This window comes from Lissotriton vulgaris, chromosome 12 (assembly GCF_964263255.1).
Source record: "Lissotriton vulgaris chromosome 12, aLisVul1.2, whole genome shotgun sequence".
Lineage (NCBI taxonomy): Eukaryota > Metazoa > Chordata > Amphibia > Caudata > Salamandridae > Lissotriton > Lissotriton vulgaris.
The window spans coordinates 199131934-199204022 of record NC_141700.1 but is presented as its reverse complement, the minus strand read 5'-3'; positions in this window follow the sequence as shown (position 1 = coordinate 199204022).

Here is a 72089-nt window from a genome sequence, read left to right as displayed (position 1 = left end):
GAACTGGACTGGCGCTATCGCGTAGCCCGCTTGTGCATTCATCTTCTCCGCCCGGGCTGCGGGCAGCGTACCTTCCAGGCTTCTCGGGCTCCCTGGTGCACCGTTTCGTTCTTCCTTCTTGAGCAAGGGTGGAGGGCTGCTCCTTTCAGCCCTTTCCTGTTCGGGTGGAGTAGCCAGTGCGTATACCGGTGGGCCTTGACCGTGACTGGCTTCCTACCTCGGTTGTTCAGGGTTCTTCGACCGTCGCTATTTGGGCTCTCGGTGCTCTGTTCTCCTTGCTGATGGTTGCGTTGCGCTCCTTGCTGTGCCCTTTGAGGGTGGGGTCGCTGTGCGTACCCTCGGGCCTTCCTCGTTCCTCCTGCGCCACCACTCCGTTCCGCCGTGTATCTCATAATCTGCGTGGTGGGGGTCGTGGGTCGGTATCCCACCCTCGTCGCCACTGTAATGATGCTCTTTCTTCCCCCAATAACTCTCGGAGTCGGGTAGAGGTGCCAACCTCTTTATTCAAGTACGTACATACAAGGAGCGCAAAGCATGTCCTATGCCCAGCCTGCTCGCGCTCTCAATCCGCTCTGAATGCCGCGCTGCGCCTGCCGCGCCTCTACGTCAACGTACGTCACGTAGCCACGTGACGTACCATGCTAGCGCGCTCACTACAAATGCCTCCAGTGATATTCAGTAAAGTCCCCTGTGCTTGTGTCTCACCTGGCGAGCGTTAAACGCAGAGTCGCCCAGGGAAACCAGCACAGTGCACCCGCAGCACCGAGCGTGCTTAATAGTCTGCCTTTGAAGTTACTAGCCCGCTAACCTGGGATCGGGGAAACCGGAAGTGAGTCTCCCCTAAAGGCCAGAACGGGTCGGATCAATGCGGCAATTTAAAATACAAACAGCCCCCCAAACAGTAAGTTTCCCATTAAGAACAATGCCTCCAGTGATATTCAATAACGTCCCCTGCGCTCGCGTCTCACCTGGCGAGCGTTAAAAGCAGCGTCGCCCAGGAAAACCAGCACAGTGCACCTGCAGCACCGAGCGTGCTAAATAGTCTGCCTTTGAAGCGACTAGCCAGCTAACCTGGGATCCGGGAAACTGGAAGTGAGTCTCCCCTAAAGGCCAGAACGGGTCGGATCAATGCGGCAATTTAAAATACAAACAGCCCCCCAAACAGTAAGTTTCCCATTAAGAACAATGCTTCCAGTGATATTCAGTAACGTCTCCTGCGCTTGTGTCTCACCTGGGGAGCGTTGAAACACAGAGTCACCCAGGGAAACCAGCACAGTGCACCAGCAGCACTGAGCATGCTAAATAGTGTGCCTTTGAAGTTACTAGCCCGCTAACCTGGGATCCGGGAAACCGGAAGTGAGTCTCCCCTAAAGGCCAGAACGGGTCGGATCAATGCGGCAATTTAAAATACAAACAGCCCCCCAAACAGTAAGTTTCCCATTAAGAACAATGCCTCCAGTGATATTCAATAACGTCCCCTGCGCTCGCGTCTCACCTGGCGAGCGTTAAAAGCAGCGTCGCCCAGGAAAACCAGCACAGTGCACCTGCAGCACCGAGCGTGCTAAATAGTCTGCCTTTGAAGCGACTAGCCTGCTAACCTGGGATCCGGGAAACTGGAAGTGAGTCTCCCCTAAAGGCCAGAACAGGTCGGATCAATGCGGCAATTTAAAATACAAACAGCCCCTCAAACAGTAAGTTTCCTATTAAGAACAATGCCTCCAGAGATAATCAATAACGTCCCCTGCGCTTGTGTCTCACCTGGCGAGCGTTAAAAGCAGCGTCGCCCAGGAAAACCAGCACAGTGCACCCGCAGCACCGAGCGTGCTAAATAGTCTGCCTTTGAAGTGAGTAGCCTGCTAACCTGGGATCCGGGAAACTGAAAGTGAGTCTCCCCTAAAGGCCAGAACGGGTCGGATCAATGCGGCAATTTAAAATACAAACAGCCCCCCAAACAGTAAGTTTCCCATTAAAAACAATGCCTCCATTGATACTGCGCTTGTGTCTCACCTGGCAAGCGTTAAACGCAGCGTCGCCCAGGGAAACCAGCAGGGTTGAGCTTATGGTAGTCCATACTAACCTGGCTGGACTTAATAAAGGTTTTGCAAGGGTATTCCACGATAAAGCTAACTAGCCATATCATATAATACACCCAGATCCTCACACTTAGGGTACAAGTCTTCCATGGCATCTCCCAAGGTAAGTGTAAGATGTGTTTTACCATCACCGCATCTATACAACTATTTTGAGATTTTTATTTAAATGTATTTTGAATATTATATATTTTTGTAAGTAAATATCTTCCTACTCACTATACTTTGTCTTTTACCCTCTCTCTTATATTCTTTTTAAAAAAATGCAATGTAAAAGTTTTTATATGTAATTGAACAGCACGAGAATAAATCCTAATTGCATGATTTTCAAAAAGGATCTGGCGGATCTCACATTTTAAATAAGCTGTATTCTTTAACTCCCATAGCGATTCTGCCAGTAGTGTCTATGCTGTTAACTGAGGTTACTCCCCTATATCTAGCTCCAGTTAACTTGATATTCTGATCAAGTACTTTGTCTCTTCCTGCTATGTAATATTTTTATACTATCTTGGTTGCAACTAGTTTATGTACCATATTATTTGAGTACTCATATGTGAATTATAACTTGCTCTTGATGCAGTTGTTCACCAACTTAGCCTATGAGAATTCAAATAACTGTTTCTCTATGTCTACTTTGCAATTTTCTCTGCTACTCACTTCAGGTCTTATTTTCTCTAACTAGAACCACAAAAAAACATAACATTAATACTAACCCTAATTCACTTATTTTAAGTACATGTAATCAAATTACATAAGAAGACTTTACTAATTTTAATTTGCTAAATTATAATTCATTAACATTTTCTACTAATAAATTATAATGTTTACTGTAATTGACATGGAGACCATTTCTGTAGTGGCTGTCTCTGTAGCTGCATTCACTGATGTAGTGAAAATGATGTGGTCCCATAGATGTTGTTGGGGTATAATTTTATTTAGTAAAATACCGATGAGAGACTGAGGGCTAGTTAGCAACCTAAAATTCAGTCATTTAGAGTTTGAAAGGTGGAGGCAGGAATAGAGGGATGTGGTACTTTTTCCTTCTTTCTCAAATTGTTGCAATAAAAATCGAAGACTTAAGTGTGCCCTGCTACTTGTTTGTATACTTCAGTGTGACTGGTATGCCCAGAGGTTGGTCCTGTGCACACTGTGCCACTGGAACCAAGCTTTACCTGACTTATGAGCAATATTAAGGGTGAAACCAGTCTTGGGTTGCTTGTGATTTGGTTCAGGAAGGACCTGGGCCAGCAGTTTCGGCTTGACTTTTGCCATTGGAAAAGGATCTATACTGATTTACATGTGACTGGGTCCAAACTGAGGTGGCATGGTGTGTAAAATTCTAGTGGGCACCTTGCACCAGTCCAAACGACCCCTTATTGATGGTAAGTTAAGACAACCTTTATAGAAAGCTATCCTAGTGGTATCTGTCTTGGAGGAATGTAAAGCAGCTTGTTTTACCAGTCTATAATCTTGTGAATGACCAAATGAAAGGCGACCCACACCAGGTATATATATATAAAATATATGTATTTATTCTAAACATATCCCTCTAGTCTCTTTATGAGGATAGAGGCCAAAGTACATTCAGTAAACTTAATTAGCACACAGTAAATTAGCACAATATATGTTGAGCACTAGGGGCGCCAAACCATATATTAAGAAAGTGGTATAAGAACCACGACTTGCTTAGATAGAAGGCCTAGAGCCTTTAGAACCGCTGGGGCCACAAGGAACCACCCAACGTAGTGACACAGGGGACCCACGGGGGATGCGTGCAATGTCTAAACACAGCTGCGAATCACCCTTAACTTCTATGGGGAAAGTTGCGGTTGGAATTTTAATGATAGAGGACACTTAGAAGAGGACTTGGAGAAAACCCCTTTAGAACTAGGAGGTTCTAGAGTCAACACCCATGGGAGCACCAGAGTACTCGAGTTACCTCACCCAAGAAAGCCGGGTGCATAGGTGTCTTTTCATGTCATGTTTCGTTGTTGTTTTCAATAGCGATCTGCTGCAAATTGCTGCTGGCGTCCAAGTGGAAAGTGTCTGGAGGGATCCAAGCCTGGATCGGAGATGTGAAGATCCTTAAAGCAGAGGGGACAGAGTCTGGGTCACTTGCCAGTGACCAGGAAAGCGAAGAGCAGATGCCCACCGATGTTGGGGGCTTTTAAGTGAAGAAGGTGACGCTTCACTCTTCAGCCATGAGGTCCCGGAGACCTCGATGATAACCAGGAGCTGGATTCAAGCTGTACCACAAAGCATGTTGAGGGCTGCGGTGTCAGTGCCTGGATTAGACCCAACAAGCCTTTGGCAGTAGCAACATATGCAGAAAGCAGAGATAGGCTTCGGTGCAGATCAGCAAGGTCTGGGCGACTCACCACTTGGTAGGGAGTCAGGGCACATCTGGAGCAATCAGGGAAGCCCAAGAAAAAGTAGAGTTACCTTCAATTGGACCCACTAGTCAACGGACTAGGGGTTACGAAGGAGCCTCAAGTGGAAATGCAAGAAGCAGGCCCACGGAAAACTCGTGAAGTGTAGGTCTACAATCTTTGATGCAGATGATGCTCGGGCTTGGGATACACGTAACCCAAACACAACTTCAGGAAATCTCGGCAAGTTAATGAACTTAGCAAATTCGCACTGTGTCCAGGGTTCCGGTTCCAAGTCACTCGTGAGGGCTGCGGGACTCAGCTTTGTTAGGATCTCGTGTCGGCCTCTGAGAAGTCTGGAACTCAATGTCCTGTGTTGCAAATACTTCGGAGTCCGGTGGGAGCTTCAGAAATGCAGACCGGCAAAATGCTTTGTTGTGCCTGTTTGAACAGGGGAGTCACTCCTTGACCCCAAGGGAGATTCTTCCATCCTCTAGTCTTTAGTAGAGCATCGTAGTTCCACGATTCAGTATCATAGTTTCGTCCAGGTGTAATCTAAAATCCTGTTGCCAGGGGCCCTTACTTACACTAAGAAAAGGGGTTGGACATACTCTGGGGACCCACCTATGGGAGGGTCTGGGAAGAGGGGTGGTTACACTCATTTCCTTTGTACAGTTTCATGCCAGAGCAGGGGCTGAGTACCCCTGCAACCGGTTTAAACTGGGATATGCACAGGGACACCAAGTGTGCCCTCAGCGCTGTCTGAAAAGCACTCTCTGAGTGCTCCCACCCAGCCCCAATACACTAAAGCCTGTCTGGGAGGTAGTTACACCTCCCTGCGACAGGAAACCTATTGTCCAGGCCTCCCCTGCCTGGCCTGAGTTTCGTCCAGCAGCAGCAGGAGGTAGACCCATGTGTGTGGCTGTGACATCCATTTTGTGATGCCAGGGCTCGTTTAAACTAATACCGGGCAGGCCAGTGTGTACATGTCTCTCCCTCTAGAAGGGTGGAATTCTACCCCGCCACCAGGACTGGCAGGGGGTAGGATTTCAAAGTGTTTGACACCAAACATAACATGTTTCCATGCAGCCATTCCAAAGTTAGCATTTACCGCAAGGTTATAATGCACTGAAGAGTATATGCGCTGGCTGCATCACAGAACAGCCTCAGAGAATAAGCTCTGAAAGCTGCAGAGGGGTCCTGCTTTGTTTATTTCGAAGCACACGCAGCTCTCCATCAACAAAATTAGCCCACACCCCTGTGACATCAGCCCCCAGCTCGGTAACATGCCAAAACACCCGGTGCCAGTCCGGCCCTGGCTGGGGTTCCCCAAAGTCGGATTCCCACAGCCTTTCTGAAAGGCCAGCAAAGAAAGACTGTAGGAATCTGCCATCCTAATCCCTCGGGCAGAAAGAGCCACCCTTGGGATTACAGGCCCCTTCCCAAATGCGAACGCCATTTTGAAATCCTATTTGAATTAATTTCCGACCTACTCGATCAAAATGGGTTGGTCGGAATTGAATCCAAACAGGAGATTACTTTGCTGTAGGAACGGCTCTGAACAAGGGTCGCAGCCATTTCCTACGGCATTGTAATCAGCCCCAAAGTGTCTAGGTAAAACAATGGGAGCCTTACCCCACCAATGCACTCTCTCCAGCTTGCAATGAGTATTTCTCTGCAGCAACGTCAATGCATCCCAGATCATTTGGAGTACAGAATTGTATTACTTGCCACAAATCACATCGCGAACTGTTGATAGCACAGCTTGGACACAGAAGTGGTTGCCTCTTTCTCTTTCCAAGCTATGCTATCTGTAGCTCTTGCACTTACTTAGGGAAATTCAGAGTTAAATACATATCCTTTAGACTTATAGTAGACAGTGCAATTGCATAAATAGCCAAGCACACCCCTGTGCGATCGCACACGTTCATAAACCCCAAATGCCCAGACCAAGAAAAGATGCTTAGGGAGATGTTTGTCAATGGTTCAGCGGGTACAGTTACAATAGGGCACAGATCCCTCACAGAGCCATTGAACGATGACAATGTTATATTCTCCGACTCCAACAGCAATCAAAAAGGTAATTCTCCCTGCTTACACGAGGGCCAATTAAATCTTCCTATGTTACTGGAGCTGACCTGGTTCAGCGCTCAGCTAAGCGGCTGCTTTTCATGCTTGATATGTCTAAAGTTCATGCTTATATATACATTGTAAATTCTCCAATTTATACAGGAAATTTAAACAAATGGTAAACAGGTCGAGGAAGTTTCTGATCTCTGTTTCCAACCAGTGCTGTCTGCCTTTCCTGTTTTAACTGAAAAACGGCAAGTTGTAAGTATAAGACTTAGAAAAGCTCCGATGCAGTGCTCATTCAGTGAAAGAATGAATGATGCCCAAATCTCTGCCGAGAATCCCCAGCTTGTGAAATTAAATGTCAGCACCGGAAAATCCCAAAGTTGGTAGTCTTAAATCTAGCTCATGCCTCTCAAATCCGCTACCAGACTCTCCCTTCCCCTTTATCTCGCTCTAACAATTTCTGCTTTCTCCCTTTGTGATGGTTTTCCCGTCTTTCTCTATTTTTCCAGTCTGTATGTTTTTCCCTTTCTTGATATGAGCGTGGAAAAATAAATGCTGGTCCCCAAAAGTAAGGGCTTGTGGCCTCCAATGGCAGTCACCGACTCAAATTAAGCTCTGAGGTCAGACACAGCAAACAGATGTGTCTGGATGTGTGCTCAGGCAGCGAAGCTCGTCATAATGTGACACCCGGACGTGTGCCCTTGGGATTTGCTCTTGCACAACAACATCCACAAATGTGTGAGAGCTGACTCGGTCCGAACAGGCGTCTGTTATCTTTCTCAACAGACTGTTCCACTCAAATGTAAAACTTTTTGCACGATGCAGACCTTGTGGGCAAGATAAATTTCACTTCCAAATTGTTTTTTTTTCTGGAAATACACTAGGGTGTCCTATCTTGGAAAACTCGTGTAATTAGCGTCTCAAGCTGTGAATGGAATCGAACATCTCACACGTGAAATTAGCCCTCTTTTTCTCCCTTTCATTTGTCTTCTGAAACTATTTTTTTAATCCAAAACTACCATGCTTCATCTGCAATACAGCAAACAGCTTTCCATCAACTTTTGTCCCCGTAGATTACTTTTGGGACCATAAATATAAGAAGGAACACACTCCTCAGGTTACGCTTTTTATTGTTCAGTATTGCGCCTGGGTCGGTTGCCATAATTACGCAAGCATTAGGGCAAGAGGTAAACATACACTACATGTATTCAATAAATGGAATATAATTGCCTATTATGAAATAAAAACCGACAAGTGCTGGACAAAAGGTACTTGAACCTCTAGTAAGAAACCTGCAACATCACTTGATATTGAACAGAGAATAATGTAGATCTAATTAGCTCAAACCTCACCATGAAACAAGGGCGGTACACCTAGAAAGGGTTGCTTATCACAATGGAAACTGCAGTAGCATTTCTTGGAAATATTTATGTTAGATACTTGAATGGAAATGCAAAAGCTTTATTAAAATTGTTGTTTTCAGGTTAATTGGTTGACACATGAGGGCTACTTGAAAAATGCTATAATGCACCTTGCCTGATTGTTTCCAGATAAATACATAGTGCTCTTTCAGGAAACGTGCAGCTCCGTGGGGCCAAGCAGAAGGACCAGTTTGACTTCCGTTTAAGAAAGTTACAAATCATGGATTGGAACCAGTTCATGAGGGTATTGGGATTCTGCCCCATCCAATATGAATAGCCATCGTTTGCTGCATCACCCCCTACCAAGGAAAATATGCCTTGTAGGCCAGATCACTGCACATGTGCTGGCTACATGTTTTACTCAGGAACACAAACCACAGGGATGAACTTTCAATCAGTCAATTGACATTTGTAAATCCCAACATTGTCACCCTTGGGGTATCTGGGCCAGAGACAGGCATGGGCAAAATGGGCACTGGCGCAGGACCCCAGACTTTCATGGGCCCCCTGAGAGAGTCAGTTCTGTTCTGCAGAAAGTAGTTCCCTGATGACCTTCAATAATTCATTACCATTGTTTTAAATACTCTTTTTCTTAAATGTATTTTGAATTTTGATGATTGTGTGGGAGAGTCTAATACAGAGATTTTGCAAAGAAATGTTCTATTTATGTTTCATGGAACATCCGGAAAAAAGTTTCTTTTAGATCAAAGCAGGACCTCACGAATGAAAAACGGGAGGGTGTCACAGAGATTATTTGCAGTAATATTAGTGAGCAGCTGCTGTGTTACAATATTAAAAAAAACACATTTTTATTCCTAAATATTAGTTATAAACATTCAGAATTTGGACAAGTGTGCCTGCATGTGCACTGCCAGAGAGCGAATGAAAGAGCTGAAGTTGGATCCTAAATTCCAAACTGTTCCAAACAGGAGCGCCCAGAATATGTTTTCCCCTGACCCCCCAAATCCTTAGATGTCCCTGATCTGGACGCTTTGCATCCTTTTCTTCAGTGGGCTATCATTAACACTTTTTCTACGCAGGTGCAGTGTGCGGTGGTTGCCATTTCTGAAACATTGAAGCGATGAGGTAAATGTTCCGCAGGTGAAAGGGGACTAGAAGTAGCCGGCTTCATTCACTGCCTTTGGAAACTTCAGCAAACATCCCCACAAGGCTGTCAAAATTCTGCCTGATGGCCTCGCGTGAATGTCTGATAATGTGCAAGTGCCGGACCTGGCCTCATGTAGGCTAATGTGCAAATTTACCAACACAATTACTGGTATGTGAAACCTCACTGACGATGAATGTGCTTTACCTCCCCTTACATCTCCTCTATGACATCTGTCTCTTGCTATAGTTTGTCACTGGATGGTTATTCTTGACACATTAAGGTTGTTAAGGGTTTCTGCAAGATGCTAGACCTAGAATATTGGTAGTCTCTCTTGGCCTATTGAGTCAACCTATGGGATTATGTCACCTACCTGTGAACAAAACACAGACTTTGATATAGTCAAACTAAAGTTTATATCATTGTGGGTGTACCCGAATTAATGCTGGCGATGTTGGTCAGATGCTATGGTAATAACTGGCCACATAAAATAGCCTTTCCAGAACCAACTGTATTACTTGTGGAATTTTACAGCCTGATTCATCAAGCTTTTTTGCGCTCGCAAAGGGCCAGATTCAGAGAATCTGGCCCTTTGCGAGAGCGATTTTTGCATTTGGGATTCAGCATCCCAAATGTAAAAATCGCTAATTGCGATCTCGCAATTTTGCGAGGAATGACATTTAAGGAATCTCTATTTGAGATTCCTTAAATGCAATTCAACATCCTATTTAAATTTGCGAATTCGCAATTTCTAGGCGCAATTTACCGCGAGGTCAGACCTCGCGGTAAATAGCGAAAACTCAGAAAAATGCATTTAAATGCATTTTTCTGAGTTGCATGTTACACACACACATGTCCTTTGGACATGTGTGTGTGCAACACCTGTGTCACAGATCATTTGAGGGGTGCTACAGGGTGTCCTTTGGACACCCCTGGCACCCTTCAAATCGCTATCTTATTTGCGATTAGCAAATTGCTAATCGCAAATAAGGGATGCTCACCATTCATTCCTATGGGCCTTTTGGCCCATAGGAATGCATGGGGAGTTTTTCCTTATTTGCGATTAGCAATTTGCGAATCGCAAATAAAGAATGTGTAGGAATCGCAAAAAATATTGCGATTCCTACATGAATCCCGTTTTGCGAGTCCTTAATAGCGATTCGCTATGAATCGCTATTAGGGCCTCGCAAAACGGGAGAATGATGAATCTGGCGGTTAGTCTTTTTTGAAGTGACTTTTGCTGAATAATGAGTCATTTTGCTGCTGTAGTCAGAAAACTATCTTGGGACAGTGAATTTGCCTCACTTCTGGTTTGGGTCTAGTTTAACCTGTATTTCCTGAAAGCAGTGCAATATCTCCTAAGGGTTCCGAAGTGATCGTTCAGAGCTGATGGCTTTATAGCGAACTTATGTGACACTATTACATTAAAACACATTATTTTACCCAATTTTTATGGTCTAGCTTGATAGCAAATATGTCGCTAGACTTAACTTATGAATACCACTAGAGAGAAGCTTTGGCCCTCCCACATTTTGGGAGCCAGGAGTCCATGCTTTGATTGGACGGAAGTTTTGTGCTGCCACAAAAAAAAAGGCTTGCCACCCATCAGCTCTAATCATTTTGTTTATTTATACAACGGGCTGAGCTTGAACCTTTCATTCTGGGGCACACACATGACATTGTAAAAGTGTCACAGATAAATAGATAAATTATGGTGTTTGTCTTTCTCAGGCAGCAGCACAGATGGGAAGAGGGTAGTCAGAAATCTATGTGGATTTTTAGGGCTGGCTTGACAGTACAATTGTCACTTGGGGCCATATGTAGGTAATTTCTATTTACCGATACCTAAATACCGAATTTTACCGATTCAGTATTTAAGAATCGATAAATAGAATGTAGGTAAAAAATCGGTAAATTTTACCGATTCGGTAATATTCGTTATTACCCATTCGTTACTTATTGAATTGGTAATAAGGAATACCTTCCCATTCATTCCTATGGAGGCCCATAGAAATGAATGGGAAGCCATTCACTATTACAGATTCGGTAAATACCGAATTAGTAATAGGGGGAGCATATTCAAGGGTGGCAGGGCGTCACATTGACACCCTGTTGCACCCCTGAATCGTGCATGTGTGCACATGTGGTGCACTTTTAAAAAAACACAAAATTGCTTTTTTAAAGGTATTCGGTATTTACCACCAACTTGTAGTTGGTGGTAAATAACAAATCCTGAAAGGAAAAATGCACTCACTTGAGTGCTCACTTCATAGGGTTTAAGGATTCTGTAGTTTACCAATTCCTTAACCCCTTTGGCCGACAGGAGCACTCCCTCCCCATTGCTGCCGACGGCCAATGACCGACGCATCCCCACCCACCCTTTAGAACGCCCGCACGGCGGCAGAAAAACCGCTGCGGTTAAGGCGTTAAATTAAGGAATCAGTATTTTACTGATTCCTTAAAATAACGAATTAGTAAATTACCGAATCCTTAAATCCAGCCTCCTACATTGCAAAGGGCTAAATACCGGTCGGTAACGGGAAATTTACCGATTTTTGGCCGTTACCGACCGGTATTTAGCTACCTACATATGTCCCTTGATCATTTAACCTAAACATTATTGTTCAACAGTTCTTTGCTTCTGTTACAAACTCATATGCTATTTACTTTTAGTGCTTCACATTATCATACAACGCTCATTTAAAGCCAGACCTATTGACATTGGCAATGTTTGATTGCTTCTTTTAAATGTTCTCACCAGCTGAGCACCCTCCCCAACCCTGCACTTATGGCAATATGGATCACTCATTACGCTCACTTGCTAGCTTTAATTTAGGACATCATTTTCAAAGATTACCCAGTGCAGCTGGAGTAAACTTTACTGACTTTTCTAAATAATTCTCCTTTCGATACATAACTGGATACTTACCACAACAACAATTAATATATTATTTTCTAAAGGAAGACACTGTTGTAGAGGAAGAATGAAGGCCCAGAAAAAAGAAAAAAACAGATGTAACTATGTTGAGAACACATTTAAGAATTGCAAGTTAAGTTTTTTGAAAAGGGTTTGACCTTTGCATTAAGTGTGGCCATGTCACTGTATTTAGTGCATCGAGGTGAACAGCTAAAATCAATCTTCACAAACAGATACAGTAAAATGCAACTACATAGATGTAAAGAAAAAAACAGTAGTCAAAGCCAAAGTGCCAACGTAAAATGCAGAAAAAGTAATTAAATTAGGATTTGCTGACATTTTTCTGCTTCCATACAATTATTGGGGCAGCGTTAGTATGATGAGCACACACAAACATTGCATAAGGTGATGCCACATCTTATTTACCATGTGTTGTGCGGTGATGATTACGTCACTGTTGTACACGCAACTAGTTGCCGCTGTCATCAGACCCTGAACACATCTAGCAGGGCGCAACAGTGCAAAAGCATCAGTAACTTGCATAACTTTTGCATTCTAGTTATAATTCATGTTGCAGTTATCGCCATGTAGACTGCTCAAGAATGCATTGTTTAACACATTCAATTTTTGTGGTTGTTACACGAACTGTCCATTGAAAAAACAATGCAGTGTCTCCCTTCGCAACTGTTGCCCTTTTTAGGTCTCGTCTATTTCATCCCAAAGGGATGGTAGGCGAGATTTATAGTAAGGAGACCTAAAAAGTCTACCCACTGCGGATCAAATACAGTTCATGTGAGCCAGGCGCGTGCACACGACTTCGCTCCCCGTACCCCTCCCACAAAGCAAGACAAGACAAGAACATCAAAGCAACCGCGGCCGCTTTGATTCCATTTGCCACCAGCCACTTCACGCGCTCCGCAGGTCATAAACAGGACCATCTGCTCGTGAATCAGAATGCTGGCATGGTTGCCCAGCCCCCCTCCCAGCGCTGCCTTTCCTCTGCTCAGCTTCAACCGATGCCCAACATCGCACCCCAGTTCAAATTGTGTATGCCCCCTGTTTGTATTGCAGGTCCTAAACATAAAACATAAACCTGTCTTTCCCCAACAAAAACACAAGCATTTTTCGAAATTGCACCCTTTAACTGCATTCAAACTTGTTTCAATTTCTTTTAAATATTTTTCATTTGACTATCAAAGCTCCTCTGTTACTGTCCCCTACTGATCCCGTTGCTCATTACATCCATTCCACTATTGCTCATCTTTCTCTGTCTCATTTTTTGAAAACTTTTTTTGGACCCAGCAGTTTTTTGTTTGGCTGCACCGTTCTAGCAAAAATGCTTTTTTCATGTTTTTTCTTGTTCACAGTTTTAAAATAAGTGTGCCATTTTGGAATGGTAAACAAAAAACAAAGTGTCTACTTTATCAAGACACATGGTTGATAATGCTGAGCTCGCCCGACCAACATGAGGCATGCATGCGTGGTGACACATGCGTATATGCACCATTGCACTTTTTCAAATTTGCAAACACTGTTCAGCATCGGCAATAACCATTTTTTGGTATTGCTGATGCTGAATGGCATTGTCAAAAAAGGCATTGGAAATTCTAATATGTTTGCAAAGCTAAAGGTGAACCCTACTAGCTTTGCCAATGCGTGTTATTTCCTGTTCTTATTGTTTCTTGTCAAAATAAAGGAAAAGAGGCGCCAAAGTTCTTTGCATGGATTTGCAATCTTAGAAACTGTTCTCCCCTCATCTATCCATCTGGTGATACATGGGTTATCCGGTCAGGAAGGCCGATATTGAGATTGCTTCCAGCTTGCTTAGCTCCCAATCGCCTTAGCTCCCAATCGCCTGTGCCATTCTCATCTGGAGCAATGAGGAGCTCTGCTGCTTAAATGGAGCCAAAGAGTTTAAGAAAGACCCAAAAGTGTCCTCTGCTTGAAGAGTAACCAGGGCATTGCTGTCCAATCAAATTGGGGTTGTCTGAAGTTCAAAAGAAATTATGAGTCAGCAGTAAAAACTGCAAGATAGAACTTCAACACCTTATATTTAGTATTTCTAATTTTCCACCAAAACGTCTGAGTTCAGTGATTTGCCTTGAGCTCGTAGGTGCTTAAGAATTAAGGGACCTATTTTGTGACTGTGTGAGCCCGAAGAAATAGAAACTAATGAGATGTAAATTATTTTCAGTTGTAAAAGGATGTGACCAATGGCAGTTCTTGTTGTGAGCCTGAGTATGTTTCCAAATGCATCATGAGTGGGTCTCAGTACTAAAAGAGCATGACCCACACTGCCCCAAACCAGTGTCCATCACTGCTCCGTGCCTGCTCCTCTCAGTGCTCCATGCTTGGGTCCCTCAATGTCCAATGCCTGTACCTCACCCTCCCTCACACCCTCACTCTGACACCCCCTCACCCTCACACACCCCTCACCCTCACACACCCTCTCACCCTCACAAACCCTCTCACACTCACACACCTTCTCACCCACACCCTAACATGCCCTCTCACCCACCCTCACACCCCCTCACTCCCCCTCACCCCCCTCACCCTCACCCCCTCACCCCCCCACCCCCCCTCACCCTCACACCCCCTTATCCTCACACCCTCACCCTCACACCCCCTCACTCTCACAACCCCTCCACCTTACACCCTCTCCCCTCACACACCTTCACGCTCACTCACCTTCTCACCCACCCTCTCACCCTCACACCCCTCACCCTCACACCCCTTCATCCTCACACACTCACCCTCACACCCCCTCACCCTCACCCAACCCCTCACAACCCTCTCACCCTCACACACCCTCACACACTCACACACCCTCACCCTCACACCCCCTCACCCACACAAACCACACCCTCACCCTCACACACCCTCACCCTCACACCCCCTCACCATCACAACCCCTCACCCTCACACCCCCTCTCACCCTCAAACACCCTCTCACCCTCACACCCCCTCACCCTCACACTCTGACACCCCCTCACACACACCCTCACCCTCACACACCCTCACCCTCACACCCCCTCACACCCCCTCACCCTCACACCGCCTCACACCCTCACTCTCACACACCCTGCCCCCATCACCTACACCCCCACACCGTCTCTCCCTCACACCCTCACCCCCAAACCCCCTCACCTCACACCCCCACACCCTCACCCTCAAACACCCTCACACCCTCTCACCCTCACACACACCCTCACCCCCAAACCCCCTCACCCTCACTCCCCCTCCCCTCACACCCCCTCCCCTCACACACTTCCTCACCCTCACACACCCTTAGCCTCAAACACCCTCACACCCACTCATCCTCACCCCCCTCACCCTCACACACCCTCACTCCCCTCACCCTCACACCCCCTCACACTCACACACCCTCACTCACCCTCTAACCCTCACACACCCTCTCAGCCTCACACCCCCTCTCACCCTCACACCCCCTCACTCTCACCCTCACACCCCCTCACCCTCACACTCTCACACCCCCTCACACACTCACCCTCACACATACCCTCACACACCCTCACCCTCACATGACCTCACCCTTACACCCCTCACCCTCACACCCCTTCATCCTCACACACTCACCCTCACACCCCCTCACCCTCACCCAACCCCTCACAACCCTCGCACCCCTCACACACCCTCACCCTCACACCCTCACACACCCTCACCCTCACACACCCTCACCCACACAAACCTACACCCTCACCCTCACACACCCTCACCATCACACCCCCTCACCATCACATCCCCTCACCCTCACACCCCCTCTCACCCTCACACACCCTTGCCCCCATCACCTACACCCCCACACCCTCTCACCCTCACACCCTCACCCACAACCCCCTCACCCTCACACCCCCACACCCTCACCCTCACACACCCTCACACCCTCTCACCCTCACACACACCCTCACCCCCAAACCCCCTCCCCCTCACTCCTCCTCCCCCTCATACACCCTCACACCCACTCACCCTCACTCCCTCACCCTCACACACCCTTACCCTCAAACACCCTCACACCCACTCACCCTCACCCCCTCACCCTCACACACCCTCACCCTCACTCCCCTCACCCTCACACCCCCTCACACTCACACACCCTCACTCACCCTCTCACCCTCACACACCCTCTCAGCCTCACACCCCCCTCACTCTCACACCCCCTCACTCTCACTCTCACACCCCATCACCCTCACACTCTCACACCCCCTTACACACTCACCCTCACACATACCCTCACACACCCTCACCCTCACATGACCTCACCCTTATACCCCTCACCCTCACACACCCTCACCCTCACACCCCTCACCCTCACACCTTCACCCTCACACACCTTCACCCTCACCCAGTCACCCTCACCCCATCACCCACATATCCCGTCACACTCTCACCCTCACACACTCTCACCCTCACACACTCACCCACACAGCCTCACTCTCACAACCCCACACCCTCACCCTCACATCCCCTCACTTTCACAACCGCTCACCTCACACCCCCACACCTTCACACACCCACTCACCCTCGCGCACACCCTCACCCTCACACCCCTTCACCCACACACCCTCACACCCACTCACACCCTCACCCTCACACACCCCCTCACACACCCTCACCCTCACACACCCTCACCCTCACACCCCCTCACCATCACAACCTCACATCCCCTCACCCTCGCACTCCCTCACCCTCACCCCCTCACCCTCACACACCCTCACCTTCACTGCAGTCACTCTCACACTCTCACCCCCTCACCGTCACACCCCTTCACCCTCACACCCCCTCACCATCACACCCTCACACCCCCTCACCCTCACACCCTCACCCTCACACACCCTCACCTTCACCACAGTCACTCTCACCCTCTCACCCCCTCACCCTCACATGCCCTCACCCTCACAACCTCACACCCTCACTCTCACACACCCTCACCCCCAGGCACCCTCACACCCTAACACCCTCACCCTCACCACCCCCTCACACCCCTTCACACCCCTCAGACCCCCTACCTTCACACCCCTCACCCTCACACCCCCACACCCTCACATCCCCTCACCCTCACACACACCCTCATCCTCACACCCCCTCACCCCTCACTCCCCCTCACCCTCACCCTCACCCCCCCTCAACCTCACACACCACCTCACCCTCACACCCCCTCACCCTCCCACACCCTCCCTTCACACCACTCACACCCCTTACCCTTTCACCCTCACACACCCTCACACCCTCATCCTCACATCCCTCACCCTCACACCCCTCACCCTCACACTCACACACCCTCACTCATCCTCTCACACTCACCACCCTTTCACCCTCACACCCCCTCTCACCCTCACACCCCCTCACCCCACACCCTCACCCTCACACCCCCTTACACCCTCACCCTCAACACACACTCTCACACACCCTCTCTCCCTCACACCCCCTCACCTCACACCCCCTCACTTTTACACCCCTCACCCTCACACCCCCACACCCTCACACCCCTCACCCTCACACACCCCCTCACCCTCACACACCCCCTCACCCTCACACCCCCTCACCCTCACACCCCCTCAACCCCTCACCTCACACCCCCTCACACACCCCCAGCCTCACACCCCCTCACCCTCACACCCTCAGACCCCCCTCACACCACTCACCCTCACACACCCCCCACACCCCCTCACCCTCACACACCCTCACACCCCCTCACCCCCCCTTACCCTCACCCCCTCACACCCCCACCCAGCCTCAACCCTCACACCCCCTTATCCTCACACCCTCACCCTCACACCCCCTCACTCTCACAACCCCTCCACCTTACACCCTCTCACCCTCACACACCTTCACGCTCACTCACCTTCTCACCCACCCTCTCACCCTCACTTCCCTCACCCTCACACCCCTTCATCCTCACACACTCACCCTCACACCCCCTCACCCTCACCCAACCCCTCACAACCCTCACACCCTCACCCTCACACCCTCACCCTCACACCCCTCACCCACACAAACCCACACCCTCACCCTCACACACCCTCACCCTCACACCCCCTCACCATCACAACCCCTCACCCTCACACCCCCTCTCACCCTCACACACCCTCTCACCCTCACACCCCCTCACCCTCACACTCTGACACCCCCTCACACACACCCTCACCCTCACACACCCTCACCCTCACACCCCCTCACCCTCACACCGCCTCACACCCTCACTCTCACACACCCTCGCCCCCATCACCTACACCCCCACACCCTCTCACCCTCACACCCTCACCCCCAAACCCCCTCACCCTCACACCCCCACACCCTCACCCTCACACACCCTCACACCCTCTCACCCTCACACACACCCTCACCCCCAAACCCCCAAACCCCCTCACCCTCACTCCCCCTCCCCCTCACACCCCCTCCCCCTCACACACTCCCTCACCCTCACACACCCTTACCCTCAAACACCCTCACACCCACTCACCCTCACCCCCCTCACCCTCACACACCCCTCACACCCTCACCCTCACTCCCCTCACCTTCACACCCCCTCACACTCACACACCCTCACTCACCTCTCACCCTCACACACCCTCTCAGCCTCACACCCCCTCTCACCCTCACACCCCCTCACTCTCACCCTCACACCCCCTCACCCTCACACTCTCACACCCCCCTCACACACTCACCCTCACACATACCCTCACACACCCTCACCCTCACATGACCTCACCCTTACACCCCTCACCCTCACACACCCTCACCCTCACACCCCTCACCCTCACAACTTCACCCTCACACACCTTCACCCTCACCCAGTCACCATCACCCCATCACCCACACACCCCGTCACACTCTCACCCTCACACACTCTCACCCTCACACACTCACCCACACAGCCTCACTCTCACAACCCCACGCCCTCACCCTCACATCCCCTCACTTTCACAACTGCTCACCTCACACCCCCACACCTTCACACACCCACTCACCCTCACGCACACCCTCACCCTCACACCCCTTCACCCTCACACCCTCACACCCACCCACACCCTCACCCTCACACACCCCCTCACACACCCTCACCCTGACACACCCTCACCCTCACACACCTTCACCATCACAACCTCACACCCCCTCACCCTCACACCCCCTCACCCTCACCCCCTCACCCTCACACACCCTCACCTTCACTGCAGTCACTCTCACCCTCTCACCCCCTCACCCTCACACCCCTTCACCCTCACACCCCCTCACCATCACCCCCTTGTACCCCCTCACCCTCACACCCTCACCCTCACACACCCTCACCTTCACCACAGTCACTCTCACCCTCTCACCCCTTCACCCTCACACGCCCTCACCCTCACAACCTCACACCCTCACTCTCACACACCCTCACTCCATCACCCTCACACCCTAACACCCTCACCCTCACACACCCCCTCACACCCCTTCACACCCCCTCATTTCCCCTTACCTTCACACCCCTCACCCTCACACCCCCACACCCTCACATCCCCTCACCCTCACACACACCCTCATCCTCACACGCCCTCAACCTCACACACCACCTCACCCTCACACCCCCTCACCCTCCCACACCCTCACCTTCACACCCACTCACCCCGCTTACCCTCTCACCCTCACACACCCTCACCCTCACACCCTCATCCTCACATCCCTCACCCTCACACCCCCTCTCACCCTCACACCCCCTCACCCTCACACACTCACCCTCACACCCCCTTACACCCTCACCCTCAACACACACTCTCACACACCCTCTCACCCTCACACCCCCTCACCCTCACACCCCCTCACTTTTACACCCCTCACCCTCACACCCCCACACCCTCACACCCCCTCACCCTCACACACACCCTCACCCTCACCCTCACACACACCCTCACCCTCACACCCCCTCACCCTCACACCCCCTCAACCCCTCACCCTCACACACCCCCTCACACACCCCCAGCCTCACACCCCCTCACCCTCACACCCTCAGACCCCCTCACACCACTCACCCTCACACACCTCCTCACACACCCTCACCCCCACACTCCCTCACCCTCACACCCCCTCACCATCACACCCTTACACCCCCTCACCCTCACACCCTCACCCTCACACACCCTCACCCCATCACACTCAACCCCACACCCCCTCACCCTCTCTCCCTCACACTCACTCCCTCACCCTCACACACCCTCACCCTCACAACCCCACACCCTCACCTTCACACGCTCTCACACTCACAGCCCCTAAACTTCACAGCCACTCACCCTCACACCCGCACACCCCCACACCCTCACACCGCCTCACCCTCACACCCCCTCACCCTCACACCCCCTCACCCTCACACACCCCCTCATCCTCACACACCCTCACCCTCACACCCCCTCACCCTCACCCCCTCACCCTCACACCCCCTCACCCTCACCCACTCACCCTCACACCCCCTCACCCTCACACCCATAACACATCCTCACTCACCCTCACACCCTCACCCTCACACACCCTCACTCACCATCACACACCCTCACCCCCACACTCCCTCACCCTCACACCCTTACACCCCCTCACCCTCACACCCTCACCCTCACACACCCTCACCCCATCACACTCAACCCCACACCCCCTCACCCTCTCACCCTCACACTCACTCCCTCACCCTCACACACCCTCACCCTCACAACCCCACACCCTCACCTTCACACGCTCTCACACTCACAGCCCCTAAACTTCACAGCCACTCACCCTCACACCCGCACACCCCCACACCCTCACACCGCCTCACCCTCACACCCCCTCACCCTCACACCCCCTCACCCTCACACACCCCCTCATCCTCACACACCCTCACCCTCACACCCCCTCACCCTCACCCCCTCACCCTCACACCCCCTCACCCTCACCCACTCACCCTCACACCCCCTCACCCTCACACCCATAACACATCCTCACTCACCCTCACACCCTCACCCTCACACACCCTCACTCACCATCACACCCTCTCACCCTCACAACCCTCTCACCCTCACACACCCTCACTCACCATCACACCCCCTCACCCTCACAACCCCTCACCCTCACCCCCCTCACCCCCGCACCCTCACACACCCTCACACCCCCTCACCCTCACACACCCCCACACCCTCACACACCCTCAATCACCTTCACACCCTCACCCTCACACACTCTGACCCTCACACACCTCACCCTCACACCCCCTCACCCTCACACTCCCTCACACCTCCTCACCCTCACACCCTCTACCTCACACCCCCTCACTCTCACAACCTTCTCACCCTCACACGCCCTCACCCTCACACACCCTCACCCTCACACACCCTCACCCTCACTCACCCTCACTCACCGTCACTCACTCTCACTCACCCTCACTCACCCTCACTCTACCTCACTCTCCCTCACACACCCTCAAACACCCTCACCAGCATAGCATAACAAAACATAGCATAGCATAAAAAAACATAGCATAGCATAACAAAACACAGCATAGCATAGCATAAAAAAAGTATAGGATAGCAAAACATAGCATAGCATAACAAAACAAAGCATAGGATCGCAAATCAAAACATAGCATAACAAAACAAAACATAGCATAGCAAAACACAACAAAACATAGCATAGCATAACAAAACATAGCATAACAAAACAAAGCATAGCATAACATAACAAAGCATAGCAAAATAAAACATAGCATAGCATAACAAAACACAACAATACATAGCAGAACTAAACATACCATAGGATAACAAAACATAGCATACCATAACAAAACAAAGCATAGCATAACAAAACATAGCTTAACAAAACACAACAAAACATAGGACAGCATAACAAAACACAACAAAACATAGCAGAACTAAACATAGCATAAGATAACAAAACATAGCATACCTTAACAAAACATAGCATACCATAACAAAAGAAAGCATAGCATAACAAAACAAAGCATAGCATAACAAAACATAGCGAAACACAACAAAACATAGCATAGCATAACAAAACACAACAAAACATAGCATACATAACAAAACATAGCGTAGCAAAGCATAGCAAAACAGCATAGCATAACAAAACACAACAAAATATAGCATAGCATAACAAAACACAACATAGTATAGCATAACAAAATCAAAGCTTAGCATCGCATAACAAAACAAAGCATAGCATAGCATAAAAAAAATAGCATAGCAAAACAAATCATAGCATAATAAAACCCAACAAAACATAGCATATCTTAACAAAACATAGCATAGCATAACAAAGCAAAGCATAGCAAAACATAGCATAGCATTACAAAACATAGCATAACAAAACACTGCATAACATAACAAATCAAAGCATAGAATAGCAAAACATAGCATAGCAGAACAAAACAAAACATAGGATAGCAAAACAAATCATAGCATAGCTTACAGCATCACTCAGCACCACCACAGCATCACAGAACGCCACAGCCTCACTCGTTCGCCATCACAACATCACTCAGCGCCACCACAGCATCAATCTGTGCAACCATTCAACAACAACTGGTTCAAATATGTTCTCTCAATGTTTTAACGTTTATTTGATTTGAAAGCTTTATTCGAGTTGTACACTCATAAAAGCACAAACATATAAATTCATACACATTTTTTAAAACTTCGACATTTTGTTACAAAGATTTGTAATTGGGAATACATAGTATATTAGCATAAAAATTGTTACCAGTTAAAATAAAATAAGCTTTTTCATAATATGCGAAAACTAGATGCAGGATGAGGTATAGAAACCTCCGCGTTACAGACCATTCCCAAGGTTTAAATAAAAACTCATACCATGCATATTAGCCGCATTTTGTATTTAAAATTCATATATATCTCCCAGTTGATGTCTGCAGGGGTAAGTCAACCAAAGGAAAATGTAGAATTCAAAGCACATTAAGGGATAGAGCCCTCCTCCTTATGGACCATGCCCACCCCAAATATTTTGCTGTTCCAACTACGATGGACAATTCAGTGGAGGAACAAATGATTCTCAACCCCTCAACACCGCTACGGACACCAAGATTCCTACATACTGGAGCCAACCAAGATTTTCTTGGATTTACATAGGCCTCGCATACAAATAGAAAATGTGCAATGCTTTCATTGGGGGCCCCACATGACGGGCAGCACAAACCACTACCAGTTCTCCAACTGGACGTCAAACACCTCAGGGGGAGAGAACCTGCCCTTAACTGGAAAAATAATTTCCTGTCTAATGGGACAGTTATACAGTCCCAATACTTTTCTAGGGATGGTCTTTGTTTGATTTCCATAAATCTACCCCCCATGGATTCCGAGGTTACGCTCCTCCAAAGTTTCTGGTCGATGTGGTTCCAATATATTTCTTTAATACTGGATTTACTAGGGAATACTACCCCGAGGGGGTTTTCCCATAGGTTGGAGAGCCCAAGCTCAGCAAGGACGTCCCTTAGGATTTTTAGCCATTTAATTTTGTGAAAAACGTCTGATTTGGCTAGTGCTAGGAACCCCTCAGCGTAATGTCTTATTTCCATGGTTGTCCATAGCCGTCTCCAATAGAGGATAGGCCTCAGTCGGGCTCGATCACTAAGCGGTCTTCTGCCTAGATCAAAGCAAAGCGGTATTAATGGGGTACTTTGGGGAAGACTAGTTATCCCTCTCGCAAACCTGTTCTCCGATCTTTGGAGGGTGGTAAGACTCTCAAAGCTGGGTGGCAATGGCACCTCTTGGGTGTCTTTTGAAAGCCCTCACCCACCAACCTAGTTGGTGGCATGCTTCATCATCGGGCCCACCCAGTGACACCTAGCGTGTCCCGGGTGTGCTTCGACGCCTGATTACAGCGGAGCAGGTATGTCACTGTGTGTGCGGTGTAAGGTGCTAAGGTAAGTGAAATTAAAACGGCTTGGCAGATGGTCCCTGGGGTGAGGATACTTTATTAAAAGGGCCTCTGCCAGCGGTTAAAAATAAGGCTGTGGGACGTTAGAGGCGGGTTACGACCTCCTACGTCCTTGAGTAGTCAACATGTTTCAGCCAGTGCCTTATATTAATCTGGCTTTCATCAGGACAATAAATATGTGTGGGTTAAAATGAGGGGTTGTGTAGTGTAGTCTATGTGTCTACACGCCCTAAAGTGTATCTAGCTGTGAGAGGGGGGATTCCCTTCTCAAGATCACCTGTACATTTAACATTGAAGACAAGTACAGGACAGACATGGGAGAAACAGAGTCACTAGAAAGTATGGGTCTTGAAATGTGACAGCCGACATAAATTGCGAAAGGTGCAGACTATGAGCGGCTCAAGTGTAATGATATTGGTGGTATCATTAATGTGGTATCGCACTAGAACTTCGTAGGTGAAGTGGTTAAAACAGCGGTAAAAAAAAAAAAATTTACAGTGAAAGGTGAAGAGTTGTGGCGCAAGGAACATTTCTTACGCTTTCAATGCTTGTTGATAGCTCCAAGGTTATTGAAGTGGCAGGGTGAAGCCCTAGTTGGGGGAGAGAAAGGTAGGACCATTGGGATTAGGGAACCTGTAGGAGAAAAGTGGGGAGCGCTTACCCTTGGTGGTGATACTCAGCATACTCACAGGATTTCTGGCCAGCACCAGCGTGGGACCTGTTGTGCCTCCTTCGCAGAACCGGTAGAGAATGACTGCTGTGACCGGCTTTTATGCTGTCATAGATTGAGTGATTGACCCCACCTGTTGGGAGAGTAATGGTAGAAAGACTCGCGGGAGGGTCTGAATAGCACTCAGCTGTGTTAGGCATGGAGCGCGTTAGGGTCTGAATAGCACTCAGCTGCGTTAGGCATGGAGCGCGTTAGGGTCTGAATAGCACTCAGCTGCGTTAGGCATGGAGCGCGTTAGGTGTGGAGCGCTAGAGTAAGCGTCTGCAGCTGCCGGGTGCCGGGTGCGGCTGAGTATTGCGCATGCGCGGCCGAAAAGCGGCCCGCGCATGCGTGGAGAGCAAGCGCGGCCGGAATTCGGCCCGCGCATGTGTCAGGAGTAGTGTTCTGGTGCGCGAATGGGAGATTATCCCTGTTCGCGCTAAGGATGAAAATTATCCTTCGTGGTGTGGCTGGGGTGGAAATTGACAGTGCACCAGTGTAACATAAACACGGGGGGACTTCTCCATGATCTACTGTTGGGGGGAGTATCTATTGGAACTGGGTGTTTTGGCAATAATGCACATAGGTGGCACATGGGTGGCACAGCTAATACTTGCTCATTGCACCAACTACTCTCAGGTGCCTAGTTTTAACCACTTCACCTACGAAGTTCTAGTGCGATACCACATTAATGATACCACCAATATCATTACACTTGAGCCGCTCATAGTCTGCACCTTTCGCAATTTATGTCGGCTGTCACATTTCAAGACCCATACTTTCTAGTGACTCTGTTTCTCCCATGTCTGTCCTGTACTTGTCTTCAATGTTAAATGTACAGGTGATCTTGAGAAGGGAATCCCCCCTCTCACAGCTAGATACACTTTAGGGCGTGTAGACACATAGACTACACTACACAACCCCTCATTTTAACCCACACATATTTATTGTCCTGATGAAAGCCAGATTAATATAAGGCACTGGCTGAAACATGTTGACTACTCAAGGACGTAGGAGGTCGTAACCCGCCTCTAACGTCCCACAGCCTTATTTTTAACCGCTGGCAGAGGCCCTTTTAATAAAGTATCCTCACCCCAGGGACCATCTGCCAAGCCGTTTTAATTTCACTTACCTTAGCACCTTACACCGCACACACAGTGACATACCTGCTCCGCTGTAATCAGGCGTCGAAGCACACCCGGGACACGCTAGGTGTCACTGGGTGGGCCCGATGATGAAGCATGCCACCAACTAGGTTGGTGGGTGAGGGCTTTCAAAAGACACCCAAGAGGTGCCATTGCCACCCGGCAAAATACTGAGTCGCTACATAACTAATATTAATCTACCATAACCGTGTCAGATTAATCCATTCTAGAGCTAGTCTCCTATTGATACCGATACATATAAACCGGGGATCTGGACTAGCTTTCTGGTCCTCTCTCTCCCTCTTGATTCTCGCCAAGACTCTCAAAGCCCCAGACTTCAGCCCCATAAAGGGTTGCGCCCAAGGCTTTTGCGTCATAGACCATGAGAACAGGTTTTATAGGCCTGGTTTTGGATTTTACTTGCTCGGCCCTGAGGGCTCCTGAAATTTGCTGGTGTTTCAACACCGCCTTCTCTATGTGTCTTGACCAACCCAATTTGCTTGATATCTCCACCCCAAGGTAAGTAAAAACATCTACCAACTCTAGTTTAATATTGTTCAAAAATACCTTGGGTTTGGGTTGGCACTTTTGCCCAAAAGCCATCAGCTTGGTTTTGTTTACATTAACCTCTAAACCTCGTTCTTTGCAGAATGCATCAAATATGTTCAGGGCTCGCTGGAGGCCCGACGGGGTCTTGGACACAATCAAGGTGTCGTCGGCGAACATCAGAATTGGGACTCTGATGCCCGCTAACGAAGGTGCGTCAACCACTGCGTCCAATATCCTGTCTACAATGCCATTAATGAACAGGGAGAACAGCAGGGGTGCCATTGCACAACCCTGCCGTACCCCCCGCTCGACAGGAAAATTGGTAGTGGATTCCCCATTCCTTCCCCACTGAACCTTGGCGTAGTTGCATTCGTGAAGACGCATTATCAACGTGAGCAAGTCAAGTGGGACCCCTATTTTAGACAGAACCTCCCACAGCGTGCACCTGGGCACCAGATCAAAGGCAGCCCTTAGATCTACAAATGCTACATAAAGGCTGCCTTTACCCAGGAGTACAGTCCCCCACCGTAGCATGGTGAAACGAAAAATTTGGTCGACCGTACTAGTTGCACGTCTGAATCCTGCCTGAAAGGGGGATAAGGCATTGTTGTCATCTACCCAGGCCATAAGTTTGTCGACCAGCATCTTCCCCACTACTTTTTGCATAGTAGCCAGCAAACTTATTGGTCTATAATTTGCCGGGAGTGACCGGTCGCCTTTCTTGAAAATCGGTATTATTATTGCCCCCTTCCATATATTGGGGATTTTTGCCCCTTTGGCCAGACCGTTTCCCAACAGGGTCGCATATTTTGCCCACTGGACCTTGTCGTGTTTAAAGATGTCTGATGGGATTCCGTCTAGCCCGGGGGCTTTTCCCCCCTGCAGCGTTGAAATTACAAATTCCGCATCCTTATTTAGGAATAGGTCATCCTTACAAAAAACCATAGGGATTGGTTCTGTGGCCACTATATCCCTGCACTCAGCATACTGGGGTTTAAAATACTCGACCCACAATGTCTCATCGACATTGTTGTCGGGATTTTTGGGGGCGCCCCCTCTTCCCCATTTCACAATTTTCCAGAAAGCTCTGGAATCCTTTTGCCCTGAAGCCTCAAGTAGCTTCTCCCAGTACTCCTCATCCCACAGCTTCTTGGCCTGTCGGATACTATCGTTATAATGTTTCCTGGTGGCTCTAATAGAGGCCTTGTCCCTGCTTTTGAGTGCTCTGCCCAACTCCAGCCTAGCTACCCTACACTGTTTGTTGAACCAAGATGCCAATGTGATTGGTGCTTTTCTATTAGTCTTCAATGGCTTACTAAAGTGCGGTTTTATCAAAGAGAAGAATGTGTCATGTATATTAGTTATTTGGACAGAGCCAGGTAATACAGGATCTACCTTTTCCATGGCGGCAATAGCATTACCTACCTCCATGTTAATAGACTCCAAGGTGGCCAAATTGGCCAGGACATATGGCCATTTCACCCTTCTTGAGTCGTTGGCCATAACAGATATGCTCCCACTACCTGACACTGGGTTTGCCCGTGCGGCCCTCCACCATGAGTGGGAGACACAGACGGGGTTATGATCACTTTCTACTCTCCCCACAATTTCCATGTCACCCACGCCACACCATAGCTCAAGACTACAGATGACGTAGTCAATCCTGCTTTTGTTATATCCATTGTCGAATGTGGAATTACCACATTGGTCACTTTTTGTCCTGCCATTAAGGGCCCTCAGTCCATGCTCCAAACATAACGCATTCAATGACAAGATATCTTTTGTCCACCGCTTCACGGGTAGGAGGTTTAGGCTTGGGATGCCCCAAAGGGCATCTTCCTCTAGTCCTATTGGGTATGCAGTGTTTTCTAGAGGCTCAAATGTCCTATTCAAATCACCAGCCAAAATTACTCTATTTCCAAGTGACTGGGATTCAAGGGAGGCGGATAGAACTTCTAAAGTGGCAGAATTACCAAGACTCTTGCCCCTTGCATATATGTTATAAATGTCTATCATGCCACCCTTGCCTACGGATAATCTCAATAATTGTATATCCTTGCAACCTAGATCGATCATTTTTACTTTTACATTTGAATTTTGCTTAATCCAAACTGCGAGGCCTCCCTTAGGTCTACCCCTGGGGCCTCTCGTTGCTGGGATACAAAAATTTAAATACCCCGGGAAATGGATTGGATCACAAGCCCACGTCTCTTGAAATAAACACATTTCAAACCCACTTACAAAATCAATCCAATGCTGTGACAGCAGTCTAGCCCCCAGCCCCGCTATATTCCATGACAGAAGACTCTCCAGGGTATTTTCTATACTAATCCCCTTTACGTTGGGTGCCGTGGGCGGCAAATCAACCTGCTTCCCACAGTCACAATCCTCACTTAAAACAATATCTACACAATTTGCATCTGAACCCTCCTTGGTGCAAATGGTAGTTGGGAGGGCTGGTTCACCCACACACCCCTCCGAACATGCAATAATGCCCCCATCCCTCACATTCACCACTTCGGAATTTTTGCTCGATTCATCAACATGGGGTATCAATATTACATCAGAGTTACTTCCCCCATCCATTTCTTCTTCCAAACGTAGTTGTTCAACTGGTCTCTGTCAACATCCCCACCCCGTCTGCCCCTGCCCATTGAAGGGGTTGAATGCCTGTATGTAACAATTATTTGGTCTGAATATGGGAGCAGCAGGGGGGCCAGCCTCTGCCCAGGTACAGGGGCTAGGTCTCGGTTGCTCCCTGCAGCCCCCTGGGTAGGTCACCGGTCTGGGGTAAAAGAAAGTGAGGTCCACAACCCCTATCCCACCAATATTTATGTTCCAACCCGGTCCCGTAATCAGCCCCACAACCCTTGGATCCTGAAAGTTAATTATAATACATTCCCCCCCCTGTTTTTTTAAGGTGTTCCCTATCCAATTGACCCTTCTGGCCCCAATTATCAGGCCATCCACACCCCCTGGCAGTGGTCTATTGACAGAGAGCCAATGCATGGCCTTGTTTTTTAGCATGTCATAAGTTTCTCTTTGGCCCTCCGTTAAGGGTGGGACGTTAGTAAGAATAGCCACATATGGGTAGGAGTCCGGGGTGAGCTGTACTGGCGGGATCCTAGTGGGCAGTTTAGATATTTGGGTCTTTGTTTGTGCTGGTTCTGGAGGAACACATCTCTGTGTAAGGCTGTTTTCCACTGTCACGCAAGTATTAGACCCGTTCCCGATACGATGGGCATTACTCCCGGTACCATTACTAGGATGGGTTTTATCATTTCCTGACCGTTGGGCCATAGTTTTTCCCGAATCGGTCGGCAAAAGTGTGACATTTTTGCTAATAGTGATAGGTGGATTTTTTACACTATCCTTACTACCCTTGTTGGTGGTGTTATTGGGCTTAGTTTTCCCGCTATTACTAATGGTTTTAATGGACATTGGATCAGATACATTCTTACTTTTCCCCCCTTTTTTATCCTGTTCAGGAATACCACTTACAGGAGGGGATTGTATGTCAACCAACACTGCTCTTTGATCTTTATCGACTATCTGTTGATGTATCCCAGTCACACCTATTTTTTTGTCAGACTTAATTAAAGATTTAATAGAAAAAAAGTTATCTAGGCTAGCTTGCTCCAGGTGATTAAGTTGTTCAGCTAGCTTGTTAAGTCTTGACACTACTGGATTTAGAAGGGAGCGCATTATTTTTTCCACTTCTAACAGAAGGTCGTGATTGGGAGATGATGACCCCAAGGGTGCTATGATAATTGGGTCTGGAACTGGCACCGCCAACGTGGTCGGAGGCACCAAAATTGTAGGGTCCACTTCTACTGGGGCTGCTTCAGCCACCCCCATTGGCATTGGTACGCCATTCTTTGGGGGGACATGGCTTGAGATTGTTTTATTACCCAGCTTCCTGTACTTTCTTGCAGGTTTTTGAAGTTGTGATTTTTTTACAGTAACTCCCCATTTCCTTTTAACACCAGGCTTTGTTTTGGTTGCTTCCAATTGTACACAGTTTTTTCCTAAAGCTCCTTTCCCTTTTGCTAATTGGCTAGATTCATCAGAATGCGCCACGGATAGATTAGTTGCTACAATGTCCAATGAACAATTACCAGCTAACTCGGTATGCAGAGGCAAGTCGAGTAATAGGTCCTGGGTAGCTGGTAAAACAATGGATGACAGGGGTGTAACCAGCGCTGGAAAGTTCAGACCTTGGTTTTTCTCAGGCGGGTTTTTCAGAAGTTCAATCGAGAGCCTACGCCCGGCCCGTCTTTCCGCCAGAGCGATCTCTTTGTCAATATCCTGTGGCAAACGCTTAAAGTAGGAATCAAGAGGGCCCATAACAGCAGGCTCTGCTTCACCCAGAGGCGGCAACAGGGTAGAAATACTAGTTGAGCAAGCCATAGTACAAGAATCCCCCCTTCTGCCCACCAAACAGCTAACAAATCACGAGGCAGTGACAAAATCAGTGGGTTAATCAGTACCTGGGCCGTAGATGTTAATGGGGTGGCCCAGCCCGGCCTCCAGCGGCCCCGGACGGCCACAGACGGTCCCGCCCTTGTCCCGGGCTTCTCCCGCGCGCTCTCCCGCGCTGCGGGAGTGTAATCTGTTAAAGTAGGCCTTGCCCACAAAAGGTGGAAGGGGTGGGAGGGGTCGGGGAGAGCGGCCCAGGTGATCCTGCTCCGGGCTGGCGCTCGCTCCTGGGAGATGAAGTCCCTCAGGGAGCAGGCGCGCTCGCTCGCAGCCCCCTTACACACTTCCCACAGCTGTTCCTTTTCAACTCGAAGGAGAACACAAACACTCCAGCGATGCGGGACCCGCGGAGCGGGTTCCGCGAGTGGTAGGGTGAAACTGACAAAGACTGGTACTCGGTCCCAAGGAGTAGGCAAACGCTGGCACGCTGACACGCTGAAAGTTCAGAAAGGGCGTCCCGCTCTGGTCACAGCTAGAGCTGGTTAAAACTCCTCGGTGGAAGGGTGGGAGGGGTCGGGGAGAGCGGCCCAGGTGATCCTGCTCCGGGCTGGCGCTCGCTCCTGGGAGATGAAGTCCCTCAGGGAGCAGGCGCGCTCGCTCGCAGCCCCGTTACACACTTCCCACAGCTGTTCCTTTTCAACTCGAAGGAGAACACAAACACTCCAGCGATGCGGGACCCGCGGAGCGGGTTCCGCGAGTGGTAGGGTGAAACTGACAAAGACTGGTACTCGGTCCCAAGGAGTAGGCAAACGCTGACACGCTGGGCACGGCAGTTAGCGAGGTCCCTTGCGGTGCATTCTGAGTTGCGCTCTATGTTGAGCGTTCACAGCAGGTTTCGTTTTCCCACGTAAGCGGCATTCCTGAGAGCCCCCCGTCGGAATCTCTATCTGATTTGGGAAGCCCTGCGGTGACTGGCATTTCCCGAACCCGATTGAGCAGGAGAGAGGCTCTATTCTCGTTGTATGGGAAAAATTCAAAAACGTTTATTAAAATGTAACAAAAAGATGTTAATATTTCACTGCTTGTTCTGAGACTGTTTTCGTGTGGTTCAGAATGCCATACAATTTCGTGCTGCACTCCCACAGACTTTCGGAGCAACCAAACTTATTGTGCGAAAGGTGATTAATGGCTTGGCTCACATAGCTTTGCGCGCAAGCCATTGACGAATCCAGTGGGTTACACTGGACCCCCTGCACCCCCCGCTGTGCTGTCGAGGGGGGGGGGGGTACAGGGGCCTCTCAGTACAGAGCTCCTGAATGAGTCTGGGAGGAGAGGCCTCAAGGGACTTGCAGGAGGCCCCCTCAAGTTTCGTTGTGTCACTGAATATTTGCCTTGCTCTCACTCAACAGTTCTCTCCTCTCGTTTCCCTCCTAAAGATGAGCGCATAACGGCGGCTGCTATTTGGAATATAAAAAGGGGACACGCAGCTTTTCTCAAAAACCCTCACCAGTTGATGCCTAATCCTCTGAGGTAGTTTAAAGGATAAAAGAACAGGTAGCGGGACGGGTGTGGAGCTATACACTTTCATTTCTATATGTGGAGCTCCGCTGAACAGGGTTATCAGCCGCTGGGCAGGGTGTTGGAGGCTGCTGGGGACAGTGTGCACTTTTTATAGTATGCATTATGTTTATAAATAAATATGTAATGGTCGAAGACAAAAAGAGACTGGGGAAAAACGATTATTATTCTACTCTTCAGGAGATTAGTAGCAAAGTAAGTATTTCCTTAGCCCCAGCACAAACAACACTCTACAGCAGCAGAGAGGATACAAGTGATGGCGGTCGAATACAATGAACAGCGTGGGTTTGGCAGAAGGGGGTGGTTTGTTGCAGCGAATTCTAATAAATACTGTTTTTCTTTGCATAAAGAAGCCGGCATGTCAAACGAAAAATCCACATATTTATTCCTAATGTTTTCTTCCACTTGGGTTCAAATGTTTTCTTACTTTACAGTGAAAAGAGAGACGCATAGGAACATTTTATATCCACGTAGTTACACTAACAGCCCTCTCAGCAGTTTGTGTCCTTACATTTAAATGGAATGTCAAAAAAGTGACATTTTAGATAGAGTGCTGAAAGCTTCGGTGGCAAACTGGTACATATTTACACCAATTAAAAAGAAAGTGCGCTGGTGTATGCTGGCAGCATACACCAGCGCACAACCGTGATCAATCTCACACACGTTGACAAAGACAATAGGTTAGAGTTCAGCTTAGTATGCCTTCAAATGTATACAGAAGTACCCCACCCATATGCACATTGGCATTCATCGACCATGCATGCACTTGTGGAAACAGCACAATCTACCCAGTGCTTAGTCTGAGGTTGGAGGTGGTATCAACCGCACTCACTTTTGGGGACTGGCACTTACTTTTTCTCAACAAACTTTGATTCAGAGCAAGAGAGAGAAAAACACAGCATGAACAAATAAGAGGGAAAACCCGATGGAAAATTGTGTTGAATGAGAAAGTAAGGATGAAAAAGGACCTGCAAGAGTGCGATAAAGGGTGAGGGAGTGTCTGCTGGTGGATTAAAGGGGCATGAGGCAGAATGAAAGCTATGCAGCATTGGTATACAGCACCACAATCTTCAATAGTGATGACCGCAGACGTAAAAAAAACGTTTGGGGACCCGGCACTTATTGCTTTAGAAATTAAGCATTGGAGCTACCTGTAAATATCCAGACACCCACACACCAATGCAGCTACAGGCACCAACAGGCAGAGATAATCACATACGGTATACAATGTTGATAGCATGTATCGTGCTTTATGCTGCTATAATGCTTTCTCAAAGTGCTGAAGGTGAAAGCACAGCGAAGAGCAGGGAATAAGAACTTGAGATGGTAGACATTTTTTTTTCGGTAGTCATTTTTTTTTCTGTTAAGATGTTGGACCAAGAGTGTGGGAGCACTTCACATGGGGAACAGAATACACTGCATTTTTCAGGAAGGGAGAGATGTTGTGATTTATCCAGAATCACCAATAGCCGAGCTGAGGCCTGACTCGAACCTGGTTCATTTCCAAGGCTGGTCGTTAGGACACATCTCCTCCCCAACTAAGATAGGTGAGTGGTAAGTAATCCACCTTCGACAACTTTTCGCTAAGGGTGAATCATGGAAGGAGAGTGCAGAGGAGTAATGTAAGGCAACATAAAAAGAAAAGTAAAACAAGCATTGGAAATGCAATAGGTCTCGCATTAGAAAAGTTGGAGCTATTGGTCTTCTAAATGACAAATATTTTATTTATTTGTTGGTTTTTAAAATAGCTAAATTGATAGCTTTGTCATTTACAATGCCAATAGTTATAACTTTTGCGAATGTGACACCTATAGCATTTGGAATGCAACATGTTTTGTATTTACGTGACTTAGATGGCGGCTCTGGTTGTTAGGCCACATCTCTAGAGAGCAGGAGAGTGCAGCAGGGGAGAGAAGCACAGCAATGCAATAGGTCTCGCATTAGGAAAGTTTGAGCTATTGGTATTGTAAAGGACACATTTTTTATTTATGTGCTTGTTTTGAAAATAGCAAAATTAATAGCTTTGTTATTTACAATGCCAACAGTTTTATCTTTCGCAAATGTGACACCTATTGTAACCCAATATGTGTTGTAGCACTGAGTGGTGTGAGGGTGAGGGGTGTGAGGGTGAGGGGGTGTGAGGGTGAGGGGGTGTGAGGGTGAGTGGGTGTGTGAGGGGGTGAGGGTGAGGGTGAGTGAGGGTGTGTGAGGGTGAGGGGGTGTGAGGGTGTTTGAGGGTGAGGGTGTGTGAGGGTGTGTGAGGGGGTGAGGGTGAGGGTTAGGGGGTGTGAGGGTGATGGTGACTGAGGGTGTGTGAGGGTGAGGGGATGAGGGTAAGGGTGTGTGAGGGTGTGGGGGGTGATGGTGAGAGGGTACAAGGGTGAGGGGGGTGAGGGTGTGTGAGGGTGAGGGTGTGTGAGGGTGAGGGTGTGAGGCTGAGTGAGGGTGAGAGGGTTGTGACAGGGGGTGAGGGTGTGAGGCTGTGCACGGGCGGGGGGCCCTGTCCCAGCAGCTGTGGAGCCGGAATGGCAGCCGGGATCGCAGCGCAGCTGAGGGGTGAACGGGTGCACCACGGAGGGACCTATGTGGGTTAATATTTATGGAACAAGTGCGCTTCATCTGAACTTGAGCTGTGTTTTTGTGCACAGTAAGCACCGATTAGGGGACCTCAACAAAGAGGTAGGGTTGGTGTTTATATCGGACCATACTGCGTTCTTGGTATGCGAAACATTGGTAAAACCCAGCTGTCTACCTCTAATCCTACCGGCGTGTGACGAGCGGCTACTCGCTCGACTTGTATGTGGACACACGTATTGGACAGCAAGACCTTCCGTATACATCAGGCATTAGGATGTTAGCCGCGGCCCGCGGGGCATACAAGGAACCTGTACACCGCCTGGAACACCCTTTGTAAAAAATAAATGTATATATTTATTTATTATAATTTTTTTTAACATACACAGCTCAAGTAAGGATTCGACATGGGTGTACAGAGTACGCAGACTTATCCCACTTCTCTTGCTCTCCCTTTCCACTTATCCTCGCCGGTAACCCCGCAATCTAGCATTGGGGTTATGGAAAACCTGCAACCGCAGCTGGCCGAGTTTAAGGGAGGAGGGGGACGGGGAAGGTCATGTGCAGTCCGACCCCTCTAATTGGTGTGGAAAGGCCTGGCACTGGCTGCTCAAGTCTGTGCTCAGATTCTTTCTATTTTGATTACATACTGCGTTAATCAAATTTAAAATATTACACGTGGTTGCCTCTTCAGTATCTCCTAAAATTATGTATACTTTAATGATAGGGGAACACTGCATTTTGCGAAGTATGTGTGGTCACTGTCAATCCCGAGACTGCTGCTCGGAACTTGCAGACGTCTTTTAAAGAATCCTTCATTTATAACAGCGGCTGTCACTTTTGTGTTGGTAGTTTAAGTTAATATGGTACGCCCTGTAGAACGATGGGCTGGGGTTTGTGCACATGCAATTACAATGAGAAAAAATCTCTTAACCCATCGAGTGTATTTTCTTCTCGGTCTCTACGTGGAGCAGGTGACTTTGATCGTGCAGCCTCCCAGTAATTAGCCCATTTTTTGGCCTTCATACTTAAATGAAAAGGTTGACGTTCATTAGAATGACATTTCAACGTTTATTTTCCTTTCCCCCTTTTGTCTCATATGCGTGTCATTTTGTTTTCTGGTTCTGCCTCACCTCCAGTGTAAAAAGTAAATTCTCAGTTCTCATATTTGCGAAGCCACTTGTGCACAAAGCCGCTTTATATGCATTTGCATTACTAAATACCTAAAAGTATCAACTGTATTAATGGAGTGAAAGCTTTTTTTTGCAGATAGCCTGTTTCTTTATTGTGTAATATCGTACACTGAGGTAGACTACTGAGGCACTTACTTGTTATCACTGTTCTACCAAGATTGCTTGGGTTTTGGAGAGTTAAAGCTTAGATGCAGCTCACAAAGCTGTGAATGTAGGCTTGGTTGGTGCCAGGAGCAACATAGCTATGATAGGGGGGGTGTAGTGTTTAGACATTTACATAGTTCTTTGGTCCTTAAGTGTCAACGTATATTAATAGTACTAAAATTCCTAAAAGACCTAATAAAGGGAGAAACAAAAAATAATGGGAAGGAGAACAAGATGGAGGGCAATGCTGTGGGGAGAGGGGAGGGGGGAGGAGAAATGCGACATGGCCGCAGCAGGGGGCGGAGCGGGGAGAGCGGTGATGAGGGAGAGACACGGCCAGGCGGCCGTGAATAGTGTGAAGCAGCAGGGGCCTTTGAAGTGAAGCTAAGCTTCACTTCAAAGGTGTGGGAGGAGTGCAGCTAAGGCAGAGCGCACGCTGGGGGAAGCTTGTGGGGTGGAGCGGGAAGAGCTGCTGGGGACAGATGGCTGGCGATTGGATGATGTGCACGCGCATTTTAGGTCAATGTGCTTGCGCATCGACCTAAAAGCGCACGGGCACAGCATCAAATCGCCAGTCTAGGTAAGTCTTCTTTAAGCCCCTATAGTCTCGCTCCGCTCAATGCGCATGCGCATTGAGAGGCGAGACCTAAACAGTGAGGTACCGGCGCATGACAGAGAGGTATAATGAAGAGAACGGGTTCTAGGACAAGCCAGTGTTTGGATGGTGCTCAAGCACACAGTGCAATGCACACAGCCTAACATGCATAGTCAACAAACATACAGACTCGTAAACAGTCGTAATCAATACAGATACAAAGCACACACATTCAGGCACACTTAGAAGTGGGGTGTCAAACAGAGAGATTTATGTATAGGTGGATTGTGGGCAATTTGATAGGAAAACATTGAAGGGGAGTTATGGTCATTAAGACAAATTGCATAGCTGGCATAGAACTCCATAGACCACTGTGGGGAACCAAGCACCACCCACTCCCACTGGCTGATGTCAGAGTGGCATTCATCTCTGCAGTGTGGCAGGCGTGAGTGGCTGCAGTGCATGCCTTAATAACACTACTTATACCCTCTAGTCTACTGCCTCCAACCTTGTTACTATTAATTTACAGTCAATACACACCAAAGCTACTTTCCAAGAGTCATTAAAATGGTAGCCGTAGATTCTGAAAGGTCAAAGACGATATTAAGAGGATAACAAGGAGCGGGATCATCAAACTACTGTAACTGTCAGGGGAAGAGAATAAATAGTTTTCAAATGGGTGACCTACTCTTCAGGCCTAATATTATGTGCCAGGAGTCATCGGCAGCTTATTGGAATTAACCGCTTTCTAAAAGGCAGAGGCATCATAACGTCTATAGGAAAGTAGCATGTCAATCAATACCTCCATGCAAATTTCTGCTCTACGTTTAACAAACGCAGTATATTTACCTCATTACCTGATGCTTAATGTTACCCACACACATAGGTAGCATGCAATATCTGGCTCATTCTTCACCACGGTCTGGAAGTAATAAGGACAGTGGTAGGCTCCTAATAATACAGGAGCACTATACTCTCTTTATTGTGTTGCCCCTTGCACATCCAGTACATTGGGATATGCCTTAACTGTATGTATAGCATTCTTTAGGAGAGTGGTCTCCTGCCTTAACTGCCACAATGACTACCTGCCTATGTCTACATGTATGTGCTAAAGATCATATTAAACCAGTGTCACTTATCAATGTGGCGTAAGAGACAGTCAGACATGACTACAGCCTAAACTGCTGTACAGAATTACACCAATTTTGGCAGAAAGGTAGATGTTATGTTCAGAAAGTGTGCTTCTTGTGATTTGGTGTAAATACATTCAGTCGTTTTTGAGATATCTATCTTTAAAAAATATAGATATTTGGGAACGCGAGTCCTTGCAGTGGACACATGAATCCTACTAAAATTTGATTGGCTGTCAACACTTCAACCAGGCCGCCATCTTGGAACTCGGCTTCAAGTCAAGTCCTAGAAAAAAAGTGAAAAATAAAGAAAATAAAGAAAACGGGGCAGGGTAGGAATACCTTGACCCTCCATATAGTGTTCAAAAGGTTTAAAAAAAGTAACTTTTGCCACAGACTTGCGAGTGGATCCGCAAATCCACAGTAAAATTTTAACAAAAGATTCAGGCTCTCACGTGTCCTTTTTCCTAAATCCCCCTGGCAAGCCAAATCCTGGGAGCATGGAAAAAATAGAAGAGGGGTGTGCACTGGGTCCACCTACTCGGGCTATTCAAAGTCTCGGGGAGCGCCACCTGCCTGTGGCAGTGATAGAATCATATGTGGGGGAGCCTTGAAGCACCCCCGCCGCCCCAGGAATGCCACCACCCCAGGGCATAATTGTCATAGTAAAATAGTGTGGGGGAGGACCTATTGCCTTCCCTGCAGCCCTGGGGACCGCCACCTCCTCAGGGGAGTAACTTAATTATATGCTGGGGAGCCTTCGGGCTGCCCCGGGGAATGTCACAACCCTGGGGCACATACATGAATTAATTAAAAAAAACAATCTGGGATTGCTACTTACAGGGGCTAAAATATATAATGTGTGGGGTGGGCTCTGGCCCCCCTATGCAGGTAGCTATAAATGTCGAATTTCACTGGTTTTGTATGAGTGAAATCTGACCCTAACTATTACATCTCTGTAAACTTTGTTTTTTTCAGTGAATATAAATATCTATCTATCTATCTATCTATCTATCTATCTATCTATCTATCTATCTATCTATCTATCTATCTATCTATCTGTCTTCCTATCTATCTATCTATCTATCTATCTATCTGTCTATCTATAGTAACACAATTATTAAAAATATATATTTTACATAACACTAAATTGTTTTTTTTTTTTTTTTAATGTACTGCTATTTGGAGGGATTAAATTGACTATTCCCACTCCAAACAGCAAAACCGTTGGGAAAGTGTTGGACTTTAGTTAGGTAAATGTGTCGGACTTCTAAGAAGTTAAAGTTACTAGTTCTACTCTGATCATCACAACAATAGGGAAAGAGTTGCACTTTGGAGGGAATATATTTACTATTTCCACTCCCTGCTAAAACAACAGTAGAGAAAGCATTACACTTTGGAGGAGTTACATTTACTATTCCCACTCCAGTCAGCATAAAAGTAAGGAAAGTGTTGGACTTGGGAGGGGTTAGATTAATTATTCCCACTTCAAATAAAGCAACAGTAGTTAAAGTGGTACATTTCAGAGGGGTTCAATTTACTATTCCTACTCAAATTGATGCAAAAGTAGGGAATCTTTGGACTATGGAGGGATTAGATTTACTAGTCCTACTACCGTCTGCACAACAGTAGAGAGAGTGTTGGACTTTGTCAAAGTAAAATTTATTTACTCCAAAAAGCACAACAGAAGGGAATGTGTTGGACTGCAAAGAGGTTAGATTTACTGTTTCTACTTCAGTCAGCTCAACAATAGGGAAAGTGCTGCACTTCGGAGAAGTTAAATGTATTATTTCAACTCAAGTTTAAGCAACAGTAGGGAAAGGTTAAACATTTGGAGGAGTGGCATTCATTTATTGAATTTTTTATTTTAAGAGTTTTATTTTTTAGAAACAAGAGCAAAGCAGGATACAGAGAGCTTTCTTGGAGAAACACAAGGTAGTTCGGGTACACATTGTAAGCTGGATACATGGATATAAAAATGAAAGGTAGTTAGGATATACTTGACAAGCGGGGTACATGAGCAATGGTATGTGTCAAGAAGACAGTAGATACATCTTAAAAAATAAACAATAACTACTGATGTAGGCAGAGTCCAGTAAGGTGTCTGGTCCAGGTGTAGAGGTTTGGAAAACAGAAGAGATAGCACAGATCTCCTTGGTGTGGGCGACTGTCAAGCCGATAATCATCACATATGAGGGAAAAGAGAAGTATCCTCAGTGTGAGAGGAATTTTTTGGATAGTGGGAGTTTTATTTCGTTATTGGAGGTGGTTATGGACGCGTTGTGTCTAGTCATCAGAAGGAAAGAGTTCCTGATTTTGGGGCCATTCCGGAGAAGGATGGATTGTAGGTTTTTCTTTTTTTTTTGTGGCCTAAGTGGGAGAGGGCTTGCACTTATTGCAGATCTGGTTCTGTCATTTGGCTTATACTTATTTAAACTGTGCATTTGTTGGACAACATAAATGCCAAAACTGGGCAAGACTTATTCTATGCACACCATCAGAATATGTTGGCCTTAGTCCTGCTAACTCACAGTGCACCATCTGTACCCCCAAACTGGCAAGGTAACTGATGGAATGTGCAACCTCAGAACATGACAACCCTGATTCCCAAAGGAAATTATCGAAACAGATCTAGAACTTTTCATTTGGTAACACATGCATACCCAAATAGATACACAAGAAATACACATGGCGTTTTAATATTTATTGAAGCATTATGATTCTTGCGTATTACGTTGTAGTATTCAGTAGAAGGAATCTGAATAATGTGATCAGCATTACGAAACTTGTGAAGATAACATTTCAACTATGTTTCTGTTACAGAGAATATATGCTTGTATAAGTACTGTTATATTTCGTACTCTTACCTATCCCAGTGTGCCTAGGGTGAGTGAATCTACCAGAATCCCTATAGGCTGATCTAACTGCCCTGTTACCTGTGGGTAAATGTCATCAGGGAACCCATTTCGGTAGAGAGCTGGGCATCACCCCTCGCACGAGGTAAACAGAATCAGCCTGGATGGAATTCTGGCATGGGATGACCTCACAGTGCCAGCGTAATGCTCCCCTAATTAAACAAAGGAGCAATGCTATCTATATATACAAAACATCACCCATTTTACAATGCCAGAGTCTTAGTCTGGCTGCCATTATTGATTCTATCCTGACTAAGCTGTTGACGAGCAAACAATAAAAAACAACATCATTTTGCGCAGGTAACTTTAACAGCGTACAGAATGTTCAAGGCTCTGATAATGTGCCTACGAAGCTTTGTAAATGTATGCAAAGTTAATTCATGGAACATTATCCATACAAGCAAACAAGCAAAAAGTGTCAAAGTTCAAGAAAAAATGTTATGTTTAAAGATGAGCATGTCACAGGGGAGTGTTTCTTCCTGGGTCCAAATGTGACCACATGACTGTTTCACGAGATAGGGTCAGTTTCTGGGGCAGGTAGGAGAATGTGTTATGATGTTGCGCTTTGTGGATCATACAGGCACTTTTTAGATGGATCCTAGCCTCAGAGGGTAGGCATTTCAGAGAAAGGAGGTCAGTGCTGATATGATGTTTTTTTTGAGCCAGTGATGAGCCTTGCTGCAACATTCAAGGTTGCCTTCAGGGGTGTAAGATTCATTTTCAGAAGGCCTTCAAAGGCAGTGCTACCATCATCTAATTTCGTTATCACTAGAGCTTCAACCACTGTTTTTTTATTAGCTTTGGTAGGAAAAGGTTTTAGTTTCCATTGTGCATGTAGTTGATGATTAGCTCCTCTGGTTGTGATACTGATATGTTTTTGCATGAAGAGGGTAGTGTCCAAAGTTATTCCAAGGGATTTTGCTAAATCAATGATGTGTGAATAGTTTTCAGGGCCTTAAGGTGAGGTAGCCAGTCTTTGAAACAAGGAGCAATACTGGGTTAGGAATTCTGTTGTAAGGGCTTTTAGTTTTAGTTGGTCATCATGTGTCATCCATTGTTGCAGTTGTGTCAAGTTGTTGTTTAGGGTGGTGATGTCAGTGGTAGATGTACTTTTATGTAGAGTTTAGTATCATCCATACACATGTGGTAAGAGGTGTGAGAGAGTTTATGGATTTCATTTAGAGCCTCCATTTAAAGGGTAACCAGCTTGTGGGAGAGAGTAGAAACTTTTTCTACTCGAGCACCACTGGTGTCTGATCGAGGAAACGTGGTTGATTAAGATGCTCTGGGATCTATTGTGAAGGAATGAGGAGAATCATTTAGGCCTCGTACCTGAGAGAACCATCCTGAGTTCTAGAATGTTTAAAAGGGTTTAATGATTGACACTGTCAAACGCTGCTGATAGGTCAAGTAAGAAACATAAGCAAGCTTCATTCCTATTGAGTTAATGGAGGGCAGTTTCAGTGCATAGCCTGGTCTGAAACCAGATTGACTTTGGGCGTCGAGTTGGTAATGCTCGATGTGACTGCGAAGCTGTGGGTGCACACATTTTTCCAAGAGTTTGGTCACAGTTTGGATGTTAGAGACAGGGCGGTAGCTGTTGGGATTGTACTGGTCAGTGTTTTTTTTAAAAGATAGGAATACCCAGGTCACATTTTAGGCAGTGAGGTATGGAGCCTTGGGTGAGTGAGGCATTGATAATTCTATTTCATAAGGGTAGTAGGAGGTGAATGGAATCATTGAGGAGTTTGGAGGGCAGGGGATTGTTAAAGTGGTTGGAGTATGTCAGAGAGAAAATAAGTTTTGGAGATGTCACTTTCAACAAAGGTTTTGAAACATAACCAATTGACATTGTTTTTGGATGAGTTTCTTGTGCATATGTCCCAGTCAGATGGGATGGGTTTTAGTGGGGGTACAGGTGGTAAGACATTCATAGCAGTCTAAATATCAGTGGAGATTAGTCTTGTTTTCTCATTGAAGAGGGGGGCAAAGTTTGGTAGTTGTAAGGGGATTTGTAGTCTGAGGATGGAACATTGATTTTCAGGCTTGTTTGATTTGTGATGATTTAGAAATGTTTTTGTTGTTGATTAGTTGCTGCATCAAGTTGAGTTTGAAAGACTGCTGCTTTGGAGTGTCCGATGTACCTATTATAGGTATTCTGTTTAGGTCATATCAGTTTGAGGTTAGACAGAGAAGGGGAATGTTGCTATGTCATTTCAGCAAGTCTGAGGAATCGTCATTCCTTGTTAAGGTTACAGCCAAAGCAGGGGTTAGTTCTTTTGGTCAAGGCTCTTTTTAGTTGTTTGGTGGCAATGGTACCAATGATATTGGACATGAAGTTGATGTAGTGATCACTAAGGTCCTAAGCATCCAACATGATGGAAGACATCATAGGTGGGTTTAAGTTTCTGGTGTCTCTGATCCAGTGTTTGGCTTTCCTAGGTTCATCGCTAGCGAAAGATGCCTTTACAGTTATGTAGAAGGTGATGCAGTGGTGGTCAGTCCAATCACAGGGTAGGATAGATTTGATTTGAATGTTTTTTTCTATTGCAATGATTTAATCTAAGGGCCCTTTGTTGTGAATCAGGCTGTGGCAGGCTTGGGTAAGGTTGAGGAGTAATTTAAAAATGTTCACAATAGGGCCATTAGAATTGTTCCAGTAGATGTTGAAGTTGCCCAAAGAAATCGGATTATTACGCTCAATATTGTTGTGGGATAAAATGTTCATGATCTGATCGATAAACATATTGTTGTCGCCCAGAAGGTGGTAGAACATGTGAAGGGAGCATGATGTGTTGGCATTGGTGGTGATGTTGATCTTAAGGTATTCACTGGAGGGCAGTGAGAGAGTATGTGTCTGTTTCATAGAGACAAAGGGCCTGTATATACAGGCTAAGCTTCCCCAAGCGTGGTCTAGTCTGATGAAATCATGGCTGGGGGAGACTAGTATGTTGAGAATTGGGGATGAGGGTTCATACATTCAAGTTTCAGTGATTGTAAAGATGTTTAGGTTAAGTATAAAGTCAGCTATGTCAGTCACATATTTTACAGCTGAATGCAGTTGAGTGGCAAGCATTAAAAGGATGGTTTGGTAGTATTGGTTGTTGTTTGTGAGATGAGTACGAGTTTAAGATTATTGAGGTATCTAAAGCTGAGGTAGGGTTTCCTGTGAAGGTGTGTGATATTAGTCTGAATTTTTTCTGTAGATATAATTATGTCAGTGCGATCATGGTTATAAGTGGTGAGGAGAGACAGGATATCAATATTCGATGGCTGTCGAGCTCGACTATTTGGATGGGAAGATTCAACAAAGTTTAGTTTGAAATGTCGGTTAGTTTGAGGGACCCAGGTAAAGGTGGGGCTGACATTGAGGGGGTATTTGGGAGAAATAGTGGAGTAATTCCGAGTTTGGTAAGCCTGAAGGGACCAGTTATGTTCCAGGTTGAAGGTGGTATGAACACGTTTACAGACGCCAGACCGAATAAACTGAAGTGCAATTTGTATAGTATCAAATCCATGGTGGGTGAAGCTGTTCCTAGTAGGCTCCTCACTGGAGTATTATTAGACCTGCCATTCTTAGGGTCGTCTTGCCCCAGACATTTTGCCTTTTGTCTCCTATTTTTACTGATCCTTTTTTTTTGGGGCCTTAAGACACTGCGCACTTTATCACGGCAAATAAATGTGAAAGTACATGTGCTTCTCCCCTAAACATGATATCACTGGTGCATACCTGATTTACATATTTGCTGTACTGGTAAGTTCCTTTTAAAGTGGTATATTATATACCCAGGGTCTGAACTTCAAATGCTACTAGTGGGCTATAGCACTAATTGTGCCACCAACAGAAGTAGCCTTTCAAACCTGACAGGCCTGCCACCACAGTGCCTCTGCAAATTGTCAATTAAAACTACTTGCCAGGCCTTAATCTCCCCTTTTATTACGTGTAAGTCACTCATAAGTAGGCCCTAAGTAACCCCAAGGTGAAGGTGCCATGGAAGTAAAAGGTAGGACATGTACTTTAACGCTTTCCATATCCTGGTATGGGGATGCAATTTAAGCCACCAGTAATTTTGGACCTTGCACACCTACCTCGGGGGCTTACAGAGAAGGCAGGAGCCTTCCCGAACTAATCCTTGCTGTTTCTGCCTTGGAGGGAGAACCACACTGTTGACGCGCAGGGACACTCGCGAGGCCCCAGACCACAACTCCCAGGGGGCCTCGCGGCACGCAGAACCAGTGAGGCTGCGGCAGGGGGACAGAGGCCCTTAAGATTGGGCGCACATTCCTGCAGCGCGCGACGCGCGTGGGCGAAGCCTGGGCCAAGGGCGGGCCCGCTTAAGCCCATTAGAGGTCGGCTGAGGATAGGACGGGCCACCCTCTTTCATCTAAAAACCAAGGTCAGTGTATCTAAATTTCACTCGGCAGCTCGACAGAGTGTTAATCTTATCAGCGATTACCTAGGAAGTCGCTCTCCTTTTAAACTTCGCTATGACCACTACTAAGGAAGCGAAGGGGAGGAAGTCTATCACCGGTGGCTCATTCATGGGCACCTTGGATCATTTTATCAAGAGGGCATCATCTGCCCTGACTCGTGAAATAGAATTAACTGAAAAAAGGATGTCACTGGACTCTGCCTTTGATAAACGGTCATCCATGGGCCCATTGTTACATGTAGTGTCCCATAACCACCAACCTGGGACTGCTACTGGTCTAATAAGATTTAATGGCGAGGGGGGAAATTTACTACAAGGCAGTGAAGATGCGCACATTTTATCAGATATTTTGGATGCTGCACCAGCTAATTCAAGTATACTTGATCCCAACCAAGAGGACTCAGGTTCGTTAATTTCAAGGCCAAAAACGAGATCTAAACAGAAATCCAAACTAGAGGCCACAAAGTCTGTAGTAGATCCAGTTGTCATAAGGAAACGCGGGGTGTCCCTATGAAAAATAAGAAAGTGAAGATTTAAAAACAGAACAATGAGGGCGAAGGTCCAAGTGGTGCTCCCTCCAAAGCAGAAATACCCCAGTCACAAGCATACTACTCAAGTGGCTACAAGTATAACGAACTTCAGTGATGTGGATCCTACTGAGCTGGGAACTGCCTTTTGGGCTAAACTGGAACTTATCTTCACAAAGACCTGTCTTCCTATCTACGATAGACTGACCCTGAAAAAAGAGGATTTCAATGAGCTTAAAAATAAATGTATACAGTGGCTCAACCTTAATAGGCCTCTTCCCTTACAGGTCTCTGGTGAAATACTGTTTGCAAGACGAGTGGACTGGGTGGGATCAAGGCAAAAAAACATTCCTGAAAGGAACAGCTGTGCTGTGGATTATATCTGTAATGGGGCCCCAGTTCGGTCTGAAGCACAAATCCAATCCCTACATCTATCCTACTTTTATCCCGCTCCTCAGCTGGGTCCCAAAAGAAATAGAGGTGGGCAGCCCTGGTGGGTGCAGAATACCTTTTCTTATAGAGATGAAGCGGGAGCAACAAATTGGAAGGGTGTATATTTATCTGACCCTATACTCCCCCTGTTTTCTCAAAGCAATAGGTTCAGTGCCCTAGATCAAGTGGATTGATGCCCTGAGAGCCAGCTGCCCACATTTCCAACAATCAATGTTCCGGGCTCACAAGTAGAGAGACTGGGGAGCAATGCTGTTGTTAACATTCTCCTTACTCCAATAATCATCCAACAAGAGGGCGTAGGTGGTAGGGTGTATCTAGGGCTAATGTGTGGCAGATGAAGAGGAGGGATCATGTGGCTGTAGATTCTGGAGCCCTATTTCCTGTGACACAGGTGGAGGCAGGTGGTGTTACAGTTGAGTTGTTAAAGGGAGGGGCCAAAGAAAGAAAGCAAGAGAATAAGTGGCCAATGTGCATTAGAGGGGTAGAACCTGGTGAAGCATCACATCCCGGGGAAATTAGCTTAGTGAGAGAATTAGGTGCAACTAGGACTAGGGTAACGGATGGTAACTATATAGAGAACATAGTATGCCTGGCATGCAAATACAAGTGAGAGGATGTATTCCATGTCTTGTTTTTCTGCCCTGCCTATCAGGTTATAAGGAAATGTTGGCTGATTCCACTTTGTAGAAACTTAGGCTTCAGTCAATGTGTCCAAGCTTGTAGGGTCCTGAGGTACGATACCCATCCCCCTATTGTCTTTGCTGTTTCACGGTTCCTAATTGGCATGTGGCGCAGACAATTTTTTTTTTTTTAAAGTCTAATTACAATATTGTATTTTGTACTTTTTGATAACTACTAATGTTTAATTTATTTTTCTATATGTCTTATTTATACTGGATATGTTATTTATTGTTTTATCTATTTCTTGTGCATTGTATGTATGTATTTTATCTACACTTTTGTGGTCTGTGGTGACCGAAATAAAGTTATCAATGAGGATGATGATGGTATGTGTCAAACAGCCTATTTTGTTTTTCATTACTGTTAGGCCTACTTCTCTCATAGGCAGTCTTTGGGAATTCCTTAATCTACTTTTAGGATGTAATTCCTGAGTGGAGAGTGAGTTCTGCTGCTTTTTCCCACCAAACTGATGCATCATCACCACTGCACAGGTTGGAACCAGTGCATCGCCCTTCGACACTAACACAGAGGTTGCTCAATGACAGTGGTTCCACAGCCTCTGAGGCCCTATGATGGCACTCTGTGCAGCTAAACAATGACACATTGCCTACACTTCAGCAAAGCTTGCAGACAATGTATCGAGCTGACATCACCCCCTCATGCTCGATGCTTTGCTCCATCCAAGGTACTTTCTCAGTGGGACCTGCATGGGTCTCGTAGCCAGCTTGCCCTCCATCGCGGTCAGCCTGCATTTTGGCTTTGCACTGGTCCCTTTGTGACCTCAAGTAACCTTATGACTGCTAGTGACTTCTAAATTCTTAGAAACAAAGGTTCTTAGCTTTTTTGGGGATAGAGCAAATACTATATAGAACACAATAGGCTACTATATGTTTGAACTTCCTTGTCCAGCCAGGCAAGGAATTTATTTATCAACAGATATCGAATATGGTTATAATACATTTCTACAGCAGTAGCGAGACACAGTCCTGTGCCGTACTAGGAGGAAAAAGGAAGTAGAAAAGAGTGAAAGGGGTGTTTTCAGGCAAAAGAAAGGAGCAGGCAGGGCACTGTTATAGGTAAGGGATAGTGACAGTGTCGCCTGGAGTAGTACATACACAACCACATATAAATTATTTTCATGTATGCCAACTCTTGGGTGTCGACGTTTTGATCCCTTTGCTCAGTTAAATAAAGGGGATCATCTTCAGGACTTATATAATAGGGTTTGCCTGAATTTAGGAGCGCCTCTCGAGAAGAGGTGAGGGATGGTAAACTTGGTTACTGGATATTGGTGATGGCGCCATCACCAATATCCAGTAACCATAAGTCCTGAAGATGATCCCCTTTATTTAACTGAGCTATAACAGTGCCCTGCCTGCTCCTTTCTTTTGCCTGAAAACACCCCTTTCACTCTTTTCTATTTCCTTTTTCCTCCTAGTACGGCACAGGACTGTGTCTCGCTACTGCTGTAGAAATGTATTATAACCATATTTGATATCTGTTGATAAATAAATTCCTTGCCCGGCTGGACAAGGAAGTTCAAACATATAGTAGCCTATTGTGTTCTATATAGTATTTGCTCTATCCCCAAAAAAGCTAAGAACCTTTGTTTCTAAGAATTCAGTTGATACCCATGGTTTGTAGCTACCCGCTGGGTCCCCCTTGTTGTTCTAAAAATGCTAGTGACTTCTAAGCACTGTGATTGAATTTAATCTTTACAAATTCATATCTTGATTTCTACTTATTGGATTGTTGTTGTTTTGCTCTATTTTACTTAGATAAATATTCTCTATTTTTCTAAACCTGTGTGGAGTCTTTTTGTGGTGTATTCATTGTATTACTGTGTGTGTGTGTTTGTGTTTTGCGTAAATACTTTACACATTGTCTCTTTAGATAAGTCTGACTGCTCTGTGCCAAACTACCAGAGGGTAAGCACAGGTTATCTTTTAGTGTGTATCTAGTTTACCCTGACTAGGGTGATGGTTCCTGACTGGCCTATGTGCATACCTCAGCCAACCAGGAATCTAATTTCTAACAAGGATGTACTGTGATGAGGAGAACTAGTCAGGACCGGACAGTTGTGTGGGCAACCATATGTTTTAGTTACTCAAATTCAAAATACCTTTAAAAACAAGAGACAAGGCAAAACAGGAATAGTTTGTTTAATTAAAATTAGCGTCCAGGAAAATAGTTACTGGTGCAGGGTCTGAGGACTGTCTCAGTTTACATATAGTTCTGCTCCTTCTGAAATACAGTTTTCATAAGGTTGTAGAAGTTCCTTAGTGAGACATTTAAACGTGGTATTTGTAAAGCTCAAACTAATCACCCCTAAAGGTCTCAAGGCTCTGGGGGCCATTGGGAATATTAAGCAAGCTATTGCCCCGAGTCACAGTGTGCTGGTCGGAGCTGTCGCCGGTGATCGAACAGTGAGCCTGTGCTCCTTAGACAACTTCCCTGGCTGCTGTGCCACACCACTCTTTTGATCCTACTTACACTCCTTGGCGTCATAAATTAATGGTCAAATGGTTACTACAGGTGGGCCTCGAACTTGCGTGGGCACAATGTGGTCAATGGGTAAGGTATCCAGATGTCCAGGATGGAGAGCGTGTGATCACCGCATGTGATGTGTTCTGATTGTCTATCTGTTCCTGACTCATGTGGCATCTGATTGTTATGTATTTTAGGTGGGCGAGTACCTCCTCCGGCGATGCATACTTTATTTTTTTTTATTTTTTTTTTTTTTAAAACCTTTATTTGTAGGACGCACAGTACACAGCGTCTGCCTACAACCCATGCGGGCCGGCCGCTATGACACAAGGATAAAGGGAAAACAAGGGGACAGTACGCCTTTGAAGCAATCAATGAGCGTGCATTATCATAGTGAACATGGTACCATAGAAAAAAGGATAAGAGAGGTTTAATTTTATAATTTTGTCGAGTGCGATTATACGAAACAAGGAGGAGAGTTAAAGCTAATCACTAAACAGGAGAGCCATCATCAGTCCCGAAACGCATGGAGGGAAGCATGAAGGAAGAAGGCATATGTCAAAGACGCAATTTCCCACCATCGAGGTAATAGGACAAGCAACTATGTCACGCAAAGATACGATATAATAAACTCCCCGCTAGCATCAGACCCCGACCCCAAATTAGGAAAAAAGGTGTTTAGGAAAAAGGAAAAGAGAAAGAAGAAAGAGAAAGAGGGCCATAGAGACAAAGAAGAAACATAAAACACAGCCCATCCCCCCACCCTGCATACCAGCGGAAGGCCACGGCCCACCCCCCCCCATTAGGCATGCCTGTCGCCCCAAGAAAACCCCCAAGCGGGAAAAAGCGGAGGAGGGCCATAGCTCCAGCCCCATACTCACCCCCAATCCCCCAACCCCCAAAAAGCGGAAGTCCACTAAGAGGGAGCGTAGGCAACATTGTAATCCCACCCCAGCCAATGTAAAGTTTCCAATTCAAACAACATTCCGCTTCGGCAACAAGAAGACTCAGGAAATATCGAAGCAGCGGTCAGCCCTGACCGGACCGGATAAAAGTCTGTACGCCACCCAGTCCGTGCGCAGTGAGAGGCGGTGCACCAAAAGTACCAGTTGGGGCCACAAAAATCCCCAGCAAAAGCCACATTGATAGCATAGGGAAAGTTCTCCACGGCATCAGGATAGTCGGCGGTAGGGCGGGGCGCCCATGGTCGGGAAACAAAAGAGCCGGTAGTAGGTCGATGAGGGTCGTGGGCACCTCATTACAGGTAGAATGGTCCTCAAACTGCCCATCTGGCGGCACATACACATGAAAGTCGACCATTACAGTCGTCGAGGATGAAGAGGGCAGATGCTCTTTGATGGACTCATCCGCAACAGGGTGCGTCACGATAGGAGGAAGAATCCGCTGCACAGGACGTAAAGTCGCCCCCAAATCTTGTAAGGTGGTGTGGAGGTCGTCGATGGCCAACAAAACATCTCGCACTGTAAGCGCCATTCCATACCGGACAGTTAACCGGGACCTCAGGGCTCAATGCACAAAGGATGGAGCCGCCGCAGCAGCGGACAAAATGCAGCAGAGAACGTGCAGGTCGCAGGAGACACCCTGAGGGTAGGAGTTGAGCCCCGGTCAGCCACCGCAGCGCGCACTCCCTACCACAGTCGGGTTACAGTCAAATCCGGCAATAAATCCTGCCTCGCAGCGTATCGTCCCCGATGTTAGGAACTCCAGACAAAGAACTGTGGCATATAGATAGTGGTTCCGGCGCTGCGAGCGCGATCGATGTCTGCGGCAGGGAGGTTTCAGTTTCACCTCCGGGGCTCCGGACCATCATGGCCGTTGGAGGCCGTTGTTTATCCACTGCAAGGCGGCCATACTGCAGCCCGAGGTCCCGGCTTATCCGGACTGAGGGCCGAAGGCTCCCGGACGGCGTTTCCAAGCCATCCGGGGGAGTATGCGGACCGGAGTTGGACGGTCGGGCTCCGCTACTATTCCCCCGCACAAAGCCATGGCTGGGGTGCAGGATCGCAGGCAGGAAACAATGGGAGATGAGGGCGAGCGGCGGAGCTGGGCGTCCGCACGGCCATCTTGGCCGCCGTCCTGGCTCCTCCCCTCGATGCATACTTTATTGGGGCCATTCTCACTTGACCACTGCGCCTTTCTGTAGGATTGATCTAGGGTTTCCGGTTCATGTGGTTATCTGCTACCTACGATAAATCTGTATCCTTGGGCTTGGGTCTCAGAGCTTCCTGAATATTTATTTGCAAGTCAGGGTTGATGTGGAGTTCACGACGGGCAATTTCGTTAATAGGGGCGTGATTTTGTTTTCATAAACAAATGTATTGTTTCCCATATTCACACTATCATTTTCAATATTAACATATGTATCACGGACGGCATTAATAAAGTCGGTGATGTGTTGAATGAACTAATTGTTTTTATGGGAGTGTTGGTGCCAGGAGCTTTAGGGGGTTGGGAAGGAGTGATAATGGGTTCTTGTTATCGAGGGGTAGTGTGGGTAGTATTAGCGCATTCAGAGGAGTAGTGGTCCGTGATATGACCAATACATGAGTGGATGTTCGCACTGGGAGAGGGGTGGGCATATGAGAGAGAGTGGGTGGGAGAGCTGGGGGGTGACACAGGAGGTGAAGTCAGTGGGGAGTAGAGAGCGCTTGGGTGGAGAAACGGCAGTGTCTAAGTGTTTGATGTGGGAGGAAAGCTTGATGAAAAATTCCATGTTGTGAGCGGAGGATTGAATAAGCACAGTGCCATTGTTATAGCTGGAGATGGTGGCATCTGTCTTGTATAAATGTGAAGAAGTGCTAGTGAGTTTATGGCCATGTGGGAATTTATTGGCGGTGGAGGTATTTAGTAGAGAAGAAAAAGTTTCCTCTATTGAGCAGGCTGGTTTGTAGAAAAGATGAAGTCATTCAATATGGTGCCCTTGCTGATGCACAAATAGGAGTAGTTGATACAGGTTTCTTTATTGAAATAGAGATTTTGTTAGTTTGAGATTTTTTGGGGAGTTTTTGGTTCGATTGGGAGGGTGTTTTATTATGGAAGAGTTGTTTCCTGCATGGGAAAGTAGGTTGGTCATTTTATTGGATGGATCAATGTTGGGTGGCGTAGGCAGAGGAGAGCAGAGACTAGCAAGTGGGGACCTCTTCCAACATGGCTGACCTATTGGAGACAGGAGTAGGGCTATTGTAAAAAGGGCCTGGTAAGTCTCTATTCATTTTCCGTTTCAAAAGAGAGGTGAAGAAAGTCCTATGTAGTTTTTAGTGGAGCTTATTTGCAGGATCGAGGTGTGCCGAAGAATCCATCTTGGGTGGTAAACAGCAAATGGGGTAGAGCAAAAGTCCTCCGGCAGAAGAAAAATTACATCCAAAACATTTCTGCTGTAAAAGGTTGTTAAAGTCAATAGAGAAAGCTTCTCTGTCTGCATTGATATTGATTCTTCTCCAAACATGGTTGTGGCTGCGTTCGATAAAATTACAATAGCTATTGCCTCTAATCTAAGAAGAGCTAGTATGGCTAATAAGAGGCAGACAAAAGGATGGCTTGATCACGATTGCACTCGGGCTAATCAAGAATTAAAAAAAACCTTACATACAAATCCTAGCGATAGGTCAGAAATTTAGCAACTCAGATTAATATAATATCAAGCACTAAAACGGAGGAAGAAAAACGTACAAGAGGAGGCCTGATCCAAATTGAACAAGGCGGCGGATATAAGGGACTACACATTATTCTGAAAGGTGGTGAATTCAGCATTGCGGAAAGAAGAACAAGACCTTATAATCAATCTAGTCATTGCCCCAGTGACTGGCTTACACATTTCGTGGAATCTTTAACACATCAATTAATAACATTGGAGAGTCAGCCTCTAAAGACCCAATACCTTTACAACAGATTTGTCAAGAGGAGGTCATATTGGTAATCGATAAAATGAAATGTGGTGAGGCCCATGACCCTGATGGGGTTCTGGCATATGCATACACAGAACACACAACGCTATGATCACCAATATTAACACAGGTCTACAACACAGCCGCTAAAGGCTGCGTTCCTAATATGTGGACAGACAGTATAATTGTCCCAATATTTAAAAAAGGCCATAGGGGAGACGTGAGTAGCTACTGCCCCATATCCCTTCTGGACTCCTCCCTAAAGATCATGGGGTGAATAGTACTTGGGAGCCTAGAGGCATGGGCCACTGATAATAACATCTTGACAGACTCCCATGTGGTTTCACATCGGAGATGGGGACAGTAGAACAGTGCATTAACTTGAAATTTCTTCTTGGCAAGTACATGTTGGCCAAGGAAAAAACATATTCATCTAAGTTTTGCAGACCTAAGTTCCGCTTTCGATTGTGTAAACCATGCCAAATTATGAAAATGAATGACCAGATGATATTGTAGCATTCCTGTCCCAACTATATGCAAGATTGACATGGGAGGGAAGGAGAGTGTACCCCAAGCTTTAAGGTGTCATGGGGCATTAGACAAGGTTGCATCCTTGCACCCGTCCTTTTCTCATTGTATGTCAACGGAATAGACAAAGCCCTCCAAGAACTGAAGACACACACCCCCTGAAAGTAGGCCCTCACCCAACCCCTTTGCTCCTGTTTGGAGAAGATGCAGTCTTAATATCCAGAACTGCAAATGGTTTAAAACAGCTGATTGAAGCTTTTGTCTCATACATGGAGCAAAGAGGCCTGAAATTAAATTTGACCAAGATGTTTGTGATTGTCGGTGGATCGGGTAGGGCCAAGAAAAAGATTCATTATGTGAGGGAACATAATTTAGCTGAAGTACAAAGTTTCTCCTATCTAGGCATTTTGTTTTCACATAACCGTAATTGGGGCCCACATACAGACCAGACAAGACTTAAACTTATCCGAACTGTGGAGACTATTTTTAGATTTTCTAATAAGATAGGTAGCAGACCCATACGTGACATGTCCAAATGATATAGTAATAAATGCATATCAGTAGCAACATATGGTTCTGTAGTATGGGGCAATGCCAACGTACTTCCAATACAAACCTGTGACACTCTTTTTTCGGCCACATGTTGCTTGTACCAAGGTCTACTTCTATGAGATTTATGTTTCAGGTATAACATTTGGTGCAAGGAGGGAACACAGTTTATCAGGGATATAATCGAGAACTGTTTAGCATTGGAATACTTTAATAAAATAACATGCTTAGCATATATGAATAGGCTACTTAAAGATGTTGATAAAAATCTATCATTGATAAAAACCTGTAGGACTAGTGCAATATGGCAAACATGAAATTACAAAGATTTATCTGGAGAAACAAAGTAAAAAAAAGAGTCAGCAGAGAAGAGAAAAAATCAAATGTGTTGTGATACGTGACTAGTATAACCTTAGTATAACCTTATCTGAGTTACCTGAATACCTAGTCAAAGTTACAAATATGCAAGATAGGTTCTATTTGACTATGATACAGCCTGGGCACAATCCATGAACTGGTGGCATTCCCAAAAGATGAAAAATGGTAGAAAATAATTTGCAGTTGTCCATGCGATGGGGAAACCACCCAGTCCACGATGCACTTTATACTGTTTTGTAGGTTTTATCGAGATATTACGTGAACATTTTTACAACCAATTTTTATGGCCTAATTTTATATGAAATAGTGTGTTGAGCTGTTGCAGGATATATTACTTGGGCTGTAAAATGATGGAAATCCCTTGTATACTTGAATAACCTGGTTTAGGAAGAAGATTGAAAGGTGATTTTACAATGATAGGATTTTTAAACCTTGAGATAGTAAGAGGATATTTACTGATGGATATTTAAGAATTCATTCATTGAATGACTTTTAAAATTATAATGTATGGAACTATGTTTAATATAATATTCCGTGAGATCTTTTTCTTTATGTACTTTTATGGATCGAAAAAAAGATTCAGAATAAAGTTATTTTGAATTTGAAATCCAAAACATTACTCAGAAAAAGAGGGGGGGAGTAAGAGGATATACTGGGTTTGTCCTCCTAAACTATATATTTATTAATGCAACAATGGGAACCAGGTGGGGAACATCTCATAACTCTTTAAAGAGGAAAAATGTGTTTTTCTTATAAAAACCTCACCCACCAGTGTTGCCCCTTATGGCATGCTTCATCATCGGGTCCATCCCAATCCGCTACAGATCAGGGAGTGCTGCAACCTACGGCTACGCGGGAGCACTTTTTGAGTGTATTATACAATGATAAAGAGGATCTTACAAGGAGGACACTGGAGGGTAAAGCTAAACTAAGTTAAAAATAACTGACTAGTAAGTCTACCTACTTTATTCCTGCCTCTAGTCAGTATGATTAAAAATTAGGGGTTGGTTTTGAAAAAAGCGAGGTTATGATGAGCCTACATTTTTCAAGGTCAACATGTTTTGAGCCATGCCCCTATTGGCTCTTCTTCAGGACCATGGGAACCTAGTTCCTTTGGTACTTCTCCTATAGGTTCCTTAATAGGAACATGCAATTTCCATGCCACGCAATGTGCAAAACATTAATACATATTATATTACAACCTATTTGTTGTCTTTCAACTACTTCTCTGCAAAAATATAAAGGAGAGTTTAGGTGTATCAGCTCAAGGCTGACTGTCAACATATAAAAATACATCTGTGAAAACACCATCCTGTGAAACTGTGTAATTGAAACACAAGAATGAGTGAAAATTATCATGTGATGTTAGATTAAACAGAACCCACAACCTGGTATCATGTGGTGCAAAAAGTAAGCAACCGTTTGCAGCATAGGTTGATAATATGTAAGTGGGTTTCTTATTAAAGACCATAGGCTGCTTGAACCAGACTAAAGGTGCAAAATGAAAAAAATGGAAACCACATACGTTATAATGTTATGTCATGGTCCCTCGGGGTCGGGGGTGGCATGTTGTCACACTCTAGGAAGAAGGAAAAGACAGGAGGAAGAGAAACAGACATTAGACAATTAGCTAACTTTCGCTGATCCGATATGGATTTTAAGAAGAACACCTCTCTTGGTATATCCGCTGAGAAGTCGGTATACGCGGGATCCGCATTTCTGCAGGAAAAAGAGGAGGTGATAACTTTCTTCGTCCAGGTGGAACATTTACCTGTGTACCTACTCATCTTTTTCCTGAGACGGCATATTGCTGATGCGTGTTCTTCCGGGGCATTTGTTCATAGACGTAACGCGGTGATGGGATGCTCGCGGCTACGTACTCAGGCCAAACATCGGGATCGATGCTAATCTGGAAAATAGCCGCCTCGTATGGAGCAGTCAATCTGTCCCATTGTGGTATTCATTAGTTGTAAAACAAAACTGAACTTTACATTACTTTATCATTATTTCTAAGCTGTTTTAGTATAGGAAAAAGTTATGCACTACTTGTTTGACTCCTACCAAAACATGGAGATCACGTTCAAATTCAAAACGCTTATCCAGAGCCACGTTCTAACCAGGGAAAGAGCAAATGGGGTGGAGTTAAGCTGGCAGGCATATGAAAAATGAAAAACAACATAAAAAATAAAAAAAATAAAAAAAAGGCAGTTCACATCTGAGTCGTATATCCAGAGCCTTGCTCCAACCAGCGAAAGTGGCACACAAATTAACAACTGTCGCAGAGCAACAGAGACAAGTAGCGTGCTCAGAGCAGCTGCAGGGGTCACCGAAGTTAAGGGCACTGATATGGGACCTTAACGGGGTCATAGGGACATGGCTGTAGTGTGGAATCTGAGTCAGAGGCTCTGCTGAACTAATAAAAGTGCTATTACCATAAGCAGGAAGATAGGCATGCTGCCTCGCCACTCAGTGTGAGGGAACAGCAATACAGGCAGGAGGAGCCAGCAGTTTTTAATACAAAAGGGAAAAATCAGGACCAGGCAAGTACCCCAACCCAATGGCTCTCATCAGCAAGATGACAGCAGGCTTAATCATACTGATCTTGCGAGCATGGCACTCACTCAACAGGGCAGGAGAAAGGTGGCAAACTGTGGGGAGAGTGTACCGGAGTCCAAGCGTCAGGTGGTGGCTGTCAGACCCAGACAGGTGCTTCAGCCTGCATGAAGGTCAGCAGTACATTGGATTACTCCCCACTACAGAGAGAGAGAGTCCGCTGAAGCTCTTAATGATTGCCCCCACACCTCCTGGGTATAGCTCTGGGGATCTCACCGGAATCAGGGGACATCAAGGGACCCAGACGGGGTGAATCCCCATGATGTTCATGCAGCTGGATCAGTGTCGGGAGGGTCCCTATGATTTGGGAGCCTTGGGGATAGCAGGGAGGGGTAATCCATTGGCTGTTTTTTATTCAGAGATGAATGAGGTGCAGCAGTAGGGTATGGGCAGCACTGCTGCCAATGGAAGCTCAACCTTCCAGTGGCCATTTTGGTTTAAGTATCATTTACTATTCCTGATCCAGTCACTGCAAAGGTAGGAAAAGTGTTGAACTTCGGAGTGATTAGATTTATTATTCCCACCTCACACAGCACAACAGAAGTTAAAGTGTTTGACTTCAAAGGGATTTATTTTACTATTCACACTGCAAGCAGTGCAATAGTAGGAAACCTATTGGAGTAGGAGAGATTAATGTGGTGATCTCTTTATGCTGTCTCGTTCTGGCCACTAAATTGGAGTGTGTGTGTCTGGATTCCATGCTCAGGACGTTACCAGCAGTTGAGGTGAAGACTGGTTGCCCCGGACAGCTTGCATTACTTGAACTTAATAAACTACATTATTTACTTACCTGAAGCCTTTGTGCTCTTCTTCATGACATATTTTGGTGACGAACGAGTAAGCTGTCTACACGGACCCACGCTGATATCCTGAAGTCAGCTGGAGAACAACAAGTAGATGTCAGCACTAAAATGTGACACCGATGACTGTGCTGGAGAAGATGAAGATAACATTGAGAAAGATTTAAGAGACATGGTTATGGTGGTCAAAAACAGATGATATAAGAGGTGGTGCCCCCAACTGTTGTATTGATCCTCTTGTTGACATTGTGGCGGGGGAAAAGATTCTGTTGTTACTGGTAGACTCTGGTGCTCATATAAGTATGATAACTCATGACTTATTTGACAGCGTCTGGCTGGATAGAGTCTTGTCCCTGCCTGACCATAAAGCTGTATTATATGAGGGGTGTTGCATTGATCTATGTGGATATATTGATGATATATTGGAGTTCAAGTGGAGAAGAATTGCTGGCAGATATTATGTCGCAAACATGGGACTAAACATCCTGGGGTGGATTCACCAAGGAGTCTTTGGTATGATTCTTAAGATGGGGACTACAGAGCAGATTTAAAGCTAGAAGGGATGACTCAGAATTAGAGAATATTATGAACAGGAATCCATATGTATTCTCAGGTGAGTTAGAAAAGATCTCTGTGTTTAAACACGAAATCATTGTAAAGGAATTAAACATAAACTCAGGAATTACCCGTTTATCATTGCTAAAGACTTGGAAAAAGAATAAGGCATGTTGTGTAAGAGGGGTGTAATTAAACTGGTGGAGCCTTCACTCTGGTAATCTCCCTTGGTGGTGGCACCTAAGCACAACAATGAATTGAGTGTATGTGTTGTTCTCCAATGTTTGAATAAAGAAATATGAATGGACTTACACCTATTTCCCAACATCTCTGAGCTGTTAGAAGTTTTGTCAGAGTTCAAGGTCTTTTCCAAGCTCGACCTAGCCTCTGCGTATCATCAAATAGAACTGGATGATGAATCCAAGCACCTCACAGCTTTTGTATCTCCTTTTGGTATGTACCAATACCATAGAATGCCTTTTGGTCTAGCGTCAGCAGCATCTGTATTCAAGAGAGTTATGGTAAACATGCTCAAAAGTATCAAAGTTGTATCAATATTTTAGGATTATATTTTGATATATGCTCCAGCCAGACATGCTCATGATATAATTCTTGATGAGGTGCTGAGTAGATTTCAGTGTAGAGGTGTTGTGCTCAGGGAGGACAAATGTGCTTTCCTTATGAAGAAAGTGGAATACTGTAAGAAGGTATCCGGGGATATGGACTCGTCCGACGAGAGGAATACTGACGTACTACCACTTCCTTTGGAGGGTGTGACCGGCCCCTTTAAGCCAAGCCAAGAAGATCCACAAGGGGAGTGCCCGGAGATGACGTCAGTACAAACCACCCTATCACTGTGCGAGCCGGACGTTAAGGCGGAAGACAATGAATATGCTGTGGAGCGTGCTGGGATTCCAGCGTGGAGACCAGAGAGCCTGCTGAAGACACCGGGATTGATGGAGGGAAGCCGCCATCCTGTATAGAGGTCCGAAGAGTCCGCGAAGGTGCCGACCGACCCAGAGGCTACAGGATACCAGATACTCCACGCAACAACCCGCCACACTCCAGGAGGAGCGTGGCTGGAGCAGGTACGTCACCGCATATAGGGGTTTGAGTGTTCACAGGGAGGGAACAGATAAAGGGTGGAGGGTGGTCACCGGTTGTCTCTCACTCTCTCACATGGTGGTGGAGCTCGGAGCGTCTTCACACCCCGTCCCTGTTACCGTCTTGAAGAAGGTTCTCCCATGCTGATTCTTGGCATTTGCTTTTCTTTTTCTGCAACTCTGATCCTCTGGAGGGAGAAAGGAAGTCCCCAGTAACTCATGTGAACTCCCACAACGAGACAAGACCACAAGCAAGAATTCTCAAAACTACAAATCTCACTATTGATTACGTATTTTTGTTTTTTTCTGGCACAATAAGAATAAAAAGCAAAGCTCTACTATCCAGTAGTCCTGCCATATTCCTTAAAAAGGGCTAAATCAGAGTGTACCACAACCCCCCCTCCCCCGCCCCAGACTTATCAGGAAAAATACCCTGGTCATCTTATCACTGAAAGTGGTGTTGAGTCAAATCCAGGATTAGTGAAAAGCATTACAAATGTCAAGGCTCTTGTAGACAAGCCTAGTCTTAAATAATTTCATGGCCTATGCGAGTTCTACTCAAGGTTCATCAAAGATTATGCTACAAATCTGAGACCCCTGTCCAGCATGTTGAGGAGAGGTGTTGATTGTGACTGGAGCAAAGAGTGTTGAGATGTGTTTGAATGGGTGAAAGAGCAGCTGTCATCACCAAAAGTATTAAAAAACTACGATCCAGAACTCCAATGTGTGTTAACAGTAGATGCAAGCAATATGGGTTTGGGTGCTGCACTCAGCCAGGTGAAGAACTCTGAAATGTACACGATTGGTTATGCTTCCCAGTTGTTGTGTGACACAGAAAAACAATATTCAGTGATTGAAAAAATAAATTGTTTGGCTTGCTGGTGGGGAGGGTGTCACGAATTTTAGAAACTATTGATTGGAAAACCCGTTTTGTCATTCAAACAGTCCACAAGCCGCTAATTTATATCCTAAGTCGTAAAAACTCATAAAGGTTCATTCCACGTCTTTCCACCAAGCTGCTACAATTTGACTTTGCCACTGAGTATATTCTTGGTTCTAAATATGGTGTACTGATTTCTTGTCACGCTCATCAGAATGGAGTGAGGATGACAAGACTTTGTATTAAGAAGATGATAATGCATTGTAGCGTCCATTAATTTACCCCTGATAGGTGCATTTTCTAAAAAAGATTGGAGGGGCTCTCTGCAGGAGGACTTTACTCAAAGTCAAAGTCAAAAAGTGCTTTATTCGAGTTGTTACTCATAAAAGCATATTATACACAAGAATTTAAAAACAAATTAAATTTACAATCCAGCACATTGACGCAACACTATAGGTTACATATAAAAATTCATTCGGTTAAAAGAAGAATTAAAACATTTGATAAAAATACTTTTCAAGATGAGAAACGCTGGAGTCTAAAAGCAATTATACAAATGCAAAAAAACAATTATCAAGACAGAGAATAGTTGATTAACTAGCAGTCTCTATCTTGATACATGGTCCTTGATAGATAAAAAGCAGTAATGTCAAATTCATGAGGGCCAATTTGTCACACAAAGAATAGTTATTTAACTAGCAGTCTCTGTCTAAATTGTCGGGCAGAGAATAGTTATTTAACTAGCAGTCTCTGCCTGAGCATCCATGCCCAACCCAGATATTTTGCTGTAGCTATCAGGATCCAAGAAACTTGAGTCGTACAAATAATTCGCATAGCTACTGAACTACTTGATGTCCCAAGGTTTCTGCACATAGGAGCTAACCATACTCGTCTTGGAATAGCATATGATCCGCATGAAAACAGAAAGTGACCCAGAGACTCTTCCACCTAACCCACAAGCTGGGCAGGTGCTACTTCCACCTGAACCCCATTTAGCTGTCAATATTTTTATAGGAAGTGCACCAGCTCTCAGTTGGAATAGAAGCTTCCTGTCACCTGGTTTGGAGATGATATCCCAATATGGTTCCAAGACTGGATACATTTTGGCCTCAAGAAAATGCGAAGACATAGACCCAGAGCTTGAAGCATTTAAAGTTTTAGTAACAATCCATTCCCAAAAAATATCTTTTAAGACACGCTTAGAAGGGAAAGATGTCCCAGCAGGGTCCTGCCATAAAGAACTCAACCCTAGCTCAAACAATATAGATTTCAATAATTTAAGCCAGCTTATCTTGTGAAAGCCATCAGCTTTGATCACATCCACAAAACCCGCGGCATAATGTGAGAGCTCAGGAGTGGTCCAGAGTCTGCGCCAATACAAGATCGGGCGTAATCTGGCCAAGTCCTTGATTTGTTTCCTTCCTAGATCGTATCGGAGAGGCAACAACGGAGTACTTTTAGGTGTACCGGTAAGAGTTCTTAAAAATTTATTTTCAGAGGCTTGCAGAGATGTAAGATTTTCAAAGCCCCACATTTCAGCACCGTAAAGTGCAGACCCAATAGCCTTTGCTTCATATACCAATAAGGCTGGTTTAACAGGTTTGGTTAGCGATTTCCTGTGTTCAGAATTAATTGTGCCAGCTATTTGTTTGTGTCGCAAAATAGCAATATTTATATGCTGGCTCCACCTATGGTCATCAGTTATTTGGATACCTAGGTATGTGAATGATTTAACTAACTCTAAAGGCCCTCCACTCATCATAATTTTGGACTTAAAGCTACGCTGCGGCTTGAAGCTCATTAGTTTAGTTTTCATAGTATTCACCTCCAGTCCATGTTCCCCACAAAAGTTCTCAAAAATTGTCAGAGCACGCTGTAGTCCACTAGGGGTTTTTGATAAAATTAGCGTGTCATCCGCAAACATTAGTATGGGGATTTTTAGTCCTGCAAGAGAAGGAGCATCAACATTCGCAGTTACCAATCGAGAAACTACCCCGTTTATAAACAATGTAAATAGAGTAGGAGCCATTGAGCACCCTTGTCTGACCCCTTTTTCAACACGGAAATCAGGAGTGACCATCCCGTGACCGCCCCACTGAATTTTTGCATAGTTAGACTCGTGGAGGCGCAGTATCAGGGTTAGTAACTCATCGGAAACCCCCAAGCTATGCAAGACCTGCCACAGTTTTGCACGTGGGACCAGGTCGAATGCAGCCCGCAAGTCGACAAATGCCGCAAACAGGCTACACCCCCCCAGAACCACGGTTTTCCACTGTAATAATTGGAAGCGGAACACTTGATCGATCGTGCTTGTTGCCCTTCTAAAACCTGCTTGGAATGGAGATAGAATATTAAAATCCTCAGCCCAATCGAGAAGCCTATTGACCACCACGCGACCCACGATTTTTTGCACAGTGTCAATAAGGCTAATAGGCCTATAGGTACAGGGCTGAGCTCGGTCCCCCTTCTTATACACGGGGATAATAACTGCACCCCTCCATGAATCAGGGACATCTGCTCCTTGAGCAATTGAGTTTATAAGCAAATGTATATATTTGCACCAGCGTTCACTATCATTTAAGAATATATCAGCGGGTACTCCATCTTGTCCTGGAGCTCGCCCGCGCTTTACTGTACAGATTGCAGACATAATCTCTTTATAGTTAAAGTTGTCATCTTCAAAAAACTTCATAGCTGTACTGTCATCAACTGAGACCCGGGTATTAAGAGTGTATTGCGAACTAAAGAATTCAACCCATGCCTCCTGTGAGACGTTATTACTTGGTGACTCTTCAGCTCTCTCAGAACCCCATTTTACAATATTCCAGAATACTCTGGAATCCTTCCTGTCACTGGCCATTTTCAGTTTGCACCAGTGTTGCTCGTCCCAATCCTTCTTAGCTTTAGCAATGCATACTTTATATTCTTTCCTGGCTAGAGAAACAGACACACAGTCTCGCTTCTTGATTGCCCGGCCAAGGTCGAGTCTTGCCTTCCTACAATCAGAGTTATACCATCTAGCATCTTTTCTGGTAATAACCCCCTTATGTTTATCAGGTCTTAAAAGTGCGCCTTGATCTTACCAAAGAGGGTATTATGTATTTTGACCACTTCACCCAGATCCTTAGGAGAGGCCTTAGCCAGTTCCATAGCTAGAATGGCTTGATCAGTTTCACTGTTAATAATATCAATAGCCTGCTGATTTCTCGCTACAGTGTCCCAACGTAGCCTACGCATATTGTTCTCTGGGATAATGGGCGGAGGGACGAATTCATTCATGCAGCTAGAGTTTGATTCAGCAGGCCACCATTTGTGAGTCACACTTAGGGGGTTATGGTCACTCTCAGATCTTATGATGACTTCCATATCACAAAGGGCAGGCCACAGATGCAAACTGCAGATCACATAGTCAATTCGACTTTTGTGCCTCCCATTGTCGAATGTTGGTGAGCCATTTCTATCCCCAGCTGTTCTCCCGTTCATAGCTCTCAAGCCTTTTTCAAGACACAGTGCATTAATAGCTATAATGTCCTCTGTCCAACGGGAGACTGGTTTCAGTTGTAGTTCAGGGATGCCCCAGAAGGAATCCTCATCAGCACCAGTGAAAGCATCTCCCACAACCAATGGCTCAAACGTCCTATTAAGGTCTCCTGCTATAACAATGTTATTTTTAACGGAGTGCTCCTCGATGAGGTCGGCCAAGGTTAGTAATGTTTCAGATCGACCTTTGGAACTCCTAATATAAATATTGTAAATATCAAGTGACCCTGTTCTGTCATTAGAAATCCTAATAAGCTGGATATCATTGTGTCCAGTAGCTATATTTTTAACTGAGAAATTTATTGCTTGTCGAATCCAGATAGTAAGCCCCCCCATAGGTCTACCTTTCGGACCCTTGACAGCTGACACATAAAAATTCAAATAGCTTAATACAAAGACAGGGTCGCAGGCCCAAGTCTCCTGGAATATACAAATATCAAATTGGGTAACAAAGCCAAGCCAGTCCCCACAATCGAGCTTGGATGTCAGACCAGCTAGATTCCAGCAGAGTAGGTTAGCAACTCCAGACAAACGACCCTGGCGTAATCCAGGAAAAGAGTTTAGTACACAAGCCTCACCCTCTGGTTGGACAACCAAGTTATTCGACAAATCATTGGTAAGGCAATTAACATTCCGGGTAGATAAGCTATCTGAATTTTGATCCCCATTTGCTAGTGGTACTTGACTTAGATTTATAGAGAGTCAATCACAGGCATCAAGATTGGAAAGGGCTGAGAATCTATTCTCTAGATTTAGACCCCTCTCTGGTTGCTTCACTTCCCTCCGCCCTTTTGTTGGGACAACGTTCCACTTAGTTTTTAGCATTGTTTTATTAGAGACCCTCCCACTACACTGATAGAAAAAGTCTAAAGTGAGTGGAATGATTTCAGTCGATCTCCGCTGCGGAGGTAGAAGGTTGGGTAGAATATTAGCCAAAACCTCTGGGTCAGAAAAATGTAGGATGACGCAGTCACCCATAAACTTCTTTGTACTATTACCTATCCACCTCACCCTTCTAGCCTTTACTATTTCGTCAGCCAATTGGTGCCTACCCCTAGGAGTTATTACCATGTTATTTGTTAACCAATAAAGTGCTTTAGACAATAGGGATGAGGTAGATTCTTCCTGACCAGACTGCAAAAGAGGAACATTGGCTAAAACCAAGACCAATGGAGAGGCCTCAACTATCAACTCTACCGAGCCATTTACAGATTCTGGGGCGGAGGATGCATCTGAGGGAGCATCTTTATCCTCTGCACTATCTAAAATGGATATCAAGGGAGCCACCGAAGGAACTGGTAGTGAGGAAGCCCCACCACCCACTAAAGAAGAAGAGGCCTTACTGGACTCAACCCTACTAGAAACAGCATCTGGTAGTTTGCCTACTTCAGATAAGGTTTGATTCAGTAAACCCCCAAGGCGATTCACTTCCTTAGTGAGTTTATCAATTCTGCCTAACAGCGGATTAACAATGTCCTTTATCTTAGTGTCTATCATACTCAGTAAGTTCTTAAATTGACCACTAGTAAGAGACATAGAAACGTCGTCCAGAGTGACATCTTCTTCCCTTGCGAATTTGCTAGTGGGCGATGCAATTTTTTTGCGGCTTGATCTGAGCCCAAATCGTTTCGGCTGTGGCTGTGGCTTTTTAGCCCCTCTGGTGGATCGTGGAGCGGGCACCGGAGTGGGGGCTTTGTCCTCGGGTAGTTGTTGTTCAGTCTCCATCTCACTCTCGCTGTCTAACTCAATCAGAACCGACCGGTTCATTACAGCGATATCAGCTTGGTCAGATTCACTTACAGGTGGACAGCAGGAGGTAGGTTGCTCCGTGGACTCGGCAAAAGCTGTAGCCGGCGAAGTTGGTGAACCCAGGGCAGACGGTGAACTCAGGCCAAGCGAAGATCTCCTGTCACTATTAATTTTGGCAACTACCTGAAAGATATAGTTGTCCATAGTGTTTTTTGCAGGGGATAACTTTTTGCTGGGCATAATTCACTAACAAACAATGCTTTTCATAAGCACGGGGTAAACAGGTGCTCCAAGAGGCAACAATTCAATAAATAACCCCCAGCTATAACACAGGCTCACCTCCTTGAATCAGGTTTTCTAGCAGAGTAACGGGCCCAACCCAACCTTGTCCAGCCTCGGACGGCCTCAGACGGCCCGCCCTTTGTCCGGGCTTCGTCCGGGCGTCCCGCTCGCGTCCCGCGACGCGGAGGGAGCAGCGTTTTTCTAGCGCCTCAGGGCGCGATGACCCCGCTGGAGTGGATCCGGGTCGCTGGGCAGGCTGGGAGTTGTAGTCTCCCTCCGCTCGGCGGCCGCTAAGGTAACAACAGCGGCGGCGGGAGGGAGACCGGGCACAGCAAAGCAGGAAGAGAGGTCAAGTCAGGGACGACCAGCAGCGAAGAAGTCTCCTCTCGAAGGACAGAACACCCGCTCTGCCGAGGGAGCAGCGTTTTTCTAGCGCCTCAGGGCGCGATGACCCCGCTGGAGTGGATCCGGGTCGCTGGGCAGGCTGGGAGTTGTAGTCTCCCTCCGCTCGGCGGCCGCTAAGGTAACAACAGCGGCGGCGGGAGGGAGACCGGGCACAGCAAAGCAGGAAGAGAGGTCAAGTCAGGGACGACCAGCAGCGAAGAAGTCTCCTCTCGAAGGACAGAACACCCGCTCTGCCGAGGGAGCAGCGTTTTTCTAGCGCCTCAGGGCGCGATGACCCCGCTGGAGTGGATCCGGGTCGCTGGGCAGGCTGGGAGTTGTAGTCTCCCTCCGCTCGGCGGCCGCTAAGGTAACAACAGCGGCGGCGGGAGGGAGACCGGGCACAGCAAAGCAGGAAGAGAGGTCAAGTCAGGGACGACCAGCAGCGAAGAAGTCTCCTCTCGAAGGACAGAACACCCGCTCTGCCGAGGGAGCAGCGTTTTTCTAGCGCCTCAGGGCGCGATGACCCCGCTGGAGTGGATCCGGGTCGCTGGGCAGGCTGGGAGTTGTAGTCTCCCTCCGCTCGGCGGCCGCTAAGGTAACAACAGCGGCGGCGGGAGGGAGACCGGGCACAGCAAAGCAGGAAGAGAGGTCAAGTCAGGGACGACCAGCAGCGAAGAAGTCTCCTCTCGAAGGACAGAACACCCGCTCTGCCGAGGGAGCAGCGTTTTTCTAGCGCCTCAGGGCGCGATGACCCCGCTGGAGTGGATCCGGGTCGCTGGGCAGGCTGGTAGTTGTAGTCTCCCTCCGCTCGGCGGCCGCTAAGGTAACAACAGCGGCGGCGGGAGGGAGACCGGGCACAGCAAAGCAGGAAGAGAGGTCAAGTCAGGGACGACCAGCAGCGAAGAAGTCTCCTCTCGAAGGACAGAACACCCGCTCTGCCGAGGGAGCAGCGTTTTTCTAGCGCCTCAGGGCGCGATGACCCCGCTGGAGTGGATCCGGGTCGCTGGGCAGGCTGGGAGTTGTAGTCTCCCTCCGCTCGGCGGCCGCTAAGGTAACAACAGCGGCGGCGGGAGGGAGACCGGGCACAGCAAAGCAGGAAGAGAGGTCAAGTCAGGGACGACCAGCAGCGAAGAAGTCTCCTCTCGAAGGACAGAACACAGTCATGAAGTACATTGAGATTGGTTGGCCCAAAGAGAGGAATGTGGATTTTGAGCTCAAGACCTTTGTTCAGGTGGCAGATGAGTTATCTGTTGAGGATGGTTTGTTGTTGAGAACACACAAGTTTGTTCCTCCAGTGACCTTGAGAAAAAAATTATTCTTGGGGCACATGATGGGCTCCTTGGGGCTACCATGAATAAATAAAGTTTATGATTCTTTCTGGTGCCACCTATAGACCAGGAGATTGATTTGATGGTTATGAACTGTGTTATGTGCTCAAGTTGCAACAAAACCTTTAAGCTAAGAACTCCACCTCTAAGTCCCATTGAATTGCCTCCATGTCCCTGGGAAAAGGTTGGTATTGACACTGTTGGTCAATTTTAAGCATTAAACAGTACACCTAGGTTTGCTGTGGGTATGATGGACTATTACGGTAAGTGACCTGAAGTCAAATTTGTTTATGAAGTTACACCCAGAGTGGTTGTTGAATTCATGAAAGAAGTATTTCTTAAAGAAGGATTTCCTGCAAATTTAGTTTTGGATAATGGTGGTGCCCAGTTTAACTCTGATTAATTTTGATTACTCCTTGAGGCAAATGGCATAAAACATCTCAGAAGTTCTCTATATCATTTTCAGATTTACCGGTTGGTAGAGAGAATGAAGAGTGTTAGGAGAATACATTCTGTGGGCTATTGCTAACAAATGTATAATTGGAAATGCAGTCAAGAGTATGCTTTGGTTTGATGACACTACCCCTCACTAGCAACGGGTGTTTCTCCATTCGAATTGTTAAAAGGAAGAAGGGCGACCACATGTTTTTGCCTGGATAGGATGAACAAATGGGTATGTCCTAAGCAGAGGCAGGTGACTGATGTGGTTGTCAGGAAAAGAGTTTCCTTTTTCCAGGAGAAACGAAAAAAGGTAATTTTGATGAAAGAAACAGATTCAAAGAAATGGAGGTTAAGGTGGGTGATTTTGTTAGTATTTGTCATCCTGTTTATGTGAACAAGGGCAAAAAAAAATGTTTGGTCCCCAGTCAAAGGCATTAAGGTAAATGGCATTAGTGTGCAAGTTGAGAGTGGACAATGGTAGCATGGTAGGAGGGTTGTCTGAGTAGAACCAGTGCAAGGCTATGTGCAGAAGGAAGGAGAAGATGGAGGAGAATATTGTGATAAGGTTGTGTGTGGAAAGGGAGTTGTTGGTTCAGATGATGTGTCCTCCACTGCTGGGGGTTCAGTTGGTTAGTTGAGGCACAGCACAAGGAGAGTTACATTCCCAGCAAATACCTTGATTTTGTCTAATATTTCACATGTGATTTTGTTTAATATTACACTTTTGATATTATATCCATTGAGTGTGTGTTTTACTCCACAGTAATGTTACACTTCACTGTGTGGTTATCAACATTGTTTTTAGCTCTTGGATTGTGGGTGTTCCTTATTCCCTTGTTTTTCTTTTTTTTGTTATAATTCTTCGATTTTTAATTTATTCTGTTTGGTTATTCTTATCAGTGAACTTCTCACATTCTGTTTTAAATAATGTGATATTGTTGGTACTCTTTCAAAAGGGAACAGCCATGTGGTGATCTCTTTATACCATCTCGTGCTGGGCATGGATTCGAAACGCGTGTGCAGGATTCCATGCTCAGGACATTACTGGCAGTTGAGGAAAAGACTGCCTGCCCGGACAGCTCGCATAACTTGAACTTAATAAACAACATTATTTACTTACCAGAATCCTCCATGCCCTTCTTCATGACAACTACATTTACTATTCCCACTCCAAACAGCACAAGAGTAGGGAAAGTTTAGGATGTCGGAGAGGCCAGATTTACTAGTTCTATTTCAGTCAACGCAACAGTAGGAAAAGTGTTCGACTTCGGAGGGGTTATCTTTACGATCCACACTCCAAACAGTTCAAAAGTAGTGAAAGTGTTGGACTTCGGATGGGTAAGATTTACTATTCCTACTCCCGTCTGTGCTACAGTGGAGAAAGCGTTGGACTCTGGAGAACTAAGATTTACCATTTCCAAGCCAGTCTGTGTAACAGTAGGGAAACTATTGGACTTCGGAGGGTTATATTTACTATTTCCACTCCAGTCAAGCAACAGTAGGAAAGAAACTTCACTTCAAACAAATTGCATATTTTAATAATCTAATTAAAATAGTAAACTCAATTGAAGTAATATTAATTAACAGTATATATAACAAAAATGTTAAAACACTTAAACAATGTAAATTACTACTAATTAATTAAATAGTAAAATCACGAATTTTCAGTAAAAATAGATGTTATGAAATGTTTTCTTAATCATCTTTCCAACCTATTCTTCTACAAACCTAGCAGCCCACATCTAAAATAAAACTAAAGTAAATAAGTATACCACAATTTCGAAAATTGATAATAGATTAAATAATGAATTAACAATTAATAATTAATTGTCATTTAAATATTGCTTAAGTAACTTCTCACATTATACCCCTAAAACACAGTGACAAGCACCTAACATAAAGTATAACTAAAACATATAAATATTAGACAATTTACATCATTAATATCAATTAAATAATTTATTAAAAATATAGAATGAATTTTAAATAAATATTGCTTAATTAGCTTCCCACCCAAATAACTTTATTCAGTTTATTTGTACAAAACCATCCAAGTATGCAAAAAGTAAAACATTATCAATTTACAGTTTACAGATATAAAAAAACAAGTACATTTGAAGTGGCTTATTAAAAAGGGGTAATAGAAATGGACAGCCAAGAATGCATCAGAATACAATAAGAAACATCTGTGGGGCAGGCTTCCTGCTATGTCCCCAAAGAAATAAGGGGAATTTTCCTAAAGTACACAATACTAAAGTGCATATTTTACAAGACAATTAATAACGTGGTGCAATCTATGATAAAAGCTTCTGTCGAATTATCCAGAAGGCAAATAAAAAGCGACTGACAGAAAAAACTATCGCTTCAGATACATCTGCTTTTAAAATTCTATGTGCAATCTGATACTTCCTAGCTCCTAAATTGAGGTAAATTGGCCTTATCCACCTCCTACGTATCTGTTGATATCTAGGGCAGAAAAACAAAACATAATCTACGGGTTCTCTGATAGTAGTACAGGCAGGACATTAATCCAGTAGTAGGCCAGCCGCCTCCTTGCTAGGAAATTTTAGGAGCAAATTGCCGTATCTGAATATCACATATAAGCTTTTTGCAAGACGAGGGGAGATTCGGACCAAAAAGTGTTCAAATTGTGGGCATGATTTTACAGCTAAAAATGTAGATGTTAACTGACCACTGGTCAAATTATTAGTGTAGTTATTGCCCACCACTTCCTAATATCTGGCTTTTAATCTCAATAAATCACCTCTTGTAGCCCTATCCAGATGTTCCCACAGGTCCTTCAAACTCATTGACTTGCACCAGTCTGCGATATGTTTAAACCATGGTAAGCTTTTTGCACCATTGATCATCATAACCTCCCGTAGGGAGTTTCTTTAATCCATAAGTTGGGGGGTTATCCATAGGCGCAACCAGTAGGTTAAGAGTTTCAGAGCAGCCAAGTCCCCAATTCTCTTCAACCAAAAATAACATAAAAGGTGAATAAGAGGAGGTATAATCAGTACCGAAATAAGGGATCTAACAAAGATCTTTTCGCAGGTCTTTCATTAATTGACGGTGGTGTAGCCCAAAATCTCAGCTCCGTACAGAGCTCCACTTTGGGCTATTGAACAATAGATTTCCAATGCTGGTGATAGGGGTTGAGTCTAAGATTGTTTGTAAAATCTCAGTATGGATTTAGACCTTTGACATAGGGTCAGGTAACTTTTATTTAGCCGGTATTCCCAATTGAATGTCTCACTCAAACCTATTCCTAGATAATCAAAGTTTTTTACCTGTTCAAGGTGCTCATGTGTAATCTTGATCTCCAGAAGACCACCCCGTAATTTCCCAAACACCATGCATTTTGTCTTGGAAGTGTTGAGTTCTGATCTCTGCAAAATTCTAAAAAGATATCCAATAGTATTTGCAGACCCATTGGTGTCTTAGATATTAATAAAGAATCATCTGCAAAGAGCAGGATAGGGACTTGTTCACCATTTAAGGAAGGTGCATCATTCTTACTAACCATTAAACGACTCACCACATCATTGATGAACAGGGAAAACAGTGTGGGGGCGAGAACACACCCTTGTCGGACCGCACGGTATATCGG